The 67570-nt window shown below is 38.8% G+C and overlaps 1 protein-coding gene across 4 annotated transcripts; it reads right to left on the reverse strand.

Moving 5' to 3' along the window:
* Positions 1–2085: 2085 nt before the first annotated feature.
* Positions 2086–44315, reverse strand: LOC149772988 (uncharacterized). Of its 4 annotated transcripts, none has more exons than XR_016417517.1 (4): positions 43956–44310; positions 39796–40008; positions 3470–6288; positions 2086–3397 (listed from the first exon to the last, which is right to left on the reverse strand). XR_016417517.1 is itself a non-coding variant. In XM_089947018.1 (4 exons), exons 2-4 carry the CDS (start codon positions 42067–42069, stop codon positions 5198–5200), a joined length of 1344 nt encoding a protein of 447 aa, XP_089803144.1. In that variant the 5' UTR covers positions 42070–42190; positions 43956–44315; the 3' UTR covers positions 2086–5197. The 4 variants fall into 4 exon arrangements, 2 of the variants coding, with proteins under 2 accessions (XP_089803144.1, XP_089803143.1); XR_016417516.1 differs by having other exon boundaries at positions 2086–3433; XM_089947018.1 differs by adding an exon at positions 42030–42190 and having other exon boundaries at positions 2086–6288; positions 43956–44315.
* Between the last annotated feature and the right edge of the window lie 23255 nt (positions 44316–67570).

Genomic DNA, 67570 nt, shown 5'->3' on the forward strand with positions numbered 1-67570 from the left:
ATGTAAACTGCATTAAGCAACAAGACAAAATTTTTTAATAATCCTAACAAAAACTGCTATAACAAAATGATTGGTCAATCTGAGCATACAAACGCGATGATAATATTTACCAAGTTCAAAGGTAATCTATCAAAAAGTGCTAGCTACACTAAAGAGATCATCATTCACGAGATGAAGTTACTAGATGCAAAGGGCAATAACTCTAACAAATCTGGCAGGAGCACAGTAACTTGCACATATCTTCAAGCAGTGACTGTACTATTTACCAATTTTCATCTGAATCTATAAATTTAAAAAAAATGCAGAACTCGTCAGACCATCAGGAATAGAGGACAGTATGGGCAATACAAAAACCGCATTAGCAAAGTAATTTGTCGATATCTTCAGCTGATAACCTAAAAAAGTGCCAAGTTTGATGGCTATCAATCAAAGATTGTGGAACTAGTGCCTTTGATGTTGTGATGGAAGAAATTACAGATGGATGGAAATAATAGGATTATACATTTTGCATTGATGCCCCTGATTGGAGTATAAATTCAACATGTTTTTTTAAGCAAATACCCACCTTCCTGTCACAAGATTCTGCTATAGGGTATAGTTATATCTAGAGTATGTCATTTAAGGGAGGTCACTCTATGATTGAAATTTGTCTTTTCATATCTTAGAGATTATGTTTGCCACACAACGGACATATATTTACATGTCACATATTTTTTTACTGGCTTCTTGTATTTGTGACTTATTTCCATACATTAGAGACTGACTATCTTTAAACATTCTGTTTGAGATTTGCCCAAACGCCAAGAACATGTTCTCAGATGTGCTCACACTAACAAATAGTATTAATAGTGGAATGAACAACATGGCACATGAATGCTCTGCAAGTTACACCATCTTTGTTGTTGACCACTCCGGTTTCAGGGGTGTGTGAGTTTTCAACCAGAGAATGAGGTTTTTGATGGCTCACAACAGGGTTCTAGATGTTAAGGTGAGAGGAACCTCCTTTCATGTTTTGTCTAAAAACACCCACTGTGCCACAAAGTACTGTGTTGGTTAGGCAACATATATGCCACAAATTTGTTTCCTTGGCCTGTTTTATATTTTTTGTGCAGTTTTTCCACAGAGCCAGTTTTGACCACAGAGTACATGTGACCTCTTGTATATAAAAGTCTTTCGCTATTTTATATTACAAAAATCAAAGCCATCTCAAACCGGTGTTTTTAAAGTTGAGTTACATATTCTATTTTTAAATAAGCTAACAGAGCAGATATAAATCAGTTCTAAAATAAAACCACCAACATGAGAACTAATTATATCAAGCTATTCAAGAGACAAAGAATAGTTTGGTGTCAGAGCTATTGATAAATACAAGTTGACCAGAGCACAAATAATTATTTGCAAAAGCAGAATACAAACAAAATAGGCTGAGAATATAAATAATGCTGATGACCACAACCCAGGAAAGGAGAAGAGGTTCTGTTCACTGATCGAGTTCCCAAAGGTCACTTGAGTTGCTACTGGCAAGCCTTCTCACATACCCACTTTGGCCATGCTTGAGACTCTAACCAACATGGACTGAGGTGAGATGGAGTAAAGGCAAGCACATTAGAGCACTTAGCCAACCGAGGCCCTTGTATGGCTAGATGAATATGTACATATGAAAATAGTGTTTTTGTTTGAAAAGCTTCTATTTGATTTGGACTCAGTGTCATTTCTTACAAATGGTAGTAGTGGTTCACATGAATCAGAAGACAAGGTAATGGATGACAGAAAGTTTTTAAAGTGGCAAAGCCAATTACTGTATGGCCTAGGTAAAATTTTGGTAAGTCATTTTTCTAACTTATCAAAAAGTTAGCAACATAAAGAGAAGCCATCATTACTTGCACAACATTTTGGTAACCATGAAGTTAGAAATTGTTCTGATGAAACACTGGACATCTTGCCCTTTCAGAAGTATTACAAAATGGATTCACAACTGATTAAATAAATCTAAACAACTCATGGTTCAATGTTCGTGTAGATCAAATTTAGCATTGGGATCTAAGTCTAAATGGGTGGTCCCCCCTGTAGTTTCCATTAAAGAAATATTGTGCACTTATTTTATTAAGAAACAAACAAAAGTTCATACATACAAACAAGGATACTAAGATAAATACTTGAGATTAAAAATAGTGTCAGTGTGATTTGGATTTTTAACATAGCTCTAAAAAGTTTTCAGTCATATCCCTGCAGTGTGGTAGTTTATAGTGATGTCTAGCACTGAGGCATCATGCTGCAGGCATGTAGAGTGGTCGAATAAAAATAGCAGTCTCATTTTCAGACAATACTCTACAAACCAGGACACATAGGAAGTTGAACACACCAGGTCACAATGCTCTACAAACCAGGACACATAGGAAGTTGAACACACCAGGTCACAATGCTCTACAAACCAGGACACATAGGAAGTTGAACACACCAGGTCACAATGCTCTACAAACCAGGACACATAGGAAGTTGAACACACCCGGTCATTGTGTACACATCAGCCATCAAACATTTCTTGTGAGAGGGGATAAAAATGGATCTTTAAATATACCAGGCAAAATTACCAAAATGCTCACTGGTCAAATTTCAAGCTCTTAATCAGGGAGTCTTCCTGATGATCACATAGTCTTCCTGAAGATCTGGGAGTCTTCCTGATGATCATAGAGTCTTTCTGAAGATCTGGGAGTCTTCCTGAAGATCTGGGAGTCTTCCTGTTGATCACGGAGTCTTCCTGAAGATCTGGAAGGAATTACAACTATGATCTTATATCAGGGGGACTTCCAAATTAACAGCCTGAAATTTGACCCAAACACATAAAAAATGCTGAAAATATTATTGCAGCTAATGTATTTATCAGAACATCAGTCTTTCTCATGTTGTCTGATGACAATTAAGTATTTAAGTATCAAAAGAAAAAAACCCCTAAAGAAGTAGACAAAAAAGAGGCTATTTTTTTAGCACAGATCCACGAACTACCAAGCACTGAGACTCAGAGTATACAAAAACTGTGTGTTATTCAAACATCAGTATAATGAATGCACTGGCAACTGCATCCTGCCTGAAACTAGAAACTCAAGTTTAATGTAAATAGGAGCAAGAGCAAAAAAATTGGCTTTCTGGTTGTCTTCAGATTAACATACATCTAAACGAAATGTACTTAAGGACCAAAACATAATGCTAAAAGTATAAAGAATATTTTCATACTATTTAGTTTTTATTGTACCAAATGATATTCAACTGCCTAACAAAACAAGAACTCATCTACCCATCCATTTGTCCCAAACATTACCAGTAACCATAAATCATCCATTCCATACCATGCTTAAACTTTACACTGTTATCCATTCCATACCATGCCTGAACACTGCAGCTATCATCCATTCCATACCATGCCTGAACACTGCAGCTATCATCCATTCCATACCATGCCTGAACACTGCACCTATCATCCATTCAATACCATGCCTAAACTTTACACCAATCATCCATTCAATACCATGCCTAAACTTTACACCAATCATCCATTCCATACCAAGCCTAAACACTGCACCTATCATCCACTCCATACCATGCCTAAACTTTACACCAATCATCCATTCCATACCATGCCTGAACACTGCACCTATCATCCATTCCATACCATGCCCAAACTTTACACCAATCATCCATTCTATACCATGCCTAAACACTGCACCTATCATCCATTCCATACCATGCCTAAACTTTACACCAATCATCCATTCAATACCATGCCTAAATTCTACAGTATGTTGGATTCACAGAAGGCACATCAAAATGTTTTCAGGTTATTTTGAATAGGTGGCTATCAGAATTGCAAAGTCGTGTAAACCAGTCCAGACTGAACTTAACTAACACTCTAAAAATACTCACTAAAATTAATTTAATATAAATTTCAATAAATTAATTATATTACTTACATATATATTATTTCGTTATGCCATTCAATCATGAAATGTTCATCAAATAAAATTTGCTTGGGCTCCAAAATTGATTTACATGCCATGCAAATTTATACACGTGTGCAAGTTTGTTACATGTCACAATTTATGTACACAAGTAAATATACATATGTATGTAAATTTACAAAGGTAAACAATCTGGTGCATATAGATTGAGAGATTCACAAAGTTATAGACAGATCATATATCCAACATGTATATCTAAATGGGATGGACTACTTGGTTTTTACCTTTTTCTGTACATATAACTCTTATAAAATTTATGTTACCAAAATTACAGAGGTTTTTCAGTGTGATTATTTCATTGTATCTGGTAGTGATTTTTTTTAAAACTGCTTTCATGCTTTTGCATGACAATCTAAAATGGGTTCATCCCAAAAATTATGACACCCCTTAACAACATCTCTTTCAACTGACTAAATTAATAGGACAAAAATTTGGCAAATATAATTTTTACCCAACTATATTCAGACACGTAAACAAATAAGTTGATTTTATCCCAAATGTTGTCAGCCTGTGAACCGAACATCAATAAGCATTCCATCACATTACAAAATCTTCTGTCTTGACTTGCATCCATACTCTTGGAAATTAACTTTGCTTTTTGCAAGGACATTCAATCTAGTAAATTCTGAATCTTTACATGTTTCAGGAATGAACTCACAAAATGTAAAGTGAACCAGCTGAATTATTTCTGTGATTGGTTCATTCATTAGAACTTGCACATTGTAAAGCTACTTTACAACCACACCTTAATGTATTAAGACAGATGGTTACAAATGGGAAAAGTCCCTGTGAGTTAACACTGAACTGAATTTCAGAATTCGTTTAAGATTACAAGCCAGTCATTTGGTCTGCTTACAAGGCAACTTTTGCTAGTCAACATAATGTTTGGTTGGTTATGTTTAATTTTTCAGTCCTAATTCCCGAGACTGGATTCTGATATATTAAAAAAACAGATGATGGAATTAAACACCCAAACTAACCTGCTGAGACCTGCCTAATGCCGCTGTTTTGATGAGTGCTTTTAAAAAAACACCACTCACTTATATTGTACTATTGGCTGGAATTTTAAAAAATAATAATTAAACAAGTGTATTCTCAGTTATTTTTGGTTATAATGATTATAATAGTCGAATATGTACAATGATGCATCTACCCTACTGTTTCTTACTAGATCAATGTTATTATTAAATGAATGAATCAGCTTGTTCAACAAAGGGAGGTAAGGTTGGCATTGAAGTCAGTGGAATTGTAAAGCTAATCAGACATGGTGATTGAGAAACTTGATGATGGTACATCATAGATGATGAAGATGGGACATCTGTCAGATCTGATGATTGCCTTACAGATGGCTGACTGAGCACAATAGGAGACACATGCTGACTGTCTGGTTGAACATTTCTGTCATGTACAGCAAATGCTCCAAGGTATGACTCATTACCAGAACCAAGTCGATTCTCAGTGTGACTGACCACAGCTTGGTTTCCATGTGAACCAAAACTGGGTAGGTGTGTAGAAAAATTAGTTGCTGCTGGATCTAAAGTTACTGGCTGAGTGTTGTTCAATACGTGAAGACTGCTTTCTTCATACTCCCCAGATCCATCCTGTACCTGGACTCCCATCTTGTCATGTATGTGATCTGATATTGGGTAGGTTTGACCTCCAGGCAGCAGTAATACACTCTGCCCCTGTATACAACTTGGGGAACTTTGCTTTGGCTGTTGATCATAAGTCACATCAACAAGATAGCTACTTGGCCCATCAGACAGCCTTGACTGTGGAGTTTGTTGTTTGTCTTCCTCCTTTGGGAGTGTGTCTAGTTCTTCCTGACAGATGATGCTTCCGAGCGTGGCTCCTCCATCATGGAATTCATTAACATGACAATTATTTGACCAGTTAGAAGGTCTTGACCCTGAAGGGTTTGGTTCATCTTGCTTCTTCAAAAGTGTGTTTTGTTCCTCTTGAATGCAAACAACAGGTCCAGAAAAGACTTGATATTTTGGGGTTGTTTCATCCACAGCATAATGTGGGTGTGTATCTTGGTGTGATACATCTGTTTCCTTCAAAACTGTGTCAGATTCACTACAACCTAAGACATCAGATTGCGTTCCTGTCGAGAGATCCTGTCCAGGATTGCTGTGATTACTATTGTCCAAACCAGAGGTGCAAGTCTCCTCTGTTGGTAGGGGTTGTGAAAGAATTTGTCTCTGTTCATCATTAGCAGCTTTACTAGAGGTAGGACCAGGCTGTTGATTCTTTAGAAGTCCCAGTTCTGTTTCTGAAACAAATAAATGAAGATTGTGTAGAACATGTGCGATGACTTTCCCACTTGAAGGATGCTGTTATCAAAAGGTTAACTGAAAATGTATGCATATTTTCTTTTCTTGTTGTTAAAATGCTCTGACCCATAACAAACTAATGAGATTTATCTTGGAAACATGACTGTCTTGCTTCCCAATAACATGGGTTACCAGACCCATAACAAACTAATGAGATTTATCTTGGAAACATGACTGTCTTGCTTCCCAATAACATGGGTTACCAGACCCATAACAAACTAATGAGATTTAGCTTGGAAAAGTGACTGTCTTGCTTCCCAATAACATGGGTTCCAGACCCATAACAAACTAATGAGATTTATCTCAGAAACATGACTGTCTTGCTTCCCAATAACATGGGTTTCCAGACCCATAACAAACTAATGAGATTTATCTCGGAAACATGACTGTCTTGCTTCCCAATAACATGGGTTTCCAGACCCATAACAAACTAATGAGATTTATCTCGGAAACATGACTGTCTTGCTTCCCAATAACATGGGTTTCCAGACCCATAACAAACTAATGAGACTTATCTTGGAAACATGACTGTCTTGCTTCCCAATAACATGGGTTTCCAGATCCATAACAAACTAATGAGATTTATCTTGGAAACATGACTGTCTTGCTTCCCAATAACATGGGTTACCAGACCCATAACAAACTAATGAGACTTATCTTGGAAACATGACTGTCTTGCTTCCCAATAACATGGGTTACCAGACCCATAACAAACTAATGAGACTTATCTTGGAAACATGACTGTCTTGCTTCCCAATAACATGGGTTACCAGACCCATAACAAACTAATGAGATTTATCTCGGAAACATGACTGTCTTGCTTCCCAATAACATGGGTTTCCAGACCCATAACAAACTAATGAGATTTATCTCGGAAACATGACTGTCTTGCTTCCCAATAACATGGGTTTCCAGACCCATAACAAACTAATGAGACTTATCTTGGAAACATGACTGTCTTGCTTCCCAATAACATGGGTTACCAGACCCATAACAAACTAATGAGATTTAGCTTGGAAAAGTGACTGTCTTGCTTACTACTAATATTGGTTCATTCAAAAATTATGACACCCCTGAGTATGATTCATTTCACGTATATTCGTCTATTCATTTTAGAATTACATGTATTTTTCTAATCACTTCAGGTATATTTGTCTATTCATTTTAGAATACATGTATTTGTCTATTCATGTGAGGTACATTTGTCTATTCATCTTAGGTATATTTGTCTATTCATCTTAGGTATATTTGACTATTCATCTTAGGTATATTTGACTATTCATTTTAGGTATATTTGACTATTCATTTTAGGTATATTTGTCTATTCATCTTAGGTGTATCTGACTATTCATTTTAGGTATATTTGTCTATTCTTCTTAGGTATATCTGACTATTCATTTTAGTATATTTGACTATTCATTTTAGATACAAGCAGCAAGGAGGGCGAACAACCTCTAAATGGTTCACCCGTATTTCGCCAAAATACGCCTTCCTGGGAGATCGCAAAAAAAACCCCAAAAAACCCCGCGATATCCAGCGTAAGACAACTCCGTCGATGACAAATTGGCTTACCCGATTATCGCTGATAAGTTTTTTTTCTTTGTTGTAACCTCGAAGGAAAATACGCGATAGTATCGGTGACAAGTTGAGAGCATCGCCCTCCCTGCTGCTATGAATTAAAAATTTATGTTATTGATAATGGCAAATATTGGAGAAGCATATACCACTAGATTAGCTCGAGAGCGACTAGAAGCAATACAAAAGTTTCTTCCTGTGAGAGATTCTGTAAGACAAAAATTACAAGCGCGGCAGGAAGCACAAGTTGAATATGCTACAGGCACAGAACAATTATTTAAACCCGTTACAACAGCTACTGAAAAAGCTGCGGCGGTCACTGAAAGAGCTTTATTGGGAGATATTAAGGACGAGGAGGAAAGAAAAAAGGTATTCTTCCAATATTAAAACAAACCGCTGAGCAGACTGAAAAAATAGCGATAATTAAAAAAGCAAAAAAGATTTTACGAGATAATTCCAACTGATATAGCCACAGCTCAACCTCCGCCATTGACGAAGAAATACTTATAGGCATCAGCGAAATTCGTACTGAAGTCGCTGGCGTAAAAGAAAAACTCGCGCCTAAACCGGAACCAGCGAAGGAAAAAGTTGACCTGAGTGCAAAATTTGAGGAGAGTTTTATTGAAAAACTTAAAAAAACAAGAGAAGAGGATTTACCCTCTGCAATATTATTGCATTTAGGTGATAAAGGACTGGTTTTAAAACCAGGATATAACGCCATAGACGATGAAAAATTTATAAAATTGGTATATCGTGTGTATTACAACAATGAACAAGCCAGGTGTGGTGACCCAATATATGAAGGTTTGATAAAGGAAATGAAACGACTTAATGAGCTTGCATTATAACCGCAGCCGCCTCCCTATTCGCCGCCTGAGCAAAAGCCTTCCCATCAACTTCCTCCGCTACTGCAACAAACAGAACGAAAACAACCTCAACCCCAACCTCGCCCCATGATATTACCACAACAACCTGCAGAAATGTTTACCGATGATGCTCTTAATACTTTTATGAACCGGGAAAATATTAATTCCCATTGCTGCACTTAGTTATGATTTTAGAAGAAGTTATTTGAAACCTGAATACAGTGAAAGAGTAACACGCGAAATTGGCCTGCTGCATTATATTTTGCCTCTAAAAATTCGGATGTTAACCCAAATGATCCCGGTTACCTAGCATTTAAACGAGATGTCAAAGCATGGAAACAGTCTCAAGAAAAATCTGGCCATGGTTTGGGAAGTGGTTTTATTCCCTGTCCTTACAGTATCTTCAATGATGCGCAACGGCTAGAAGTTCTCATAGGAGGAAAGCGAGCTGGGAATAACTCACCAGAAATAATTAATGAAGCAGCTGATATCTGTCGGCGATTATTTCAAGGTGGTATCATGGATATCGACATATACCGAGAGTTTATTAATGAACTCGTTGATGACTATCATAGTGACTAGTTGTTAGATAAATAAATAATTAAATAAAAATGATCGTACACAATTCTCATCGTAGACCAGTTATGGTTAGGGTGGTAAATTCGCAATTGCCAGTATACAGGATGACTTACGGAAATGGATTCGGTGATGTTGTTCGGGGTTTATTCGCGAGGATGGCCCCTAAAGCAATACCGATGGCAAAACAATTATCAATGAAAGATATTGACGTTGTTCGTGATAAAGCTACTGGTGCTGTTGGTAACGTTGCCAGTAAAGCATTCTTGGCAATCAAGGACAGACTAGCACGATTAATACGAAAACCACCACCACCAGTGAAATTACCCAGTACTGAAGTTATGCCCTCAGATGTCAGTAAAGTAATAAATCAAGCCGCAAATCAAAAACTAGCAGCGCTGATAAATCAAGGGGCTGAACAAATAAATACAAGTCTGGTGTTGGGAAGTGGTCTTCGTTTTAGACGAGAACAAATTATAATAAAATGTTTAAACGTGAATCCGACACAGCGTTCGACATAGACGAAACGGTTCTTAAAAATGAATCAGTGCGTGATGTTCAGTATTATTCTTATGGCGTACAAAATCCAAATCAACGAGGACGAATTGAATTACAGGTTCAAGACACAAGTAGATATTTCTTGCCCGCTGAAGCGTTTATCGAAGTAGAAGGTGAAATTTTAAAAACAGATAATACAGAATATGGAGCTAATTTTAAAGTTGGTTTTGTCAATAACGGAATTATGACCTTGTTTGAAAGCGCCACGTATCTCATTAACGGAATAAAAATTGAGTCAATTGAGAACAATGTTGATGTGGTTACAACAATAATAGGTTTCGCAAGATATTCTGATGATTATACAAGATCAGCTGGTCCATCAATAATGTTTGCTAAGGACACTTCTGATCATCCTAACGATAATCCGTACCATATTAGACGACCAAGAGATTTTGCCGACGGCGCCGACGCTAATGTGTGGCCGGTGGTTCATGGTGCTAATACAGAATTTAATTTAGGTTTTCATACACGTAAATTAATGTTGAAAGGGGATAGTAGAAAATTTTCTTGTGTCATTCCGCTGTCGCATATATTTGGATTTTGTAGAGATGTCCGAAAGGTAATTTATGGAGCAAAACATACGGTTGTGCTTTTTAGAAAATCTGATGACAATGATGCTTTATGGCGAGAAGCTGGTGGTGCTGCTGATGCTGGTAAAGTATTACTAATAAAACTTTTGTTGTGGATGCCAGTAATGGCTCCGGCAATTAATGAAGAACAGCGACTACTTTCTTTTATAGATCAAGGTGGTAAATTGTTGTTATCATGGCTTACAGTAACCACAGATAGCGCTCAGAGTACCGTTAACGGTTTATTTACATGGCATGTAGCATCACAGCAGGGGGTTTCTGCACCGCGACATATTTTCATTGCTCTTCAAAATATTGCACGAAGAAACTCACAAACACATAGTCACATGATATTTGATCCACTCGGTGTTACTGATGTTTCTTTAAAAATAAAGGGGCATCAAGAACCATTTGAAAATATACAATTAAATTTTACTAATAATCATGTTGCACGTGTATATCATCGTTTGACGAAATATCTATCGCGTGATCTAAATATTGATACTGGTTTGCAAATATCACAATTGGATTTTATGACATATTATCCAATCTATTACTTTTCACTAGAACATCTTGATTTAACTAGACAGTCTGTCGTTGATGTGCACTCCAGATCTCTAGTGACAAGAGGGGCTATAGCTGAGTACAGAGCAATTGCTGTTATACTCAGCGATAAGGCAATGTTACTTGAAGGTGTTGGTGGCCGAATGAGGGTCGTTGATGCACCAGTGGAAAACATGTAGACAATTAGATCAATCTCATTAATTATAAAAATGTCATACAGTCACGTTAATGTCAGGTCAGGCGAAAAAATTACAATCGAAAAACGCGAGCGCATGTGGGGCAACGATAACACTAAAACAAGATCAAGTTGCTAATGGTGGCCCAAACAAGTTATCGCTAACTAAAACCCAACTAAAACATTTCAATAAAGCGAAGCAAGCAAAAACCGGAGTTCAACTTGATTTCGCTCCAAAAGCCATCAAGGATATGATTAAAACCAGTGGTATATTTCCACTTCTCGCAGCAATACCAGCACTGGTAGCTGCTGCTGCCCCAGCTGTCGCAAAAGCAGCGGTGTTAGGTGCTGTTGGAACAGCTGCTGCAATGGCATTAAAGAAAGCAACTGGGAAGGGATATAAAAAAAAAGGAAGCGGGTCTAAGACTTCCAGGAACTCCGCCCTCATGGTCTGGACGCGGCCTAAGACTTCCAGGAACTCCGCCCTCATGGTATCCCAAACGCCGTTGACGCCGATGTCAAATTTTGATTTGCTCGATGCCGCTAAACAATTAAATATAAAAAATTTCAGAGATGTCTTCATGCGAGAGATCAGTTACCGAGACAACCGAATAATCCAGAAACTGAAATTATTAATCTCGATAACAGCGATGGTCCAGGAACTCACTGGGTTGCTTACGCGATACATCCACGTGGAATTATCTATTTCGATTCGTACGGGTTAGCACCGCCAGTTGAACTTCTAAAATACGTGCAAAGCACTCCCATTCCAGTTTGGTATTCAACGCTACCAACACAAACATTAACCGATCCACCAATATGTGGCCGTGAAGTATTAAATGTTCTTGACGCGATATCAAAATCAACCAAACCACCTCACAAGTGCACGAGTATACCGCAGGCCGATTTAACATTTTAAACAATCCCTAAAGAATAATGGTTGATATTTACGGAAGATCTCTCATCGAAACAAAGACAAAAAAAAAAACGCGGCGACGTAGATTTATCAAAATATGCGACCAAAGATGAAAATCAACAATCTTTTAACGATATCAGGGATAGACCCAGATGAGGTTGTTATTTTTCAGGACCGATACGGAAAACTAAAAACCAGCAATATCAAATGGAATGACATAGTTCGCAGGGTTCTTGGAGCTACCCCGGATAACATCCCTGTGTTTACTGACAGCGGAAAAATCAGAGACTCAAGTATATCGTTTACAACCATCAGAGATGAAATCATACAGAGAGTTGCTAATTGCTTAAAAAATACTGGTGACACAATGATAGGTGAACTCAACATGAACGGAAACAAAATAGTAGCTGTAACAACTCCAAAATTCGACAACGACGCCGCAAAAAAACTATACGTCGACAACATAGACAGTAAATTATCCACGCTGCGGGCCGAATACGACGTTCTCGTAAGCGCGTTTGCAAGATTTCGCAGAAATTTTCAAAAAACCGCAGAAGAATACTTCGGCGCTCCGCACACCGTTGACATAAAACTTGCTGATATCAAAAGCAATATTGACACGATCAAACAAACACAGCAAGATATCGTAAGTGTGATTCCTGAGATCGTTAATAAAACCAGTTTGATTAAAATCCCACCTGGAGTTACTCCCGGGCACATTACCAACATTGTATACACGGTATCATCTGGATTTGCAACATGGTCAAAACAAAATAATACTATAAAATATACCGCAACAGTCACTGGAGTGTACAGGCTGTCTGTGTTCAGTGCTGCAAAATTTGAGATTTTCACAACATATCCCTGGCGACATTCCACCGACAAGTTTTCCGGGGTTGTTACTATCATATTAAATAGCGGGACCAAAGAAACATTTATACTGGAAGCAGCCGATAAGGAATTAACCGCAACATCTTACTGGTGGTGTTTGGAATTTGTAGCTGAAACACCTCAATTGGTTACTGCGTAAAATAATAAATGGTGTTGACAAAGTCAATGACAGCATCAACAACAATATTAGATGCGCAACAATATAGATACGATCAAGTGCGGGAATGGCTGTCAGAGTTAAAAACTATCATCGATACTTAAACAACAAAAGTAAAACAATACCAGCGACGTGTAATTATCCTGGATGCGTTAGTGTACTCGGTATCCGCGTTAGTTGCATCCACTGGAGTAGTATTATCAGCGCTAACGCCAGTAACAACTGCAATCGCAGTAACAATATGCGTTTCATCATCAGCAGCCGTGGCTGGTGTTTTTAATATAATCGCGAAAAACATATCAACGTGCACGAGCACAAAACTGCACGACGCGGTTACACGATTAAACATAGCAACAGCAGCATACACAAAATTGTCGTCGTTGACATCATCAAGCCTCAACGACGAAACGATATCAGATTCCGAATTCACGAGCATGGAAAAGATATACGAAGACTACAAACAAATCCACATTTTGAAGGAAACGAAAATGAATAATGACAGAATTACTTCAACAGATAGCCGATAATGCAAGCCCCAAGAGAACTTCGATGATAACAGTAAGCTCGACCAAACCTGAATTCAGTATTAATTTTCCAACTGCGATTCCGGTGAAAGAAATCGCACTAGCACAGTTACGAGTATATTACAGCTGGCCCAATATCGGATCAAAATCATTTGGTGGATTACCAGCAAATAATTCGTTTGTGTTTGCAAATAAAAATAAAACCAGACGGTACACACGACTGGAACGTTGTTGGAATACCAACCGGAAGCTATCAAATCGAAAAAATCAATGAGAAATTACAACGTCGAATAAAAAATATCACAGGAAAAGAATCCAAAATAGCAATAACCGTTCATGAACCAACGCTGTCTTCTGCAATTGAGATAAACTCCCCTGACTACGCCGTGGATATATATCAATCTTCGATCAGATCAGTGTTAGGATGGCCTGAAATTCCACCGCCGACGCCACCGCATCCATCTGAACCGAAAAAATCTGATTATGTCACAGACGCGCAGTCATACTACGAAATTGAACCATGGTACAAACAACATTTACTTAACATAAAAAATTCAGATTTGGTCAGTCGTTTTGAATTCATCGGTAAGGACCAGATGATTTGGGCTTTTAGGTCTACACATCTCACAAGAATATATCCTATGAGTTTTGACGTGAGTGAAATGATTAACTACTTTAAAATCATTAATCAAGAACATAAAACACAACTACAACGACTACGGCAAAGTTTCCAAGAACATCTTTTTGATATAACAAGTTCACGCAGCGAAATCATCACGCGAATAGAAATATTAAATCAGCTCGTATCCGACATGAAATATTTTAACCGGTGAGCAATCCTGGCGATAATGGATCATGTTGAAAATGATTCTAAACAACGATTTTTGGAAGCATACTCGCTGACAGAAGCTACACTGCCAGATTTTAAATTTCCCGGGTACAACGCAGACGAACTAAGGAAATCTGTTAATGACCTCATTACTGAGTTCTTTCCTGACATACTCGCACAGTACAAAAAAATACCACCACCGGCAACTATTCTCTAGCACAACAATGACCGAACGGGGCAAGGACGACATGTATCCCCGGAAATCGTAAATATAACCCCTGTGGTCGCGGTCAGTCTTGTGTGTGATGTCATTGATGGCAGCTACAGCACAGACACGACAGTATCAAATCAAGCCCAGCAAGGACTTGTTCTTTATTCATTCACCCCGAAAGAACCACCTGGATTTCTGATTGTGCAAGAGCCGATCAATCCAGTCTATCTGCGGTGTCATAATCCACTGTTATCAAGAATAAATTTCAAACTAACAGAATAATCAGGCCACCTTCTGGATTTGAGGAATGAAATAGTTAATATTAATTTACTTGTGAAATCCTAAGGATTTTCGATCCTAAAAATCTACGATTAGATTTTCTCAGGCGGATGTTACATTTTGCACGATTCGGAAAGTAATAAAGTCGTCAAAATCATGAAAATCGTCCGAGTTGTTAATTCTGAAGGGGTAATTACTAGTCAAAATCATGAAAATCGTCCGATTTGCTAATTCTGAAGGGTACTTAGCTAGTCAAAATCGTGTAAATCGACTGATTTGTTAATTCGGAAAGTATTTAGCTAATAAAAATCGTGTAGCATCGACTGATTTCACAAGCAAGTATAATAATTTTATTTTTGTGCACGAGCAACAGTATATATATATATATATATATATATATATATATATATATATATATTGTGCATATCGACTGATTTGCTAATTCTGAAGGGGTACTTACTAGTCAAAATCGTCTATATCGACTGGTTTGCTAATTCTGAAGGGTACTTAGCTAGTCAAAATCATGTAAATCGACTGATTTACTAATTCTGATAAGGTGTTTACTAGTCAAAATCATACAAATCCAACATTTTTCAGTGAAAAACAGAGATCTGTCAGTGAAAAACAAAAAAAATATATATATATATTTTTTTACTTTCGATTTCATTTCCAAGTACTTGATTTCATTTCCAAGTACATACTTCCTTGATAAAATCCTTGATGAAATCAATGAGTCTAACTTTCGTTTTCGATCGTTTCACAATCTGACATAATTTTTCTCAATTGTCTTACACGAGTATTAATTACCTTCCTGGCTTCGTATTCTTGAGACAATGCTGATCTAATTTTTTCGATTACACGGCAGAGAGAGACAAATTCATTCAGTCGCTGTTCTTCTACTACAGCCAGTGATTTATATAACTCCGTCTGAATTTTCTTTATAAATCCATACTGAGCCGACAGCGTGTATGCTCCGTATTCGTTTCTCTGTTGTAGTGTTTCAAAATCAGTAATAATTTTTTCAGGATTTAATTCATCGGGTATATTAATTACGTTTTCTTCTAAATTTGTAATAGCAGAAATTATATCATTGATATTCTCGTAATTCATTATATTATAACTGTATATTTAAAAGAAAAATATTTTACAACATTATGTGAACTTCTAGGTTGTCTTATAACATCCTAGCAAGTCCAGAATGGTGTTTTTTTTTAACACTATTTACCGTGCCTCCTCTAGATTGTCTTATGACATTCTAGTAGGTTTGACGGGTAGCGTAAGGACAGTACAACACACACACACACACACACACACACACACACACACATATATATATATATATATATATATATATATATATATATATATATATATATATATATATATATATATATATATATATATATATATATATATATACTATTTACCGTGTCCCCTCTAGATTGTCTTATGACATTCCAGTAGGTTTGACGGTTATGGACAGATAACTTATACCAAGGACAACAAAAGACAGATACGGGGTTATATTCTACGCCCAACAGGTTTGCACACCTCCCCCAAAATCAATCCCGCGAGGTGCAAAATGTCACCTCGTCGTGGTGATAACGCGGAAGGTGTGCAACTTTGTTGGGTTTCGAAACCCCAGTATATAATTCGGACGCTATAGTATATAAACTGACTGATACTTGGAAATTCAAAAATAGCTCACGCGATGGGCGTGGCTCAGTTTGCTGTTTTTGTATTTCTCTTTTTCTTAAATATAATCACAGAAAAAATACAGATGAACCAGAAAACCAAACGAATTCAGTAAAGGAAGTATATTGTCTGTGAAAAAAAATATTTATTGTAAATAAACGATTACGCCTGCCCGTGTTGACAGTCATTGATAAAATCCTTGATAAAATCAGGGGGAAGTAATTGGATATTTTTTACTTCGTGTTTATTTTACAATTGGTTACCTGTGAAAGGTAATAACGTGTGTTGCGCAATCTCAGGGAGGTAAGTGCATAATTGACTTTTACACAATCGCTGCAGAGTTATCTCCCGTTATCTTCATCTACATAGGAAAACGAAATCCGGTTTCCCAACAGCGGTGAAAAAGCTAATTTGGCCACTTTATTTGCAACACGTTGGACCGAAGGCATACAGATACCAAAATACTTGCCAGCCGCGTTCATCGAGTTAATATTTTCTCTTTACAGGTCGCTATATTTAAAGATCTGACAAGTCTCTTTCCAATTCTTTTAAACCGACCAGTACCCCCAGCATTCTCACTCTGCGTGACAGCCTGAAGATTCTGTAAAGAATTATCGGTTTTTTTGCCGTTGATGTGATCGATCACAAGACCGTCTTTGATCTCTCCGTGATAAACCTCAAATACGAATCGATGACAGAGATATTTTTTCTTCCCAGCGGTAAATCTAAGACAGCCATTATCAGCAGCACCAACTGGTTTTTTCAGCCTACAATGTCTAACTATTCCATCACGAGACGCTTCATAATCCTTGATGGAGGGATGTCTGACAAATTCTTGATTCATTATACAATAATATATTTGTCTAATTCATAATTTGTCTGAAAAACTTATTTAAATAATCATCTTCACACGCTATAACTCTACCCTTGATTTTGTCAGGGACAGAGTCGGGTTTCTTTTTATCATAATATCTTTTGAGTTCCCTGTATCGCTTACCAGCACAACTCGCACATAACTGAGTTTTACTCCTGACTCCAACACCATATCGCAGACATGGTATTGGTCCTAAACTCCCTCTTCGAACACTTTGTGAATGTTTCCCGCAGAATTCTTTTCTTCATAATTTGTTACAAGGGGTTACAGATCCCACTTTACGCCACTTGCACTGATTGGTTTGAGACATTATATATATATATATATATATATATATATATATATATATATATATATATATATATATATTATTTAAATGTTTGTCTTAAATGTAATGTGGATAAATTTGAGAGATTATCCAAATCAAGCCCTGGAAAACTTCCAGATTCGATCTTGACAGACTAACCCCTGACTCGCGGAGGCGAGCCCTGACTGATCTGATTGATATTATCAGGGATGCCAAAAACGAATTTCGTGATGATGGAGCATCTCACGTGTGGTCTACATTCAAAATTATACGCGACACTGACGAAGTCAGCGTTGACTCTGTCATCGACGCTACAATGAGCGATGCACGAGCGAAAACAATTATCGATTACCTTGATAATCAAAAATATCATTTCAGAATAAAGTTTATTGTGCAAGCAGATTCCGATACGTGGATTATCCGTGACAAACGTGACCCTGTCCTTGCTAATGGAAAAATCGCTGTGTTAAGTAAAGATTCCAAACCAGAAATGTTGATAAGATTGACAGACCATATTATGCTCGATCGTATCCTGTGACCGCGGTTGTTTATGGAATTTATCAGCTAAATGATAGACCTAACATTAATGATCTTGCCCCGATGAGATTTTCAAAGTTGAATTGTGTAGCCGAGCGAGCAATGGAATATTTTACAAATGCGAAGCGTGGAAATGGTTTAACTGATCTGCGACGTGAAGAAACAGCGAAGAGGGCTGAATCGGTGAAGGATACAGGAGCGTCAATAAACGATGTCGCTGAGTTATCAAGCAAATTAAACTTTCCAATGGTAGTAAAAACGTTAACGGGAGAGGTCTTATATGAATCAGCCAATAAAGGAAAGGGAACACCAATTTAAATTATTGACCATAACGCTCATGCTTGGACCAGTGCAGTAACAATATTTCCACGAGATCGTGTTGTGAGATATTACTCGTCAGAGAACTCTTGGGGTGGAATGTTCGATGCTATCAGCCGGATAAGCAAAAACGACCCCGTGTCAGTGTGGTTGTTTAAAAGTTCCGAAGATGGCGAGTATGATCAATTTGTAAGACCTAACGGTGAATTATATCGTAAAAAATCCCTGCATGAAGAAATGAGAAAACTCGCACTGAGATATTCAGAAAACACTGAGCAATTATTAACTAATTGTTTTACAGTTCCGTCAGTTGCTGCCAATGCCGCGAGAGAGAGAGAGAGAGAAATTCATGGGGACCAACACGCGCTGAGTTTCTCGAAGATGTTCAGTTAAGTTGTATCGAATATGTGGACATATATATGGACATGGCGGTTTGTGGAATACCGAATATAACCACAAGGATGTCATTTCCGTGGACATGGTCGCATGTTATCCGGGAGGTTTTCTCGGGATTGGAGAGTGTGCTGGATATTTTAAAAGATTTGGTCATCCTTGCCATGAAATGGTAAGAGTATGAATTAATGGTCCATTGCCCAATTTTGATCTGACAGGATTTGCTCGTGTAGTGTCGTTTGAATTCGCTGAAAATCTTCATGTTATTTGTTATGTTTGGTTTGGTAGACACTTCTCAGAGAAACGTTGGGCACCAATAGTGTTATTACGATATATGCGTGACAGTAAAATATTGACATCGTTGGTTGTCAGTGAAGCAATTATATCATATCGGCCGCAGACTTCGGTTTGGTTACCAACACCGGAGCGTATCAGTCTCGATGAAGTCATCGAAGGATATGCGCGGGAATGTCCAAATACTCCTGTTGATGTCATTGTTAATGATGCTCCTAATATTCTTAAGATTAAACTCAGCAACAGTGAAAAAACATCAAAGGATTTCGGTAGAAGAATAATCGGTAAATTTACTCAGGGTGGTGCATATGATCATAAACGGCATCACGCAAGATTGATTATGGATGATGTTGAATTAGATTTTATAATTACTGATGCCGCTGCGAGAAATATATTTTGTAATCGGGAAGATGCTTACTTGTCTGACGAAACACGGTTGGGCACAATTGTTAGTTACATTAATGGAGAATCACCTCAGTACACACATCTAAGATCTTCAATGCTTGCTTATGTTTCTATAAATTTGCTATCGATGATAAAGAGATTTCCTGACAATGCAGTTAGAGCTGCAACGGATTTATTTTATATCGATAAAAGATATTCAGAATTATTGGCTCGTTTTACAAGCAATGATGAATCATGGAGTTTGTGGAGAATAAAACAAGAAATGTTACATTGTTATTGTGAATCCGCTGATGTTGCCGTTAAAGTTAGTTATTGCAAATCAGAATTATCAGAATTGTCGTTGGCGCCGTCTATGTATGCTCCAGTATCCAGACACAAAACCGTTTATTTGAACGGGCCGGGAGGTTCTGGTAAGACAACTCGAGTGATCGAATTATTTCGACAGAATTCAGATATGATTGTGCTAACACCAACACACAGACTTGCCAGGGAGATGAAACAACGAGGAGTCAATTCTTGAACTTATCACAGCTTTTTCAAATACAGCGGCGGTGTGTGGACTCCTGACCGAATGGGAGAGAAATATATTCCAAAAGTTATTATTTGGGATGAAGTGTGCACAGTGCCGTTAGAAACATTAAAAACATTTCTTGATTGGCTATTAACAAAAAATACTGCAGGGGTTATGTGCAGCGATCACGGTCAGCCATCTCCACACGATTGGTTGAAGAATTTTGTTGATTATTATTCGGAGATAACTGATGATCACAGATCTCTTGATGCAGAATTAAAGGAATTAAAAAAATTAATCAGACTACAACCGAATAAAATTCAGTGTGAAATAATGAGCATGTTCATTTCAGAAACTTCCTTAAACGACTTTTGGAAAACGTGGAAACCAAACGATTTGATAGTGGCAAGTAGAAAGATAGTGAGAGACACACTTCAACAGCGGTTGTTTCAGTTACACAAGAAAAAATTCCCAACACTGCCAGTGCCATTGTGTTATAAACCAGCTGATTCGCGCTTACAGAATATTGACGTTGATATACCAGGACCCTTGACAGAGTCAAGGAGGAAGCAGAATCTTGTGATGAATGATATTGTCGCAGTTGATGTCAGTGTTATTGAAGATGCGCCGCACGCTGACCAATCTCCGTGGACGCTAGGATATGCAATGACGATTCATTCATCTCAAGGACTGACTATTACTGATACAGTCGTTTGGATTGTTGATGATCGCATCGAATGGTCGAACTTAGTTTATCTTGCAGTGTCTTGAGTTAGAAAAATATCTCAATTGCGGAGAATCGTCATGGACTCGTTAGAATGATGACATTGACAACGATATAATAAAAAAAAATTGGCTGGTTATAAACAAAGTGACAAAAAAATAATCGCGACTTTGATCTTGACGTTGAATTTATTAACGCGCTGAAAGAACAGCAGAATAATCACCGTGCGAGCTGTAATTGTGTAATGTTGTGGTGGTACTCGAGCAATAATCCAAGACAATTTACTGTAGATAGAAAAGATAACAATCGCGGTCATACACGAGAAAATACAATGTTGACCTGTCTTGAATGTAATCGACGTCGGGGTGCTTGTTAAGTGATCTGGGCGGTAATTGTGTGTCTTCGGGAATTACTTGTAATTGCTCGCGTGTAAATCCACGTCGAGGAGCAGTCGAATCCAGCCTGTAGATTGCTGGTCTACCAGGAGATCTAGTTATGTTGGATATTTTGTGTGTGGTAATACTCCAAATAGGATCAGTCGCTCTTTTTCTACCACCTTCATGTTCACCTGGTTCATATAAATATCTCACAGTAACATCGCCCAGTATTGGTTATCCTGAAAAATCACGTCGTTGTACGGGTATATTTTTTTTTGGTAATTGCAATAACAGGTTTCATGTTGGTTGTTCGAGTTATTTCATTATTTAATGCAGCTATCACACCTGGTAATCTTGCAACCCATTCGCGTGATCCCTTGTCCTGAATGAATTCCTTCGCGTACTGATATCCAAATAACCGCTCAGCAAGTGTTCGATTAAATCGCTCAACAATTGCCTGATCACGGTGAATTGCAGTATGTCCTCGTCTGATACTGGACCCTGAAATTCCTTGCCAGGATCAACTTGTAGCAGCTGTGGCCATCGTAGACCACCTCGTTGATAAATTCGTTCAAACGCAGAAGCTACTTTAGATGCTGTTTTATTTGTTAACGGTTCTGCATCTTTGTATCTACTTGCAACATCAACTACAGTTAGCGCGTATTGTATGTTATCTGACGTCTCTGGATTTTAACGGTATCATGAGATAAATATAAAATATCAGCCTGGTGAACTTCATTAGGAACACTAACATCAAAATATGCAAAGTGAATTTGTTTAGGCGGTGGTTGGTAAATTTGCCATATTGCTTGTTTGGATAACCAATTTTTAGCAGTAACGCGTGTAACTTTTGCTGCTTCAGCGAGTTTACTAATTGCTACGCTACCCCTCCAGTATTCTCTTGTGGAATAATAAATCGATTCCATTTATAATTAATTACCAGCACCTAGCGATAATTTACCTTTCATTGCGGATCTAACCAACCAACTAGCTAACCTCTCCTTGAAAGATTTATCAGTGATGGAATTTAGCGCGTGAATTAATTTCACATCTGCGATATGCCTATCTTGTAGATTTTTACTTTTATAAGCTACATCATGAGCATGACACACTTTATGAATAGCGTTTATCGGATATTCGCCTGGTTTTGGTTAATCTTGGTTGTCAAGTCTGATATCAAGTCGAGTTCCAGGCCCGCAGTTATTATATCCTGGAAGATGTTTTTCTCCTGGGTATTTAGCCCACGGAGTCCCGGGTAATTTTGTTAATTTTGCTGCAATATCACCTCCGTGTCGCTTTTTTTTTACTTGACGCCGACTTATTGCCCGAGGAAATAAATTTAATTTTTTTTTGAACCGCATCGTTCACACTTACCCGTAACCGCTGATCTGTTATTTTTTGTTGTAATGGTTGGTAGATCACCTGTTGGGATACGCTTCCTGCATTTCACACAATACAAATCCATATTATTATATATATATTCTATATGGAAATCACTGACTTTTCTGCAACAAGGAAACGAGAACCAGTTAAGCATCACGCAGCGCTACCAAATTCTGTTCGTATGATTATTATAGGTCCATCTGGAAGTGGTAAGACGCAGTTGTTACTTAATTTATAAATGAAGTGGATGAAGTGGGACAAGTTGTATTTGCTAGCACCTTCAGTTGATGATCAACGATGCTACGAAGTGATGAAGGATTTTAATGAAAGTGCAAAATCGTTAAATGAGAACGGAGACGATGTTGTTGAATTTATCACTGATATTGATGAAGCACCAAGTATTGATGATATTGATGGATTTATTAATAATTTAGTTGTTTACGATGATGTCATGTTGGATAAACAATCAAATCCAGCTAGGATATTTTCCAGAGGTAGACACAAAAACACAGATGTGATTTATGTAACCCAGCGGTATACACAAATTCCTAAAGTGATCAGGGATAACTGTAATATTCTTACTGTGTTTAACGGAGTTGATACTCACACGTTACGAAATATTCATCAGACCTGGTGTAGCGGTGACATGGACATGAATAAGTTTAGAAATTTCTTTTCACGAGCGCAAGCTACTCCACAAGGATTTATAACAATAAATTTACACGATCCTCGAACACGATATCGAGTCGGTCTTGATACAATTTTTTAATTCATAGCAGCAGGGCGGGCGATGCTCTCAGCTTGCCACCGATACTATCGCGTATTTTCCTTCGAGATTACAACAAAGAAAAAAAATTACCAGCGATAATCGGGTAAGCCAATTTGTCATCGACGGAGTTGTCTTACGCTGGATATCGCGTTTTTTTTTTTTGTTTTTTGCGATCTCCCAGGAAGGTGTATTTTGGCGAAATACGGGTGAACCATTTAGAGGTTGTTCGCCCTCCCTGCTGCTGTATATTTGATTATTCATGTTAGCCATATCTGACCAGTCATTTTAGTATATTAGACTATTCATTTTAGGTATATTTGACTATTCAGTTTAGTATATTTGACTATTCATTTTAGGTATATTTGACTATTCATTTTAGGTATATTTGTCTATTCATTTTAGATATATTTGTCTATTCATCTTAGGTATATTTGTCTATCATGAATGCATGTAAAAATTGATTACTTTTTCTTGTCCCTGTGGCAAAGGCTACCTCAATATTTGAATGTTGCGAAACAGCTGTAAGATCATCACATTAATATGCACAGCTCTAGAACTGAAGACAATGATGATACAAGCTTATTTACCAAGATGGAGTAAAATTCCATTGAAATACAGCCTCATGAATAGAAACAAGTTCCATAAGATTACATCACATCTGTGTGAGAGTAATGGTATAAGTGTGTCAGTAAATTTTGTTGTTATAGAGACATCATGGTAATCATTTCATTTACATTGCTGAGCAAATTGTGCTTTTGTCCCTTCATGGTCAAAATATCTGCTGATATTTTCATTAAAATACAGTTGTCAACAATTCAATGTTTCTATTGTTCAAAGCGAATCTAGATCACTTTTTCAACTAAAAATCATAACTTAACTTTGCTCCAGATTAAAAGTCAGTTTTCATTCGAACAGTCAATAAAGACGTCAGGCCAGTCACTCTGTCACATAATAATATTCAGGCAAGACTTAGGCCAGTCAGTGACACACATTAATAATCAGGCAAGACTTAGGCCAGTCATGCTATCACATAATAACAATAAGACAAGGCTTCAGACCAGTCACACTGTCACATATTAATAATCAGGCAAGACTTAGGCCAGTCACACTGTCACATAATAACAATAAGGCAAGGTTTCAGGTCAGTCACGCTGTCACATAATAACAATAAGGCAAGATTTCAGGCCAGTCACGCTGTCACATATTAACAATAAGGCAAGATTTCAGGTCAGTCACGCTGTCACATAATAACAATAAGGCAGGACTTCAGGTCAGTCACGCTGTCACATAATAACAATAAGGCAGGACTTCAGGCCAGTCAGTCATGTTGTCACATAATAACAATAAGGCAAGATTTCAGGTCAGTCACGCTGTCACATAATAACAATAAGGCAGGACTTCAGGCCAGTCATGCTGTCACATAATAACAATAAGGCAGGACTTCAGGCCAGTCAGTCATGCTGTCACATAATAACAATAAGGCAGGACTTCAGGCCAGTCATGCTGTCACATAATAACAATAAGGCAGGACTTCAGGCCAGTCACGCTGTCACATAATAACAATAAGGCAGGACTTCAGGCCAGTCATGCTGTCACATAATAACAATAAGGCAGGACTTCAGGCCAGTCAGTCATGCTGTCACATAATAACAATAAGGCAGGACTTCAGGCCAGTCAGTCATGCTGTCACATAATAACAATAAGGCAGGTCTTCAGGCCAGTCATGCTGTCACATAATAACAATAAGGCAGGTCTTCAGGCCAGTCAGTCATGCTGTCACATAATAACAATAAGGCAAGATTTCAGGCCAGTCACGCTGTAACATAATAACAATAAGGCAGGACTTCAGGCCAGTCATGCTGTCACATAATAACAATAAGGCAGGACTTCAGGCCAGTCAGTCATGCTGTCACATAATAACAATAAGGCAGGACTTCAGGCCAGTCATGCTGTCACATAATAACAATAAGGCAGGACTTCAGGCCAGTCACGCTGTCACATAATAACAATAAGGCAGGACTTCAGGCCAGTCATGCTGTCACATAATAACAATAAGGCAGGACTTCAGGCCAGTCAGTCATGCTGTCACATAATAACAATAAGGCAGGTCTTCAGGCCAGTCATGCTGTCACATAATAACAATAAGGCCGGACTTCAGGCCAGTCAGTCATGCTGTCACATAATAACAATAAGGCAAGATTTCAGGTCAGCCTATCTGTAACATAGTAACATATTAATACTAAAAAGTCAGACATGACTTCTGGCCATTCACTGTCACACAATATCATCAGGACACGGTAGACAATTAATTCAGTTGTCCACTGTAACCAGGGCTGAGCTAATCCCACATCCTGATATTGGCAAGACTTGACATATTGGATTGAGCTGGTAAGAATTTCTGAAGTGCATGTCTGGGTATTTATTAATGTGAAAAGGTGGGACAATTACAGATTGTTGACTGATTCAAAGCAAAGATTTACAGTAATCTTTATTAGATAAATAAGCAGATTTTAAAATCAAATAATTCAGTAAATGTTATCAGAAGCACATCTACGGCCATCAACACTCAGAGAACACATGACAACACCTTCTTTACCTACTGCTATATGTAGTGATATTCTTTTGTGTATATCTCAACCTTACATTGAAGGTAAAGGTCAAAGAGGTCATTTGGCTATGACAGATGCTAGCTTTGCTGCTCATGATTCTATACTTTCAATAACCATATATTAGAACTTGACATTTACTGACACGACTCCTAATTAATGGGTGTGATAATGCTTCTTTACCTGATAATGCATGTATTACATTTAAAACCTGTAATAGATGTAAAAATGCTTCATTTGGAACCTGTAATAGATGTGATAATGCATTTTTACCTGATAATTCATGTATTACATTAGGATCCTGTAATAGATGTGATAATGCATTTTTACCTGATAATGCATGTATTACATTAGGATCCTGTAACAGATGTGAAAATGCATTTTTACCTGATAATACATGTACAGTATTACATTTGGAACCTGTAATAGATGTGATAATGCATTTTTACCTGATAATGCATGTATTACATTAGGATCCTGTAATAGATGTGATAATGCATTTTTACCTGATAATGCATGTATTACATTAGGATCCTGTAATAGATGTGATAATGCTTCTTTACCTGATAATACATGTACAGTATTACATTAGGATCCTGTAAAAGATGTGATAATGCATTTTTACCTGATAATGCATGTATTACATTAGGATCCTGTAATAGATGTGATAATGCTTCTTTACCTGATAATACATGTACAGTATTACATTAGGATCCTGTAATAGATGTGATAATGCATTTTTACTTGATGTTGTTGTTGTTGCTGAGTTTAATTATAGTGGCGTGCACACAATTGTGCATGTGCCACTTTTTTCTGACTGCACCACAGCCTGCTAGTTGTTCCTGGGTAAGGGAATGGTGCCACCTCCCCCAAGCTTTTATGGGTTCAAGGAACCCTGATAGTTTGGCCTCAATCTGTGGGTCCATAAAGGTCCTTTACAGTTGAATGGTTGGCTGTCATTAATGAGAAGGAGAGCTCGGGAACGGTCCTGGTTGCTTCACATCGCTGGTTTCTTGTTGCATTTTCTTCAAAATGTTCTAAAAAGGGGGGTGTTCTATGCTGTTCATAGAGGTTGTTAGTAGAAATCATGTATGAAGAGAGATTTTCAAGGTGATTATGTTGTTACTAGTCGAGGTGTTTAGGGTATGCTTCCTACGTTATGTTATTTATAAGTTTTTAGATATTGCCTCTTTAAGTTATTTATTTATTAATGTTTTTAGAGATTGAATGTTATTTATACTTTATTTAGCAAGAGACCGGAGTCCTAGCCGATTACACGGTTCGTTAAGGACATCTAGGACCGGAGTCCTAGCTGATTACTCGGTTCTTTAAGGACGTCTAGGACATCCAATTTTGCGGTTTGCTTAGTTTTTGATAGGTGCTTCGTAAGTGAATTATTTATTTATATTTTAATAAAATTGAATGATATGTTATGGGTTTTTATGTGGGGGCTTCTAAATTTATTTAGCTAGTGACTGGGTCTTTTGGTTTTGTGGGGATAGTAATTATATTTTGTTCCTAAGTCCTGCTGAGTCAATGAATTTATTTATATTGCTGATTGTTTATTTTTATTAGAGTCCACAAGTAACTCTGGGTATGTGTGTGATGATCCAATCTCTCTTTGGTTTTTGATAAATATTTTCCTAGCGGGTTGATATTTTGGGCATATATTGAATATGTGGTGTAGATCTTAAGTGGTGTAGCAGTTAAAGCAGTTAATGGTTGCTGGTTTGGGTCCTATAAACTTTCCAAAACTGCTTGCTAGTTTAGTTTTTCCAGTTATTATCCTGTTTATCGTTTTCTGTTCTAAATAGGTACCCTTAGGTAGTTGTATGTTCCTATCTACGTTTTTTTGGGTTTCATGGTGCTTTTTACCTTTTGTGGAGGAGTTTTAAAAATCTTGCCATTTTTGGTCTATATATGTTTGTGCAAAGCTTAGTGCTTCTGTAGAGTTTTTAGTTAAGCTTGATAGAGTTTTGATCTCCTAGTTTGGTTTGTGCAACTTTGTCTGCTGTTTCGTTGCCAGAGATTCCAATGTGCGACGGTATCCACATGAGCTCGACTAATTGATGTGCTGTGGTGATATCGTCGATTAATTGGCATGCTCTGTCGAAGAATTGTTCCCTAGAGTGTATATTGCGATTTTGGATCAATTTGATAATGCTTAGGGAATCGCTTATAATGACTGCTTTAGGTATTTGGTTGTTTTTGATCCATTGTAGTGATTCAAGTATAGCCCAGAATTCAGTGGTGTAAATGGAGCAATAGTCAGGTAATCTGGATCCCGTTTGTATATTGAATTCAGGGATGACTATTGCTGCTGTTCTTGGTGGGTTGTTTGTTTTTGATCCATCGGTATATATTTTAACATAGTCCGGGTATTTTTGGTTGATTTCGTTTACCAGTACAGGTTTTAATAAGTTTTCTTGTCCTTCTTTATTGCCTAATTTGGTAGCTTCAGTGTTAATCCTTGGTGGTTTTTGTGACCATGGTGATTTGTTCTGGTCTGTATTGTTTGTTACCTGTTTTTTAGTAGAGGTATCTTTTCTCTTAGTTCAAGGATTACTTTGCCACTTGGTGTGGTGGGTATGATTTTGGGTTTGAAGACAACTTTACACTTGTTTATAGCTATTTTGGTGGGATGGTTGAATGGGTGGGTATCTAATTGAATGGAGTATCGAAGGAGCAGTTCTTGCCTACGTAATTTTAAGGGTAGTTCTTCTAATGATGTTGAGGGGAGTGTTCTTGTGCATAATAGTAAAGCTTTTCTCTGGATAGTGTCAAGTTTTTGTAGTACAGGTTGCTTAGCCAAGTTATACGCTTGGCAACCGTAATCCAGTTTTGATCTAATTAGTGTTTTATATATCGTGAGGAGGGTTTCCTGGTTGGAGCCCCAGTCAGTCCCTGTGATGTTCCTGACTAAATTGAGATCTTGCAATTCTGGATGAGTTGTTCAATGTGCTGTTTCCATGTGAGGTGGTTGTCAAAGAACATTCCTAGGAATTTTACTACTGTTACGTATTTGATTAATTGACTTTGTATATAGAAGTTTGGATAGACAAGGTTGTTATTTCGTTTGGGGGTGAATATGATTGCCACAGTTTTTTCATGAGATATTTGAAACCCCATTTGTCTGCCTATCTCCCTATGTTGTCTAGGCTCCGCTGGATTTCTTTAACTACTGTTTTATTGGCAGGATTCCCATTCCTCCATATGCCACTATCATCTGCAAATTGTGACAAGTTTATTTTTGTGGAGGCTGCATTGAAGTCAAGGTCGTTTGCCATTAGGTTAAATAGTAGGGGACTTATTACACTGCCTTGTGGTGTTCCATTTTCAAGCGAAAATTCTTCCGACAGGGTGTTGCCTATTCTTGTGGTAATTTTCCGGCCTGTGAGGAAATCGCCAATCCAGTTGAATAAGCGTCCAGTTATTCCAAATTGGTTTAATTTGGCCATTAGTCCATTGGTCCATATTAGGTCAAACGCTTTCTCTAGGTCTAGAGAAACAACTATGAGGTTGCGATCGATTTTCCTATGTGCGTTAAAAGCGAGTTTGATGTCTGTTTCCAATCTGAGAAGTTGGTCAGTGGTGCACCGTTTGTTCCGAAAGCCACATTGATTTATGGAGAGTAGGTTATTGCTTTCTAGGTGGTGTTTTAACCTATTTGTGATTATTGTCTCCATTATTTTGCAAATATTGTTTGCAAGGGAGATGGGTCGGTACGAATTTTTGTTGTTGGGATCTTTACCTAGCTTGGGGATTGGTATTACTATGGCCTGTTTCCATTTGGTGGGTAGTTGGCCTTTATCCCATATCCTATTAAAGAGTTTGATTATGGCTATTGTTATATTAATAGGTAGTTTTTTTATAGATAATGTAACCTAACTGATCCTTACCAGGGGATGTTTCGTTTTTGGATCGTAGGGCTATCTCCCATTCATGTACTGTGATGTCGCTGTTTAGGTGAGATTCTTTTGTTCCTTGATCTTGAAACATTTGAGGTTGGGTTTCCTCCGTTAGTTTTTTGTGTTCTTGAAAGTTTCTGGTGTGGTTATTGTTGCTACTCATGTTCGAAAAATGCTTCGCTAGGAGGTCTGCCTTATCTTTATTTGTTACGGCATTTTTAATTTTTGGGGCTGAGGTAGTTGCTTTCCCTTTTATGGCTTTTATCTTGTCCCATATTTGTTTTGAATTTGAATTTAGACTCAGTTTTGAGCAAAAGGTTTGCCATAGATTAATTTTAGCAGTTTTTATAGTTTGTTTCAGTGCTTTTTCTTTATCTTTATAGTGCTGGAAGTAGATAGAATTCTTGGTATGTTTATATTTATTTAAGGCCCTTTTTTGTCTGTATGTGCTATAGTGCACTGTTTAGTCCACCATCGTACAGGGTTTTTATTTTGGATATTAGTTGTCTTTGACATGGATCGGTTAGCTGCCTCTATAATTGTGTATGTTATGTTATCATAATACATGTCAATATTTGGGTTTTCTAAGTTATCAGGATTTACTCTAGCTAGTAATAACTGGAATTGGTCCCAGTCTGCCTGTTGGTACCTCCATTTAGGTGGGGTTTCGTTTGGAATGTGTTGAGTTTTTGTTTGAATATTGATTGAGATGGGGAAATGGTCACTTCCTAATGTATCTTCTTGATCCACCCACCAATTTGTGATTTGAGCCAATTTTGGGGTAGTGATGGTTAGGTCTATGGCTGAGAGAGTGCTATCCTCAGGGTTTAATCTAGTGTTCTACCTGTCATTTAAGATGACCAAATTGTTCTCAGTTATCCATTTCTGAACCATTTTCCCTCTTTGCTCTTTCTTTTTACCTCCCCATAATTCACTGTGTGCGTTGAAGTTGCCACAGATGATTAGATTGTTGTTGTTGTTATTAGTGACTGCCCTTAGTGAGATTAGGTTGGTAGGGCAGAAGGTACCCCCGGGTCATATGCATTTATTATTTGAATGTTTGTGGTTCCTATATTTATCATTACTGACATTATTTCGATGCTATTATTGATGTTTAGGTTAGGGGGTACTTCTATTATTTCATAGTAGATTAGTGTATCTATCAAACAAATTGCTAGTCCACCCCCTTTCTGCCCCTTGGATCTGTTTTTAAAGATTCCCTGGGTATAGCCTTGTAGTTTGTGCAGGCGTTTGTGTTCTTGTTGTATGACGGTTTCCTGTAGGCAGATGACGTTTGGTTTTACGGCCATATTATTCAGTTTGTTCTGTAGTTCTGATAGGTTTTTAAAGATTCCTCTGCAGTTCCATTGCCAGATGGTGATTTTGTTATTTTCTGAACTATCCATTTTTGACGTTGTCTTTATCTGTTAGTCTTGTGGTCCAATCAGCTGGCATGGTGAAAATGGTTTTGAGGGTTCTCATTATGCTATTGAGATCTTGTATTAGGGTTCCTGTTGTTAGGTTCATTACTTCCTGTATTATTTTCTGTGTTGGGGTGTGTGTTAGGTTTGGGGATGTTTCGGGTGACAGTTTTGTTTGTATCTGGAGTGTTATCAGGGTGGTCTTGGTTTGTTACAATGTGTATTGTAGTTTTTGGTTCTTTTGTTTCCTGATTCGAGGGTATGTATTGTGGTGCAATGTTTTCCCTTCTGATTCTGTGTGGAGAGTTTTGGTGCTCATTGATTGTTTCAGAGGTAGATTTTGGTGTGTTGGGGTTGTTTTTACAGATAATGTTTTTGGCAGAATGGTAGGTGAGGTGTTTTTCGTTCATTAAGTCCACTATTTGTTTCTCTTTTATTGCAAATCTGCATTCTGCCGATCTAGGATACTGGTTTTCTTTACAGTTAGCACATTTTTGTTTAGTTGTGTGGCATTCTCCTTTGTGTTGACCTACGCAGTACTTGCATCTTTGTTTGAATCTACATCTGAGGCCATTGTGTCCCCAATGCAGGCATTTGGTGCAAAATCTTGGCCTATTTATGTAGTTTTCCAGCTTATGGTACACTCCTGACTGTCCTAGTTTTATTATTGAGGGTATTGGCTCGGTAGCCTCTATAACTGCTTTGTTTGTTCCTTGTCCCTTGTGATTTTTAAGACGATAGACTTTGGTGGTCTGTGTTCCATTTGCTGTGAGTTTATGAAGTAGGAGTTCATTGCTTATGTCCTTGTTGTATCCGTTTAGTGCTATTACTTTTTTAAAGATAGTGGTTTTAGTGGGTTCAGCCAGATTAGTTGTGGTTTCACTGGGTTTGGAGTTCGAAGTGACTCGTGTTTTCCTTTGAGTGCTATGGTGTTTCTCTACTTTGATCTTTATTGGGCCTATAGTTTCAATCTGGATGAATTTTTCCACCTGTTGAATTGTGCTGCATTAGACAATCAGGTAGTTTCGCCTTGGTCTTATCAGTTTGAATTGTCCAGTGTGAATTTTGGCCAGTACTGTCATAATACTATTGATACTTAGACTAGTAATTCTGTTGCATCTGCTGCTTATGTATGGTGTGTTCGATGGAATGACGATTGTGAATTTTGTTTTGGGGGTTCTGTTGTTGTTTTATTTCCTATTTTGAGTTAACCTTACTTGTGGGAGGCTTTTGGTTGTTTTGGGGTTTTAGCGTGCCCTTGTCTTTACGTAGGTATGTGTTTTGGGGGTTTTGGGTTGTTTGGGGTCTTTGGGTTGCCTTATTAGTGATGCTGCTGGGTAGTTTGGTAGTGTCTAGTTCATTGGATTTGTTCCCATAGGTTGGTGATTCCACTGGTGTTATTAAAATGATGGTCCAGGAGTTTGGCTTGAGTGTATAGTTTCTTTCCTAATGTTTTGATTTATTGTTTTTTGCTTGATTTCCTGTTGTTGGTTTGTTTGCATGTTTCTAGGATTGGTTATTTCATTTTTGGTGAAGTTTGTGGTGCTGGTTATGGTTATGTGGTCTAATTGTGGGGAGTTTAAGGTAAGTAGGTTACTGTCAAATTCATTTGTTAGGTTTGGAATAGTGGTGTCTATATCTTCATTTGTGTGTGGTTTTTCCGCTTCCTTGAAGAGGATTGGCGATAGTATTGGCATTGTATTTATATTGTTCCCTGGAGTGTAGTTTTGTATTTCTAGTAGTTTCCGTTGGTAGGGTGGGGGTATGTGTTAGTTATGTCTTCTGGTTTGTGGTTTGTTTGGTCTGTGTTTTTGACCAGAAATTGGGGTCCCAGTGTGATGTTGGTTGAATTGGAGTTTGCTGTTGTTGGTACGACTTGCATTAATCTTGCTTGTTTTACATGTTTTATTGGTGCTGTTTGGAGTTGTGATACATCCATTACTTTTACTGATTTGTTGATAGAGTTGTTTGGTGGCTTGTGTGTTTGTGTGTTTGGATTGAATAGAGCCATTTGTTTGGACCCAGTTAGAATCTTGTAATAGATGTGATAATACTTCTTTACCTGATAATACATGTACTACATTGGAATTCTGTAAAGTTAAAATAATTCTTTACTTGATAATACATTACATTAGAAACCTGCAATGAATGTGATAATACTTCTGAAAAGCAGTTGAGACAAGAAGATAGTAAATGTGCAGTTAAAATAGACTATGATTGTGCTAAAACTAGTGTAATTTTAAAAGCTATATTACAGCATCCTATAAAACTACATTTGTTATAATTAAAATAATATTATATAAATGTTTCTGGTAATGGAGAAATACAAATTTTCATTCAACAACTTTTAAATTTATGAAAACAAACAAAATATCTCCATTGCAAGTAATCTGTATTCAGTTCACAAACAAATGATTAGGTTAATACCTGATATACTCGCAACATTTTTCATGAGATATTAACAACATGATGTTAAAACCTTTAAAATGTTATTGCCTAAATATCTTTAGAAGATGCAGAAAAAGATATAGAATTGTGTATATTTTTATAATTTATTTAGTCAAATTAAAGCAATTGAAGATCAAACAAAGTAACTCAGCAACTGTTTTTATTTCTATGTTATTCATTTCAACAAATGAGTGGCAATTGCGGAAAAACAAATAATTGTTCAACCATAATAAGCATTCCCATGACATTAAGTCTTTCCACCATAATAAGCATTCCCACGACATTAAGTCTTTCCACCATAATAAGCATTCCCACAACATTAAGTCTTTCCACCATAATAAGCATTCCCACGACATTAAGTCTTTCCACCATAATAAGCATTCCCACAACATTAAGTCTTTCCACCATAATAAGCATTCCCACGACATTAAGTCTTTCCACCATAATAAGCATTCCCACGACAATAAGTCTTTCCACCAAAATAAGCATTCCCACGACATTAAGTCTTTCCACCATAATAAGCATTCCCACGACATTAAGTCTTTCCACCATAATAAGCATTCCCACGACATTAAGTCTTTCCACCATAATAAGCATTCCCACAACATTAAGTCTTTCCACCATAATAAGCATTCAAACAACATTAAGTCTTTCCACCATAATAAGCATTCCCACGACATTAAGTCTTTCCACCATAATAAGCATTCCCACAACATTGTCTTTCCACCATAATAAGCATTCCCACAACATTAAGTCTTTCCACCAAAATAAGCATTTCTACCATATTTAAGTCGAAGGCTTTTTGTAGATAAAACAGCAAAATACTTTTAAATTAAAACTTTACTTTCCACTAGAGTTTTAATGACAAATAACCTGGTCTTTTCATATTATATAATCTTCAAAGTGTTGATGTAAACTGTGTCCTAATAAGAAGATAATAAGTCACCAACAGAGCTACTGAAAATTATTCCAAAGCATTTTTCACAATGATATAGGTTATTTTCTTCTACACTGAAGAAGTTAGTGATATAGTCTATATTTCGGGAAATTCACAAATTACTACATATCATATTTAACAGTTAACTAAGTATGCTATTGTCACTTATAGCTGACTTGGCTGAGAGGCTGAGTGAGCTTATTCAGTGACCATGCATCCCTCATGTAAGGCCCAGGGAGCTTATGCAATTGCTGTGTGTCCCTCATGTAAGGCCCAATGAGCTTACACTGTTGCTGTGTGTCCCTCATGTAAGGCCCAATGAGCTTAAGCTATTGCTGTGTCTCCCTCATGTAAGGCCCAATGAGCTTACACTGTTGCTGTGTGTCCCTCATGTCAGACCCAATGAGCTTACACTACTGCTGTGTGTCCCTCATGTAAGGCCCAATGAGCTTATGCGATTGCTGTGTGTCCCTCATGTAAGGCCCAATGAGCTTACACTGTTGCTGTGTGTCCCTCATGCAAGGCCCAATGAGCTTAAGCTATTGCTGTGTGTCCCACATGTAAGGTAAAGTGAACCTATGCTATGACCAAGCATCCCTCATGCTTGGTGCACCATGTATCTGCTGCTTGTTACCACTCTGTAGTCCATACTAGTGATGTGATTTCATTTCAACTTGGAAAAGGAACTTGCATCATCACAATTTGTAAAGAATTCATGATGAGCAGTATTCACATATATTAATTACGTGATCTTGAATCTGCTTGGCTAACTGTTAGAGTCCATATTTTGTATTTGATTTTTATCAAATCTAGCATATAACTGAATATCCTTATCATCTCAGATGAGTTCAATAGTGAGCATACTGACATCTGATTAGTCCAGCTTGTTAATACTCTTGTGGGTTTATTTCTCATCCACATTTGATCCATCTTGGTTAATAGGCTTAAATCCATGAGATTAATAGTCTTATATTATCAAGATGCTTGATGAGTGTGATCATGATGCTTGATGAGTGTGATCATGTGATCATGATGCTTGATGAGTGTGATCAAGATGCTTGATGAGTGTGATCATGATGCTTGATGAGTGTGATCATGAGTACCCTGAGGTTCTATTATCACTGTTGTATTATATAATAAGTGAAATATGTGCATATTTATGAGATGCCTTGCATCAGATTGGCTGAGCTTGCTGTCTCTCTAGGTCTAGAGCTATATTTATCATTTTCTTTATCAGTGCATTTTCCAGTGTGTAACTCTAGTACAGGATAACTCTATCCTGCCTAACATGGAACGTTTGTCCTCATGGACTATTTTGAGCATAGTGTATACAAAGTAGCAAAAACTTTCCAATTTCAATCATTACATGAACATTCTTTCACAATGAGCAAGATAAACATTAACCGTAACACATTTATGTATTAAAACGAACACTGAAATTAAGTGTTCCACAAACAAACTGTTTTGTACTAATCAACCAACATGTAGTTTTTTTTTGTCCATTGTGAGTTGAAAAGTCATGTTTTGTAAATGATTTTTTAAAGAAATTCATATTCACATTATTATTTTTGAAGGGTAAAACAATTCTAGATCAAAGCTGAATCGATCACTATTTAATTATTTTTTCTATCTCGATTAATCTTATGGAAAAAGTGAACTTATTTTTTTTACTTCTTCATATTTGTATCATTTTGTAAGCTATCTGCAGTACACAATTCAACAGTTCGATTAAAACCACATCTCCACTCTCATATGTAAAAGATCTGACAGCGACCATTTAGGGGTCATGTTCTGGGGACCTTTGATTCAGCGAATGGAAATGCAGCTTTCAGAAATCTGAAAATGAATCAAATCATTCGGCACACATTAATGCTCTTTGGTCATACTGTTGAGTCTTCAAAATGCAAAGATATGAGACCTCATCTACTTGGCTGATAAAATGATAAATTATGGTAACAACATAGGTCACCAGAACATGACCCCTAAGAGGTCACTGTTAGATCATCATGTAGGACAGTGGAGATCTGATTTTAAACCGATGCTGTGCATTCAGGAACAGCCTTTGCAAACACGGGGCCTGATTTTGGTTATTTTGGCTGTGCCCTCTGGATTTACACACTGGATACCCTGTGAGCATGGCATTTTGAAATAAACTTTTAAACATTTAAACAAGTTTTATATGATACTGAACTTAAAATTTTCTTCCATCTCTTTAAAATTACTCTCTCTCTCTCTCTCTCTCTTTTTCTCTCTCTCTCTCTCTCTTTTTCTCTCTCTCTCTCTCTCTCTCTCTCTCTCTCTATATATATATATATATATATATATATATATATATATATATATATATATATATATATATTACCAACATGCGGGACACTGTATACACATAACCCGATTGGGCCAAATCAGTCCAATCAGCCTAATGCCAGCCCTGTGAACATTACCATCACCATCGCAACTTCAACTACTTCTTTTGAAAGCTAAAATGAGTTTAAAAATTACTGAAAGTTTACACTTAAGTTTTCCGTGCAAATCTAATTTTTATGCAATATCTTGCAATTGAAAAATCCTCAGGGGGTGTTCTGCCATTTTACAGCAGTATTGACACAACACCATTTTTACTTTGGCCCTCATTTTTTAAAATTAAGAAATGTGAGAAAAGGAATCCATCAGTAAGCTTCATTGTAGTGTTATGACTATATAGTCTCAAACTAAGTAAGAGAAATGTGTGAAGACCAATAAGTGTTGTAAAATTCAACAAATAATTTATTTTCCAAGAATACAAAGTGAAAAATTAAAATGAACTTAAAGTATTGTGAATTAAATCCCAAATAGTCCAAAAAGTTCCATCCAGGACTCCTGCAGACTTAACAAAAGCAAATTCCATGACCTTCTAAAGCTTTTCCAAGGCCATTTCACAAAACTCAGAGACAACAATATCTTTAATTGTCAAGTAAAACTACTTGCAGCAGCATGGCTGGCTATATGAATTTTTGAATCGAATTAAATAGAAATCATGCAAGACCTACTATTAGGGGAACTTACTCTTGTTAGATAAAATGAAGCTGTTTATTGATCATAAATGTGTTGTGTTCAAATCAAGTTGTTTTAATCAGTGTCAAGATTCCAGGACTTGCAGGAACCCTGTCTATCACATATCAAAATGTACTGAGTATTCCTAATGAATTCCAGTGGTGCTCTAAACAAATTCCGATACTGAATGTGATTATGTGCCAGTAGTCTCAAATATGCTAATGTACCAACAGTCTTGATGTATCATAATGATATATTCCAAACTGTCCTTGAATAAATTCACAATAATTTCCATAATAGTAATTTAGTCTTAAAATCAAAGAGCACTTTGTAATTCCAGTGAATAATATATATATATATATATATATATATATATATATATAGTCATGGCATAAAGCCAAGTACACATTGCAAATTAAACATACATAACAGCAGGATAGGAAACTTTCACCCTTGGGTCAGATAATTGGGACAGCCTCATATCTAAAACACAATTTTTACCCTCATATGGAATTTTCCTATCCTACACTGTTGAATATGATGGATTATATATTTCTCATCCAAGCCCTATAAAACTTTACAAACTGGTTCATATCATCGACATGGAGTAAAGACAATGCATATTAATTTATATAATTCTATTATTAGAATGAATTTTCAACAGGATATAGTAAAATAGGCAAAATCAACACGATATCATTTTTGGCAGATTATTTACACAGGTTGTGTTCTTATAATAAGTCTTCAAATCAAACCAAACAAATCCTTGAATTATAAAGTTCTTGATAATATTTAATTCATTCTTCAACTGAAATACTGTTATTAGTTCTTTTAGTGCTATCTCATTTCTAAGTTTATCAACTGTTTCTAGAAAAAAAGATTTGGATTAATAGTATATAAATCTTCCAGTTCAAAAATTGTCACCATTTCATTAGCTTGAAATACTACTTTCAGACTTTTAGAAACAGTTTAGCACAGCTTTGTCTTGATGTGGAATTTCTAAATGTTATGGATCAAGCAGCTGGTTTCATAGTTAGTCTTAGCAGTATCATTTACAAGACAGCTTGTATCTTTACCAATCTTGTTATCCATACCTATTGTAAACATGGATAAATCACCCAAATTTTGTTATTATTACTGGCAGCAATATTGTTATCATTACTGGCAGCAATATACATTTCCTTTACACCATCACTTCTGATAATACAGCCTTGCATCTCGGTTGCTATCAAGAACACGACATTTTATACACATCCAGACTGGGCAGTGACCCAAGAAATCATTTCAAGGCTAAATACTATTGAAAAATCAATAAATGCATGATAATATGTTGACTAATGTTATGATGTATAGCAATATGTTGACTGATACTATAACGTGTGGTAAGGCCAAAAAATCTATTTCTTTCCTACTGCACTGGCTTTAAAATTATGGTAGGTAGGTAGGTTTTTTTAAAAACATTTTATATATATATATATATATATATATACAGTTATGATTGGTATAGATAATGTACTAAAGGCTTCAAGTACTGGGCAGAAGCTATTCAGTTAAATGTACAAATCAATTTCTGGAATTGTTAAAAAACAATATACTCTGGTAGGAAAAAGTGCTAGGGTTGGCAATGAAAACTGGGATGGTCAGCTGACTGGAAGGACATATTTTTTTGTGTCTAATATCTTGATTGATATTATAATGTATAGTAATATGTTGACTGATGTTATAAAGTAAAAAAAACAGTATGCCTAAAAACCCTAATACTTAACAAGATGGAAAAAGGACTTAAGAAGTTACTTGTGATTTTCTGTATACCTACCTTGATTTTCACCCCTCCTATAACTGCATAGTGCAATAGGTTTGATGTTTGGCCAGCATCTTACAAGAATGATCCCTATGACCACTAGCACAATGAACAAAGCAGAAACCAACACTATATATATTCTTGCCATGGATTGTGTATCTGTCACACTAGGTGGACCTGATGTACTAGTCTGCTGTAACGGTCTTGCACTCCTGGTTACAGGAGGGACTGTTGAGAGAAAAACAAAAGATTTAAATATACTGCTGCTCATCACATTTGGGAGCAGAACAGTTTTACTCACAGTGCAGGAAGGTAAGGATGAATTAGTCTGACAATACTGAACAGCATGCAAGTTCAAAATATACTTTAAATTATAAAAAAATTATAACATGATTAAATAAAATTCTACAACTAATGCAATATATTTTGAATAGTAGTCATCTTCTTCCAACAAAAAAATCAGTGACTTTAATAAATGCTGTTGCCATTACTAAACAGTTAGGACTCACTTTAAACAATACCATTCCTACAATGTACTGCATAAATGGGAAAACTAAATAAGGAGTCATACATTTCACCTATCAGCATACTTCCAGTATGATAGCTTTTCATGACTTAGATTTTTAAGAGCAAAAACCAGAATACTAGGCTAGCACACAAGGAATTACCATTCAATCTCTCAGTTTGGTGTGTGTGTTTAAGGCACACTGAACATGAAAGCTTTATCTTGCTGAGGCAGTAAGAGTAAAATGCAGGGAGACACCACAGCAGCCAACATGAGCTGAGTCAATAGCAGGAGTCAAACCCTCAGCCTTTTAGTTACATGTCCAAAGCACAAGAATGTCATGGCTAAAGAAGATTATGTTTCTGTGACAATCTTTATCTAAATTCTATAATTTTTGAGTAAATAATTGTTCACATTTTGATCCAGATAACTGCTTTTTAATTTGTTAATTAATTACAAGCTTTTGCATAGACTCTGAAAGTTGAAACAGTTGATGTACTATGAGACTAGACTGCTGACAATCAAAACTAACAACATACATTTTTAGCTTCATAAGTAATTTAGATTTTGTACTTTTTTAACTACAAAGCTAGACTTTTTATGCTGAACTTTGAAGTCCCTGATTAATCACACTTTAAAAACATTAACTTTTTATTTTATATTTTGTTTTACTGTATGTTTATTATGTGTTTTTCAAGATATACACTCTAAACATTGCTCAGTTTTGCACATTACAAAATTCAGCTTCTATGTAATTAATCTGATTTAACTTTTAGCCATGTTTTTTAAGTGGGACATTGGATAAGATCAATCATTGGACATACTCAACAATTAAATACATTTCTATATAATTCATACTGTAATTACTTGGCATGGCAAACTGTTGTACTATGTCCAGTGGGTAAGCGCATCATCCAATTTGTTCCATATATCCAGTGGACTGAGGCAGGAAGGTGTTGTTTCAACTTTGTTATTTACTTATATACATGTAAGATTTAATTCATAAGTTGGGAATGTGTCATTTGTTACTACATTTGTCATTAAATGGATTATTTCTCCAAAAATTGTAGTTTTGCTGGCAATACATTATTGATAAAGGTTTCAAGAAATTATTAAAGATATGTGAAGATTACACATTACCTCCTCCCTCTTTTTTATCAATGCAATGCAGTAACAATAATAAAAAAAGAAAAAGGTCAACTTTTGTTGATTTTTGGGGGCTTTATCTGCTAAAAAAATCTGAATTGCCTGCTGCCCATCAATCATCCTTAGACCAAGGAGATTTCAAAAATAGTATTTTTATGAAAACCTTCTATTGATATGACTCCTTTTAGGGTGCAACAAGTCAACATAGGAGTCATTGTGACCATTTTTTAAAATCCAGAGTATTGTTGGTGAAAACTTATGGCCATCCCTCTAGAAGAAGCGATGATAATAAAATGATCAAGATTGCAACTGTGGCAGCTATCAAATGTCATAAAGGTAACGTGATACTGAAGGAAATGAGCTAAATTTGATATACCTTATTACGTGAACATAGAAGATTAAATTTACCTGTAAAATTTGTCAATCAGAAATCACACGTGTTAAGAGTAAAAGACTGCAGCATACACTTCACTGAAAGAGATGCATTGTTTTTACTACATCTTACATAACATAATATTGTTCAGCCTTAGGTATACATTGATAAATATTGTTTAAAATTTTCAAAACAATATTGGTGTGAGTTGAAATTTCTGCTTACCTTCAGCATCCATCCTGGTAATGGACAACACAGGTTGCATAAATTGTACAAAACATTCCAAATTTGAACTGATAAAGTACAGTAATGGCAAGTAGGGCTAAGTAGCAACCCTCCCTCAACCCCATCTGGTCCTAAAATGGACAGTATATGTATGGGCATATCTGCAAAGAGGATAGAACCACAGAAAACAAGATTTATATTGATCAAGCTAAACAGACTTGCTGACAATCAATTAAAAAAAATTAATTACAACCTAATAATTAATAATAATTATAATAAAAATAATAATAACAAAAATGGACATGAAGACGTAATTTAAATCTTTATAATAATAAAAAACGAAAAGACTTTCTTGAACAAAATAGGCTCCATTTTATAGTGCACTAATAAGAGTGTCTGGAATTATGAGCAATATATTTGTTTCCTGAAGAAATAGTAAATAGCATAATACCCCATATTTATGTCCCTATAAATATTTAGATTTATAAATAAGCAGATTAACACAAAAATTCCTACTGAATACAAGCATCTTGCACAGGCAAAGAATTCAAAGTCTGTTTTGGCAATTACCTCCTTTCTTGTGATTCCATCCATCTATGTCAGGCACCTGATTCTATCAAGTCAAAAGGCAGAAAATAATGATAATACTCTCTTAACAGTTAGTTGGGAGTAGGGATAGATGTTATTATTAGTTTCCACATTTCAACTGATAGAATCAAGCACCTGTGCCATTCATATTTGTGTGGTATTTGGTGTATATTTGGACGTTTTCGGTGTAAAATGCCCTGCCTTTAAACGGGAGTAATTAAGTATTGTTTGGAGGCATTAAGTGTATCATCCTGCATCCTAATTATTTTATGCTACCCTCTTTTGGGTCAGTGTTATATTCACAATTCACAAGAGAATGCACGTCTCAATGTAGTCCTACAATGTTAGACCTCGACCCCGATATTTATGTCCCAACACGCAAAACATAAATATCAGGGTCAAGTTCTTACATTGTAGGACTAGTCTCAATGAAGTAATACCAACAACATTTGTTTGCACTGATCAACATCAAGTCATGCACATAGAATAATTTTGTCAAAAATCATTATCATCTGTGAAATGAAAGAAAGATACAGTTCGTGAAGAAAAAAAATCCATTTTGGTAATATTGTTTTCCAATCAGTAACGTTGGTCAAAATTTTATTAATGTCATCATACCATTGTAATTTACCTTGTAACATGCTTAATAATTTTATCATTAGTCAAACTTCTTGAAAAATGTAACTCTGCTTTGGTAAATATTTATACTCGGGTAATCTCCTTGTCTTTGACAATAGTTTTAACAGCTCCATTCCAATTAAAGGATCAATTTCTAGCCTCGACCTAGTCTGATAAATCAACCCCCCTGAATCTGTGTTGATACTGATGGACGATATGTTGGCCTGATGTCACCTATTCATTAAATGTGCAATTTTCCTGCATGCAAATCATTCCGAACAAACCTGCGTACATTTTAGACACATACCTATAACACTGGTCTACAACCAAAATGCTTCCGAAAAAATGTCGTCAAACTTGACTAATTCTGGGTCACTGAGAACGAAAATTATGCTTAAGATTGTTGATTGGCTCTAGTTTTAGAGATGATACGATGTGCAGCCAGAATTGGAAGAAAATAACTGCAACTTTTAATGAATCTGTGATATCAGCCCCTAACCCGAAAATCAATATCATCACAGGTGCGAGGCTGATTATCAGTCGAGCCTCGACCATGTAGAAGCTACAACATCGTAGCCAACCATTATCGGGGTGGGGGTAGGGGTGTAAGCACTCAAATTCAATACATGCCACCATCTTATAAATTCAATACATGCCACCATCTTATTCCGTCCTGAATATAACAAGGTACTTTAAAATGCCATCTTGGATAATACTCACCTGGCATATAGCCAGGACACTCGGCGATACATTTTTCTCTCGTCCGCCTTAGGTCAGCGTGTTCACAGATTAAACTACAAGATAAACACGTGTCGGTACTGTTTTCCCAATACTGGCCTGCCGGGCATGATACAGATCGGCCAACCACAGGATTAATAGTCAGAAGGAAATAAAAATAAAAAACGTATCTGTTATGAGTCACTACCATGATAGAGACCATTCATCTTAAAAGGATAATGTTCACCGATCAGGAAGTCTTTGTGCTATTTTTATCTATTGCATCATGTAGTTATATCACGTGAATCGTAGTTACGGCTAGTCTGGGTCCCTGCTTCGTATGCTCCCTGCGTTGCACTACGTTATAGATATAGCGGAGCATACGAAGCAGGGAGCGTACGAAGCGGGGAACCAGACTAAGGCCAACTGACATAATTTCGACGTGTCTGTCTACTGGAAATCCCCCAAGTCTGGTTCCTTGATATGTATGCTCTCTGCCTTCATCTCTGTATTGCAAAAGCAGTGTAACAAAAGTAGTATGAGGCGCAGCGAACCCGACTCATATGCATATCGATTATCGATTATAGGTCATCAACACATCACCGAGCTAAGGAGCGCTCTAAAAATATTCTGAACTTAGCAGCAGAGAGGGTGAACAGACCATTTGCTGGAAGGTCCATTTTTAAAAAATAAAGCTTCCTACGAAAATGAAACAAAAATAAGGCCAATAACGTCAAACCGAAGCCTCTAACTCACATGTGTCAAACTCAAGGCCCGCGGGCCACATCAGGCCCGGCGTACAATTATATCCGGCCCGAGAGAGAATTTTAGGCAAAAATATTTTTAATGGCCCTGCGATATAAAGTGCAAATCAAATTCCCTAATTAGCAGCCTTGCCAAATATCCAGCTCTGACAAATTGGCATAAGAGCGAAAATGGGTATGCCAATGATTTTTTATTATTAAAACTTTTTTCTGTTTTAATTTATATTAATGTTTAAAAAAGGTTTAATTTTCCGCTTATTGAATGTTTATCCTGTTCGGCCCACAACCTTACGTGTGATTTGAGTTTTGGCCCGCTGAGCGATTGAGTTTGACACCCCTACTCTAACTAAACCGAGAGTTTCTCAAATTTAGTTAGTTTGTTTTGTTACTTCATTTTTGTCGTTCATGTTTTTCTAAATTTTAATGCGTGTTTTTGTTTACCCACCGTGACTCTTATTTGTGGTCGCACCCTCTCTGTTTCTATATTGTGCGAGTAATTAAATCATTATTATATCAGTCTCTCAACCAAATATTTTATCAAGACCTATACGATATCGCGATCGAGGATAATGAGCAGCAGGGAGGGCGAACCATACAAAATTTAGAAGGTTCCAAATGTCAAAATAAGGTCTCCCCAAAAAAAAGGGTTTCAACTGGAAATAACGTCGACTACGTTTCAAGAGGAACCCTTGGAGATAAACCTCCTTGGGAGGTCCTCCTGAGTTAGTCCAAATACGATTTCTGGTTGAAAAACCTATTAATGGCGCTTCGATTACAAAAAATGAACCAATTCTTTGTCGTCGCCCTCCCTGCTGCTATGAATTAAATTTTTTTTTCAAGACCAACTCGATACCATGTTCTAGGATCGTGTAAGTTTATTGTTATAAACCCATGTGGGGTTATTTTAGCACGACTAAAGAAATTTTTTAATTCATTTATGTCCATATCGCCGCTACACCAGGTCTGATGAATATTTCGTAACGTGTGAGTATCAACTCCGTTAAACACAGTAAGAATATTACAGTTATCCCTGATCACTTTAGGAATTTGTGTATACCGCTGGGTTACATAAATCACATCTGTGTTTTTGTGTCTGCCTCTGGAAAATATCCTAGCTGGATTTGATTGTTTATCCAACATGACATCATCGTAAACAACTAAATTATTAATTGACCCATCAATATCATCAATGCTTGGTGCTTCATTAATGTCAATTATAAATTCAACAACATCATCTCCGTTCTCATTTAACGATTTTGCACTTTCATTAAAATCTTTTAACACGTCGTAGCATCGTTGATCATCAACTGACGGGGATACCAAATACAACTTGTCCCACTTCATCCACTTCATTATTAAATTCAACAGTAATTGTGTTTTACCACTTCCAGATGGGCCTGTAATAATCATGCGAACAGAATTTGGTAGCGCTGCATGATGCTTAACTGGTTCTCGTTTCCTTGTAGCAGAAAAGTCAGTGATCTCCATTAGAATAATATAAAATAAATATGGATTTATATTGTGTGAAATGCAAGGCGCGCACGCCAACAAGTGATCTAACAACCATTACAACAAAAAATAACAGATCTTCGGTTACGGGCAAGTGTGAACGATGCGGTACAAAGAAATTTAAATTTATTTCCACTGACAAGTCAGTGCAGTCAGGTGAAAAACCAAAACCAAAGCCAAAGTCAGAACCAAAACCAAAACCAAAGTCAAAGCCAAAACCAAAGCCAAAGTCAAAGCCAAAATCAAGTAAAAAAAAAAAAGCAACACGGGGTGATATTGCAGCAAAATTAACAAAACTGCTTGGAACTCCGTGGGCTAAATACCCAGGAGAAAAACACCTCCCAGGATATAATTACTGCGGTCCTGGAACCAGACTTGATATCAGACTTGATGACCAAGATCAACCAAAACCAGGTGAGTATCCGATAAACGCTATTGATAAGGCGTGTCATGCGCATGATGTAGCTTATAAAAGTAAAAATCTACAAGATAGGCATCTCGCGCATGTGAAATTAATTCACGCGCTAAATTCCATCACTGATAAATCTTTCAAGGAGAGGTTAGCTAGTTGGTTGGTTAGATCCGCAATGAAAGGTAAATTAGCGTTAGGTGCTGGTAATTAATTATAAATGGAGTCGATTTATTATTCCCCAATACTGGAGGGGGAGCGCAGCAATTAGTAAACTCGCTGAAGCAGCAAACGTTACGCGCGATACTGCTAAAAAGTGGTTATCCAAACAGGCAATATGGCAAATTTACCAACCACCACCGAAAACAAATTCATTTTGCATATTTTGATGTTAGTGTTCCTAATGAAGTTCATCAGGCTGATATATTATTTCTGCCACATGATACTATTAAAATCCGAAGACGTCAAATAACATATAAATACGCGTTAACTGTAGTTGATGTTGCAAGTAGATACAAAGATGCAGAACCGTTAACGTCTAAAACAGCATCTGAGGTTGCTTCTGCTTTTGAACGAATTTATCAACGAGGACCTCTACAATGGCCACAGTTGTTACAAGTTGATCCTGGCAAAGAATTTCAGGGTGCAGTATCATCGCTGATGAAGCAAGATAACGTCACCATCAGACGAGGACATACTGCAATTCATCGTGATCAGGCAATTGTTGAGCGATTTAATCGAACTCTTGCTGAGTGGTTATTTGGATATCAATACGCGAAGGAATTCATTCAGGACAAGAGATCACGCGAATGGGTTGTAAGATTACCAGGTGTGATAGCTGCATTAAATAATGAAATTACTCGAACAACCAACATGACACCTATTAACGCAATTACCAAAAAACGTATACCACAACGACGTGATTTTTCAGCATAACCAATACTGGGCTATGTCACTGTGAGATATTTATATGAACCAGGTGAACTTGAATGGGTAACAAAAGAGCGACTGATCCTATCTGGAGCATCACGACACACAAGATATCTTGTATAACTAGATCTACTGGTAGACTAGCAATCTACAGACTGGATTCGACTGCTCCTCAATGTGGATTTACATGTGAACAACTACAAGTAATTCCCGAAGACACACAATTACCGCCCAGATCACTTAACTAGCACCCCTACGCCGGTTGCATTCAAGACAGGTCAGCATCACATTTTGTCGTGTATGACCAAGACGATTATCCTTTCTATCTACGGTGAATTGTCTTGGATGTTTACTCAGATACCGCCACAACATTATACAATTACAGCTCGCACAGTGATTATTCTGCTGTTGTTTCAGTGTCACGATAAATTAACATCAAGATCAAATTCTCGATTATTATTTTTTTGTCACTCTGTTTGTAACCAGCTAATTTTTTTCTTATTATATCATTGATGTTTTCATTATTAATTTCATCAGCCATTGACTCATCCAAGACAATTCTCCGCAGTTGAGATATTTTTCTGACTCTGGACACAGCCAAGTAAACTAAGTTTGACCACTCGATACGATCATCAATGATCCAAACAACTGTATCAGAGATAGTCAGTCCTTGAGATGAATGTATCGTCATTGCGTATCCTAGCGTCCACGGGGATTTATCAGCGCCCAATGCATCTTCAACAACATTGATATCAACTGCAACAACATCATTTAATACGAGATTTTGTTTTTCGGTCTGTCCTGGTATATCAACGTCAATATTTTACCGTCGCGTATCAGCTGGTCGATAACACAACGGCACTGGCAACGTTGGAAACTTTTCTCGTTGTAACTGAAACAACCGCTGTTGAAGTGTGTCTCTGACTATCTTTCTACTTGCCACTATCAAATCGTTTGGTCTCCACGTTTCCTAAAAGTCGCTCATTGAAGTTTCTGAAAATATTTTACGCATTATTTTACATTGAATTTTATTCGGTTGTAGTCTGATTAATTTCTTGAACTCGTTTAATTCTGCATCAAGCGCTCTATAATCATCGTTTATTTCTTCGTAATAATCAACAAAATCTTTTAACTACAAATGTGGAGATTGTCCAACAAAAGGTGGTGGTTGACCGTGATCGCCGCACATTATCACAGCTGTATTTTTTGTTAATAACCAATCGAGAAATGTTTTTAATGTTTCTAACGGTACCGTACATATTTCGTCCCAAATTATAATCATCGGAATATATTTCTCTCCCATTCGATCAGGGGTCCATGTGTCGCCCTTGTATCTGAAAAAGCTGTGATAAGTGCATGAGTTAACCCCTCGTTGTTTCATCTCTCGCGCGAGTCTGTGTGTAGGTGTTAACACGATCATATCTGAATTCCGAAATAATTCAATCGCTCGAGTCGTCTTACCAGACCCTCCCGGCCCATTGAGATAAACAGTCTTGTGTCTGGATACTGAATCGTACACAGATGGTGCACTCGACATTTCTAATAATTTTGATTTATAATAACTATCTTTGATCTCAACGTCTGCGGACTCACAAGTAGTGACTAGGGATACTATAGCCTCAATGGGAATTAGCATTACAGACCCCCCCCCCCGGGAACATATAGCCTCAAGGGAAATTTAACATGGAGAAAAATCGTGGGAACATATAGCCTCAAGGGAATTTAACATGGAGAAAAATCGTGGGAACATATAGCCTCAAGGGAATTTAACATGGAGAAAAAATCGTGGGACGATATAGCCTCAAGAGGAATTGAACATGGGAAATAGGGACTGTATAGCGTCAAAGGAATTTAAACAGGGTGGGACTGTATAGCGTCAAGGAAATTGAACATGGGATTTTTTTATAAAAAAAAAATTTTTAAAAAAAGGGGTAGGCAATTGAAAGTCATTCTCTTTTCGAGAAATGTGGGTGGCCCTGAAAAGGGCCTTTGGGTTTATGTTAATATTAACATAGATGGCATCTGTCACATCTTCTTCTTCTCCTTAAACTCCTTCTAACTGCAGGTCCATACACAAGTACCCTCTTGAGACATCCTTGTCTTTCTATGTAAACTCTTCTCATCCATAGACTAGTATCTGTCCTATCAACAACAGTCCACTTGGACCGGACATACATGAGCATGTCCGTCCTAAACATCATTGAAGACACAAGGGTGGATGATTCAACTGTGGTCCACATCGTGAGGCGACGAGAACAGGTGAATCAATGCAGTGAACTGCGCTTATTTATAGGTAGAGGTAGGATTGAAACGGAATGAGTTCATTCACCAATCCGAACACGCGTTACAAAATTCAGTCAGCTCGCATCCAATCCGAAGAGAACAGTCTGTGACGTCACGTGGTCTATATAGATTCGCTAGCGCCTGTGTGCAGTCAATCTATGCGACAGTGATTCAACATGACGGAAACTCAGAAAACGATCCATTGGGGTGCACCAGCAGTGGAGACTGCCCAAGGGAACCCGGACTTACTTTCAGAAGAGGTACATTGGGATTTTGTGGATTTTCTTACCTCGCAAGAATTTGTTCCGGAACCTTCGTTACCTTCTTCATTACCGCAAGTGGAGAATTTTAGACAGAGACAGAAAGAAGAATTGGAGAAATTTATACAACGACAAAAGGAAGCGGAACAAGCTTTTCTCCTACAGCAACAGCAACAGCAAGAAGAAGAGGTAAGAAAAAAACAAGAAGAAGAAGAAGAAGTATCAGCAAAGAAACAAGAGGGTGAAAATCAAACGGTCACGGTACTGTTGGACATTTTAGCGGAGTTAAGGAGTCTGAAACAAATGTATCAAACTTCTTTATCACGACCGAAGAGAATACGACCTTCCCGAGCTAAACCAGCCAACCCTGTGACTAAGCCTACCGTACCACCCTTAGTGATTTCAACCCAATCATCATCATCAGAAGTAGGCCTCGGCCGTGGCAAAGGCTTAAGGCAGTTAAAGTTGATTGCTTAAACTCACCCCTACACCAAAAAAGGCCCTTTTCAGGGCCACCCACATTTCTCGAAAAGAAATATAATTTCAATTGCCAATAACTCAAAGAAAATCAACCCATTTTACCCCTATAGTACGTGTATATGAGTGCGTGAGTGTAGCTTCTTATTTTAAAATCAAAACTCAAGGACACTTACCTTTTAATACTTAATTTATTCTTTTATCCATAGTTACAATCCAATTCACAATTCACAACAGAGCACTTTAAAAAGTTCATAGACTTCTTCTGTCTCCTTGTTTAGTCTCTCTGTTTTTTAAATTTCTTCGCCGTCATAGGCTTTTCCTCTTCTTCCTCCTCACTTTCTTCCCTTCTTCTTTTCTTTTCCTGTTTCTTTTTCTTCACTTGTCTGCTTTCTTCCTCTGAAGAATCCCTCTCTTCTTCTGAAGAATCCCTCTTTTCTTCTGACTCCTCTTGTTTCTTTTTTGGGCAATCTGGAGACCAATGTCCTTTTTCTTGACATTAATAACAGGTATCTTGACTTTTGTCTTTTTTAGCCCCTGTTTTTTTTTCTTTTTTGACGGTCTGGACACTCTGAAGACCAATGCCCTTTCTTCTGACAGATATAGCAAGTATCTTCACTTTTATCTCGAAAGGAAGGAGAGTAGTCCGTCGGCTGGTCTGAAGAGAATTTTCTAATGACCCCTCGCAAAGCTCTGATGAAATGTTCCATCTGGGTAGTCTCTTCCATCGTTGTGCTCGGTTTGAGAGTGAAATGAATAGTGAAAGGACAAGACACACACCCTTTTATATACGCTGGTCTGTCATGACTATAAATTAGTCTATGGTGTTTAAACTTGAGTCATTTGACGTTTTGCACTCAAGATGAAACGATCCTATTCATTCGAGAAGAAAGAAGAAGAAAGTAAGAGGCAGAAACGTGATCTATCGCCTCGTACCAGAGCTGAAGTCTTGGCACAAATTCATGCCAGTGATTTTGAAGAGGACATGAGTGAACCAGAATCCGAACCCTCTAAACCAAGTTCGCCACCCTTAGTCAATCCTGAAAAATACTATTCCATTCGAGAGACGGAAAAGCGCTCCTCTAGAAAATTTAGAACCACGGCTTACAAATACACGGTGGAGTTTAAAGATTTCAAGGCTGAAGTACCGTTAGAGAAAGCAGAAGGGTTCATCACCGGAGTGTGGGATTCTTTGCTCACCACACTCAAGCGACAATGTCAACCCAAAGAAGACGATCGCTTGAGACTTTCCATACAACACGACGGTTTGAAATCCCCTGTTTGGATCGAGTTTAGCACCCCTGCAGAATTGACCACTTCCAAAGTCATGGACAAGATTCAACACGTACAACAATCTAATGATCAGTTTGACATCACCGATGGTAAAGCCACACTGGACATGACCCACGTCTTTCCTCCTTAAGGGACTGGACGCAAAAAGATGTTATTGGTGAACGAGCTTCGCAGCATTAAGCGTAGCCTCGTCCAAATTCACAACCCTCAAGACCAGATGTGTTCAGCCCGTGCCATCGTGGTGGGACGAACCTATGCCAACAAGAACGACACGGTAGAATGGAAAAGAGCCTGGAAAACTATTCGATAATCGGACCGAGCCAAACAACGAAACGAAGCAGAACTCCTGATGCAACAAGCTGACCTATCCAAAGACACACCCTGTGGCATTCCTGAGATGCAAAAATTGCAAGATGCCCAAGCTCCAAGCTACACCTTGAAAGTGCACCCTCAAGAAGTGCGTGGACCTCTGTTGTTTCGAGGCCAAGACTTTAAGGACGGAAAATACATTCATGTCTATTATCACGATGACCATTTCGATACCATTACCAGTATCACTGGATTCCTGGGATACGGTTATTACTGTGAGAAATGTGACCATGGTTATAATAATCGAGAGCAACACAAATATTGCGGATTGAAATGCTCAGGATGTTTGGCCTCTCCACCCTGTCTGAGCGAAGGACCAGTGCCTTGTTCAACTTGTCTGCGCACGTTTGTCAGCCCTACCTGTTACCAACAACATTTGAAGACGCAAGGTTCACAGCAGAAATGTGCTTGTCAACTCCTGAGATTGTGCCCTACGTGTGGACAAGGTATATGTACCAATACTGCCAAGGCACACGTATGTCGAGGAAAGAAAAAATGTCATATTTGTCACCACATCGTGGACTTGGAACACCAATGCTACGTGCAAAAATACCAACCCCCACCAGAGAAAGAGGACGGTCACAAGAAGAAAGGCAATTTCATCTTTTTCGATTTCGAATGCATGCAAGAGACCGGCATTCACATTCCTAATTTCTGCGTGGCTCATCGAGCGTGCGAGAAGTGCATTCAGGAACCTATCTTCAGTCATTGCCCTCACTGTAGCAAGATTCCCGGAGGGCGTGAAAAATTTTTCGAGGACCGAACACGTTAGCCGATTTTGCCCAATGGGTTTTAGACCCCATCAACAAGACGTGGAGCCAAGAGGACATCGAACGTTACGGAGATTGTCATCGTCATGCCACGGTGATGGCTCACAATTTCTCCGGATACGATGGACAGTTTCTTCTCAGATACTATACGGAACATGGCACCGAGAGTCCTAAAGTGACTTTGAACGGAGCCAAAATCATTTTCATGCAAGTGGGACAAGTACAGTTTAAAGATTCGATGAGTTACTTGGCCATGCCTTTGAGCCGAATGCCTAAAACGTTTGGAATGACAGAAATGGCTAAAGGTTACTTTCCACACTTTTTCAATACGGAAGCCAATCAACACGCCGTTCTACCCCATTTACCTGAGGCTCATTATTACGACCCCGACAACATGCGTACCGAACAACGATAGGCTTTCTACGCTTGGTACCAGGCTCACGCCTCGGACCCTTTCGACTTTCAGGAAGAAATGCTAAAGTATTGTCGTTCCGACGTGGACATTTTACGGCGTTGCTGTGGAAAATTTCGAGAACTGTTCGTGGAACACGGAGGGGTCGATCCTTTGAAAGAAGCTTGCACCATTGCCAAAGCGTGTTCCTTAGTGTATCGACAACGATTCATGCCTGAAAACACCGTGGCTGTCATCAGTCCTCAAACGACCCACTATGTCAAACGTCAATACTCGGTCAAAGCCCTACGCTGGTTACATTACTTGTGCGACAAGGAAGACAAATGGATTCAGCATGCCCGCAACGGAGGGGGCGAAAAGACCATCGGAACGTATTCGGTCGATGGCTGGGACTTAGAAAACCCCAAGATCGTGTACGAGTTTAACGGTTGCTTATTTCACGGATGTCCCGTCTGTTACCCTGATCGTAGCACTAAAAATCAGTTTTTGCAACGAACCATGGAAGATTTGTACCAGGACACTTGTCAGCGACGCCTACAGTTAGAACAGGAAGGATACCAAGTGGTGGAAATGTGGGAACACGAGTACGATCACCGTTTGAAAACCGATCCCGAGTTTAAATGCCTCGTGGAAAGTTACCAGTTCATGGACCTGCTGAACCCGAGGGATAGTTTGTACGGAGGAAGGACCAATGCCACCTGTTTGCTGTACCAAGCCGACGAAGAGAAAGGAGAAGAAATCAAATACTTGGACGTGTGTTCGCTGTATCCCTACGTGTGCAAATATTGTCGCTTTCCTGTAGGGCACCCACAATTGTTCACGGAACACATCGACCTGAAAAATATTCGACAATACGAAGGTTTGATCAAGTGCAAAGTTTTGCCTCCCACAGACTTGTACCATCCCGTGTTACCTCACCATTGTCAAGGCAAACTGATGTTTCCTTTGTGCCGTACTTGTGCCGACACGTGCAACCAAGACCAACCTTGTCAGCACACCCAGGAAGAACGTGCCTTGACGAGAACCTGGGTCAGCGTAGAATTGTTCAAAGCTCTGGACATGGGATACCAACTGTTAGAAGTGTATGAAATTTGCCACTTTCCCAAGACACAACAATACCACAAGGGTGACCCTACTCAGAAAGGCATTTTCGCCGACTACGTGGATGCCTTTTTGAAACTGAAACAAGAAGCCAGCGGCTATCCGTCCTGGTGTCACACTCTCGAAGACCAAATACAATTCAAAGAGAAATACTATGAACAAGAAGGCATCTCTTTAGACCACATCGAGAAAAACGAAGGCAGGCGATCGTTTGCCGAAGTGATGTTAAATTGCTTGTGGGGTAAAATGGCACAACGACCGTGTTTACCCAAGACGGAATATTTGACAGAACCTTCCCGCTACTTCCAGATGATTCACGACAAAAGCAAATACATGAAACACGTGGACGTCGTTCGCGAGGGTTTGATCTTGGTCAATTACGAAGATGATCTGGACTTTGTACAAGACGACCGTTTTGGAAATGTCATCATTGCGGCTTACGTGACAGCTCATGCTCGCTTAAAATTGTACGAAGCTTTAGAACTGTTAGGGGAACGCATCCTGTACTTTGACACGGAGAGTTGCATTTACATCCATCACCCGAGTCAACAGCACTCTGACATCGAAGGAAACCGTTTAGGAGCCTGGAGAGACGAGCATCCCGACGACAAGATTCTAAGTTTCGTCAGTGGCGGTTCCAAACATTACGGCTACGAATACCGGGACCCACAAGGAGAAGTGCACACGACGTGCAAAGTGAAAGGACTGACTCTGAATTATCGTACCAGTCGTGTGGTCAACTTTGGGGTATTGAAAGAAGCCTTGCAATCGGGAGAGGATGGAAACTTTAAAGTGACCACTCACCAACCGAACAAGATTGTACGTTTACCCACTCACCACATCGTCAGTCGACCCTTGCAAAAAGTCTATCAAATCGTGTACCAGAAGCGAGTTCGACTTCCCAATCATTTCACCTTACCGTATGGACACGTCGGTATTGGTCTGTATATAAAAAGGAACCCTAGGCAAGATCGATAGTTCATTGTGACTACCAAGACCAAGCAAACATGATGAATACTTTGAAAGAGACATCGGTCCAGTTTGGGGATTGTAAAAAAGTTGTATCTTCCTCTAGTGTGACTAATATTGGATGGATAAGACCAATGCATTGCGACGGAAAATGTCCGGAGGGAAACTGCGATTGTCCATGTGGTTACGATTGTAATTACGTAACGGAGTTTGCAGACGAGTGCGATTGTGAGCCTTGCGATGGGTACGATGCTGTACGTTGTGAACTTAGGGATGCCGTTAAGCATCATGGGAACTTTAGTGTCACTACCCCTATCATGGAAAGTGATGCTGTGCGTGTCAAACCGGAGGGATGCGAAAGTGATGCCGCTCGTCCTCTTGGACATTTTACTGGGTTTCGTTTTAAAGGGGAATGTTCACCTTCACGTCTACCCCCCTACAGATGTCATCCAGCCCTGAGCAAACTCCTGTTCATGTCACCAAACCCTCATCGAAACGAACCTGTGAAAGACGAATATTCGTTTCCTGTGCGTTTGTCGGAATACTGCGACTTTGAAAATCGTCTTCAATCGTTCAAAGGAAAATGGCCTAAGTATCTGGGAAGCCCGACCCCCGAAGAATTAGCCAGAGCCGGATTTTTCTACTTGGGCGAAGGAGATAAAGTCAAGTGCTTCAGTTGCGGTGTGTCACTTCACCACTGCGGAACCTTAATTTTGGCCTACGTAGAACATGCTCGATGGTCACCGAATTGTCATTACTTACCCTTAGTGGGACCGAGACACTGAAGTAACTTACCATAATCCGTTCATGGATACTTTACACGAGAACATTCGTGCTTTGCCTGTGGAGTTGAGAGAACGCATTTACCGAGAACTGATCAAAATACAAGTGAAACGCAAACGCAAAGTTATTCAACCATTTTTAAATTATGCTCTGTTCCAAAGTATAAAAAGACCGATTATGAATGGATATTACATCAGGCACAAAGGTAAACGAGGCTATTGGCCACCACCCAAGGATTCCAAAAACAGTGTATATACTTATGGATACTTTACAAGAGAACATTTTGGGCTTGCCTGAGGAGTTGAGAGAAAGGATTTACCGAGAGCTGGTGAAAATACAAGTCAAACGTAAAGAACAATTGCATCCGTTACGTCACCAGATCTTTAACCACTGGTACCTGAATGGTGTAAGAGAACTGATTCGTCAGAAATTGTTTCAATGGTCAGACCTTGTTAGTGAGTTAGTGAATGAACGAAATGTTCATCATTTTGGTTACTTCGAGATTCACCTAGCGCAACGCATTGAGGAAGACGAGTTAAAGGATTACCAACATATGTTACGTGGAATCTGCTTAGTAGAAGAGAAAACTTCTAATCGAAGTTTGAACTGTAGGTTACAGTATTCTAGATTTCCTACTGGAGAACGAAGATGTCTGGGTAGAATGTACGTGTATTGCTTCCGAAAAAAAGAGCATAAAAACAGGAATCCATGCCACGGCTTATGTCACAAGTGATTGAACAGATTCCGTGGAAGGAACTGAATGACCATATTCAAGCCGTGGATCATTACCATCGATTATTACAAGAACTGTATCCATTCAATTTGGGTCGACAAGTGGTGTGTGTCTTAGTGACTTGTTTTCTGGGATTTCGTTTACCAGCCGATTCTTTGTGGACTCTTTACTATCAGTACTTACCACCCAAATGGCCTTAAATGGTCACGAAAAACTCCTTTTGCTCAAAGCCTTGCGGTTTCATCTAGTAACTTCTCGACCTCAACAGGAAAAAAAGATTCGTCAACTTTTAGCTACCGAAGACGTGTATGACGATGTGTGTGTCGCTTGTGACTTACACCCCCATTGGACAGATGTTCGCGACTGGAAAAAGGGGGGTTTTGAGGCTTGGACCCATGAAGTGGCTCAGTATGCACAAGAGTTGTTCAAGGAAAAAAGTTACTTTTCAACCTGTGTTAGTGACAGTGCCAGAAGAACCCGTCACCGAGAACAACCACTCGCTTCAGGACAGGACTGTCATGGACATTCCTGAAAGGTCATTCCGGGAGGACACTTGTGTGACAATACCTCATGTAGAGACTGTAAGAACATTACACACTGTCCCTAGGACATCTTGGTTACCCAAAACATGTTGTACAGAGACTTGTTTATATTCCACTTTGATCGTTTTGATGTGTTTTTTATTCCTGTACATAACTATTTGGCTTTTATGTATTTTTGTCTTTCGTGTTGTTCATATTTGAAACATTCAATAAACGTGTTCTGAAAAAAGTATATAAACTCTTGTCTTTTTTGTTTTCGTGTCACAAGTGACATTTCTCACACTATGGCTACATCTGCTGTCTCTGCTCCCTCTTCCTCTACTGACAAAGTCATCGACGAACACTTAGATCGTGCCAGTTGGGAGGCTTTGTATCTTCGCCATCCCTTTAACATGCTCATTGCTGGACCTAGCGGTTCAGGCAAAACCGAATTCGTCAAACGTTTGATCGAACATAAACATCATTTGATCGATCGTCCACCTCAACGGATCGTGTGGTGTTACAAAGAGTGGCAATCGGCGTACAGCCTCTTGCGAGAAAGTCAAGGCGATTCCATCGTGTTTGCGGAAGGCATTCCTAATGAAGACGACGGCATCGTCTCTGACTCCCGTCAAACCCATTTGGTCATTTTCGACGACATGTTAGGAGAAGACGAAGAAGAAATTAAACTGTGGTTCACGCGCAAAGGGCATCATCGTAATGCCAGTGTCGTTTACATCACCCAAAATTTGTTTCAACAAAGTAAAGCCCATCGCACCATCAGTCTCAATGCGCATTACGTGGTCTTGTTTAAAAGCCCTCGAGATAAATCGCAAGTGCAAGTCTTAGCCAAACAGTTAGGAACGCCTTGGCTGACTCAGGCGTACGACGATGCCACTCAAACCCCACACGCATATTTACTCGTCGATTTGAAACCTACGACCCCCGAGGATTTGCGATTTCGTACACACTTGTTTCACCACTGGTGACAAGACGGAGGGCCTGTCCTGTACACGTCTCCGTCCTTGACTTAATTTCACTCCACATAAAAAAATCTATAAAAACCTCAGACCCTTTTCGTCTGTCTCACACAACGTCAACCCTCCTCTTACCAGACACCACCACCCCGGAAAAAGAAAAGAAGCCCCGAGAAAAAGAAACAGAGAAAAAGTCCCCAGAAAAAGAAAAGTCCACAGAAGAAAACTAGTCGCAAGAGAGGCACTTCGGCCAGGACGCAACTTTACACTCGCAAACCACTACCTGCCACGGCGGTGACCGCGTCTCCGGCAGCCTCACGTTCATCCACTTCTCCGTTGATGACACCAAGAACTGAAGAGTACTTGGAGACGTTGATCACACCAAGAACTTCTCCGTTGATGACCCCAAAAAAAACTTCCCCAGTGGCAGGATCCTCCAATTTAGTGGCAGTGGCTGCTGCTCACAAAGTACCTTCTCCCAAAATCAAAGTTCAAGAAAGATCGGGCATGTTACAAAGTTTACTAGATTTGTCCAAGCAAGAACTGGCTCGATTTAGTCCGTTGCGTACCCCTGCACGACGTGTCATGCCTGTGCTCAAATTGATACGACGTAAAGACAATCAGTGGCGACGCGTTACAGTATAAAAAGGCCTGTGACCAAGTAGGGTATCAGTGTTTTTTGGTGCTCCTGAAGCCTCAAAGATGTCACCCTCCAGAAAACCCCAAGGAAAGAAAAGGAAAGGACTACCACCACGTTTAGTCAAACATGGAGACATGTTATCTGTCCTGTCCAAAGCTTCTCCACCTCTACGGAAAAAACTCATTCAATCGGCCTCCAAAGAGGTCATCGATACCGTGTGCGAATGTTGTTTGAACGTCTTGAAAAGCACGATCCCTTTGTCCAAACACCAGAAACAATGCTTAGGCAAACATCGTCACGTTCTTCGCCAAATGGTTCAAAAGAAAATTCCCATTCGTCAAAAGAAGAAGATGGTGGTCCAACGTGGAGGCATTTTACCTCTCTTGTTAGGCCCCTTACTGAAAGGAGTCTTGGGAACCATGTTGGGAGGACTGGTGGGAGCAAGATAAAAAGGCCCTCGGAAGTCCCAAGATCTCAGAATCGACCCCTGACAAACCCATGGAAGGACGAAAACTAGCTTTAGTGCCTTACAAACGATGGATGGAATACCATCGTTGGCAAGAACAACGCACCCCGCATTTACCTCCCAATCCCAATTTGAGCGAGATGTCCCAGTTACAACACGAATTGCAGTCCTTGATGGATCGCCAAGATTTGTCCGAAACAGAAAAATCGCAAAAGTACGGTCAACTCTTGCAACGACTGCAACTCTTTCACCAGAAAGCTTTAGACGAAACAGCTCTACCCACTCTGAAAGATTTTAAGACCTTGATGAAAAGTCCAGCACCATCACCAGTACCAGTACCAGTACCACCACTACCAGTGACCAAGACAGAAAAAGGAGAAGAAGAAGAAGGGTTGCAAACTCCACCAGAAAACGTACGCAAGTTAACAACACCACCTACTTCCAGAATTGGATGGATTAAAAAGATGATGGCCACCCCTTCTTCATCACAAGAGAAAAAGAAAGTGAAGACAGAACTGAAGACAGAAGTGAAACAAGAACCGATATCCCCCGCTCAGACTTCCTCCTCTTCAACACCTATTGCCCGTCGCACACGCAAAGCATTGCAGTCCAAGAAAGTACCCCAAGAGAAAAAGAGTAGCATCCTCCAAGAGTGGGTGTCTTATTAACATACGAACACAAAAAAATGGAAAAAGTCTTAGCCAGCATTTACTACGATCCCTCCCATCCTGCAGGTTACGCAGGAGTTCAAAAATTGTATCGTGCTGCCAAAACTCGACTGAAAAGTCTCCGTTTACCTCAAGTGCAACGAAGGTTACAAGAACAAGCTACCTACACTTTACACAAACCCATTCAACGCAAGTTTGCCAGAAGTCGCACCCGATTGGAAGGCATCGATCATCAATGGCAAGCCGATTTAGCCGATGTCTCTCATTTGGCCAGCTACAATCGTGGCTACAAATATTTGTTTTGTGTCATCGACGTATTTTACAAATTTGCCTGGGTCATGCCCTTGACTTCCAAATCGAGCAGCGAGTTAGTGCGAGCCCTGAAACGGGTGTTGAAACAAAGGGTCGTCACCCTCTTCGATGACAAACGGACAAAGGCACCGAATTTCTGAACCAAGCTTTCCAAAAAGAATTAAAGAAACGTGACATTCATTTTTTTACCACCGAGAATCCCGAAACCAAAGCCAGCATCGTGGAACGTTTTCAACGCACTTTGAAAGAACGCATGTGGAAATAATTTACGCATCACCACACTCTGAAGTACATCGACATCTTACCGCACCTGGTGCAAGCGTACAACCAATCTTACCATCGAAGCATCGGACGTGCCCCGCAAGACGTGACTCCCGACAACGAAGTGCTGGTGTTTGAGCGCCTGTTCGGTACGTCCCCGACGAGGGCTGTCCCCATGAAAAGTGGAGAGTTGGCCGTAGGAGATTGGGTGCGCATTGGCAAAACCAAATGCACTTTCGACAAAGGTTACTTACCTAACTGGACGACCGAATTGTTTCGCGTCACTGGACGAGTGCATGGCCGTCATCCTGCCGTCTATAAATTGGAAGACATGAACGGAGAAGTGCTCAAAGGAACGTTTTATTTGCCCGAGTTACAACGTGTCACCAAAAAAGAAGACGACGTGTACGACATCGAAAGCATTCTCGAACGCAGAACCCGTAAATTGGGCAAACGACGTGTCAAAGAAGTCAAAGTACGTTGGAAAGGATATCCACCCAGTTTTGATTCTTGGATCGACGCTTCGCAAGTCATCGACTATAAAAAGAAGTGACCATCATGCCCTTTCACACAGACGCAGCTACGTCGACCACTCCTTCACCGAGTTCTTCTGTGCAAGATTTACAAAAACAACCCTTGTGGGTGTGGTGTGGAGAACGTGTGCCTAAAACGCAAATCGTCTTTTTCTGCCAAATCTTCGTGGTGTATTGTGTCATCGGGGCAGCCATTGCCAATTTGAGTTTGCAACAAGGAGACAAACAATTGTGGACCATTTTATTGAGCAGTTGCATCGGTTACCTGCTTCCCAATCCCTCCCTGAAATTCTCTTCCAACGGGAACCACGGGAACATTGTGTCCAGTGCCAGTGCCAGTCACCACTCCAACAACAATCACAACCAGAACCCCATTTTGGACGGAGACACGCCTCTGACGTCCAGTAACCCCTCGGACAGCCACAGAACTCTGGAATTATGAGTCACCAAAACCAATTTTACTTAACCTTACCCAGTGACAGTTCCATGGAGGTGTTTCCCCACAACACGTTGTGCTGTTACACGGATAAATTACCTCAAGCTATCCAGTTAGATCACGAAGCCCATTGGGAAGTGACTTTAGTAGAAATGATTCACCCTACACAAATCCAAAACATCACCGAAAAGCAAAACACTTTTGAGGTCGAAATCCTGAACCAACAATTACAAGAAGCCATGAATTACATTGGGTTTTCAGGGGACACAAGACCATCCAACAATTCACCCTTCAATATCTACACCTTAAAATTTCCTTCAGGGTTTTATTTTAGTGGCCAACATTTGGTGGACGCCATTACTTCCAGGTTCGAAAAAAAGTGTCACCCTGGAGTACCATAAAGTGGCTCGTCGCTTACTGATGAAATTTCAGGATACCCAACCGTTGTCCATCAGTTTTAATCGTGACTTGTTCGATATTTTAGGTGGAGACACAAAAATGGCTCCAAATTTTAAACCGAAGATCAACAGCAATACGGAATTTTACAAGTTTTTTCGATTCCCTGTATAACTGAACCAAGGACTGAATTTGATGTTCGTGTACTCCGATGTGGTGGAGTATAACGTGGTGGGACACACCTCTGTGCCGTTGCTGCGTGTCATTCCTTTCAAAGTGGATAATACCACGACCAGTGACGAGGAAGGTGGAAACACTTACCACGTCCACCGCGAATTTGTACATCCTCACTATTTGCCTGTCAGCAAGTCCTATTTGGACACGGTCAACATTGTTATAAAAGGAGATCTGGGACAAAATATTCCATTCATCAAAGGAAAAGTCACGGTGAAACTCCATTTTCGAAAACGGTTCTCTCACGACTCGTAGGTCATGTATCCAGTGTATCGAGGGGTTGCTCGACAGCGAGGACACGGTTTAGGAGATATGTTAAAATCGGCCTTTCGTTCGGTGACCCCTGTGTTGAAACCGATGGTGACACGCAGATTGCATGCCTTGAAAGATGCGGCACTGACGCAAGGCAAGGAATTTCTCCAAAATGTCATCATCGACAAACAAAACCCTAAAGAAGCCTTCATGAGGGCAAAAATGTCTTGCTGCAAACAGGCAAAGACCTTTTGGGCCGCCGAGAAACACCTATAAATGCCCTGCACGCTACCGTGTCAGGCATTCAGCAAGGACAAGGCAGAAAGAGACGACGAAGAAAACATCCTTTCACCAGACTTCACACGTCTAAAGCTAGAAAGACCAAGAAAAGAAGAACCGTTCGAGACTTAGACGTTTTCGATTATTGAGACACAGCAACAAAAAAATGATGCACCGAGAGTCTTGCGCCTGTTCCAAGACGGAACTGGATCTGTTTGCCATGCCACCCACCTTGATGACCATGCAAGAATCCCAATGGGTGGAATTTCATCCCGTCTCCTCATTGACCGATTCCGCTCCCATCGAGTTTGAAATCAAAGGACAGCCCGAAGATTACATCGATCTGAATAGCAGTTACCTGTACTTGAAAGTCAAAGTTCAAGATAAGGATGGAAATGCTATAGACACTGAGCCAGTAGCTCCTGTCAACAATTTCATGCATTCCTTGTTTAGCGGAGTGGACTTGTACTTGAATAACAAACTAGCAGTAGCAGCATGGATACTTACCCTTATCGAGCGTACCTGGAAAATCTCTTGACGTACGGAATATACACCAAGAACACTCATCTCAATGCCTGTGTGGTATGGGAAGCTGACGATGCAGGCGAATTTGAAACATTCAAAACTGATACAACCAAAGACCACAATGCGGGATTTGTAGAACGAAGAGACAAAATCAAAGACGGACACAGTTTAGAACTGATGGATCGTTTGCATTTGGACATGTGGTTGCAAGAAAAGTATTTGCTGAACGGGGTGGATGTCCGCCTGAGACTGAATCGCAGCAGTACCGCTTTCCATTTAATAGCTGATAGTGACGATAATTACAAAACCAAAATCCAAGTAGCCAGACTCTACGTACGCCGTGTGGAAGTGTTACCTAAAGTGGGAAACGACATCAGTCAGACGTTGAGCCGAACGACCGCCAAGTATCCGATCCGACGTGTGGAAGTGAAAACCTTCACCATTCCTAGGGGACAGCGATCCATGTTCCAAGGACAGTTACCCAAACGATTAATCGTTGGTATGGTCGAGAATACAGCCTTCAACGGAGCTATCGCTAAAAATCCTTTCTACTTTCAACACTTTGACGTGTCCAAGATCGAAGTCAGTCGCAATGGCAAGACCGTGTGTACCCGACCTTTCGAACCTAACTTTGACAAGAATTACTTGAGATCGTACTTGTCGCTGTACGAAGCCACGGGACAGTTAGGAACCAACACCAGTCACGGCATTACGTACGAGGATTATGCAGGAGGCTACGCTTTGTGGGCTTTCGATTTCACTCCAGACCAAGGCAGCGACGAGGGACATTTCCACCCTATAAAATCTGGCCAGATTCGTGTGGAACTTCAGTTTGCAAAGCCACTGGACGAGACAGTGAACGTCATCCTGTATGCAGAATTCGATAATACCATAGAAATTAACAGTTTGAGAGAAGTCATTCTAGATTACTAGAAACCATGGAAGACTGATATCCCTCTTTACCTAGTGGAGAAACTTTGGAGATGAAATGTGAGGAAACCGTGGAAAAAGAAGAAGTGATCATGATGAAGTCAAGATGGCCAGAACAAGAAGCCCATTTAGTCTCCTGTTTTGCCAAACACTTGGTCGAAAAAATGACGGAATTGATCAAGAAAGATTGCTATGGATGTCAATGGGATTCTGAAGCTATTTATCCTGCCTCTGCTCTCTCCCCAAAAAAAGTAAAAAGCAACTGGGGAACAAGATGTGTATGCGGCGCCAGGCCTGGAAGGTGCCACCATTAACCAGGTGTCCATGAAGTTCCAAAAAAAACAGCCCTTTTCAGGGCTACCCCAATACTCTAGAAAAGAAATAACCATCAATTTGAAAATGTGTGTAGGTAGAGTAGTGTGAATATAAACACTAACTCTTTTTTCATAGTGTGAGTATATGTGTTTGTGTGTTTGTGTTTGTGTTTGTAACTGATCACGTAAGTTTGTGTGAATAGTAGATTATGGGTTTCTTTATTGTTTCTTAGCGTATGTGGAGAGTAAAGTTTGGGTTTTATTATATGAAATGAGAAAGTAGGGGATGTTTTCCTTCACGTCCGCGCGTTGTTCGGTCATGATCTAGGTAAGATCAATTTTATGTTTTAGGGGGATGTTTTCCATCACGTCCGCGCTTTCACTATAAGAACCCACAAGGTTTGATGTTCGAACCATTCTACGCAATAATAAAAACGAAGATTGTGGTTGCAAGTGATTTGTTCAACAACTTGGTAGATATATACAATTGGATAATGGATGGTATCTATGTAGTGGAGAGACTAGAAAAAGAATGGAAGATAGCAGAGTATCTGGACTACGCTAAATGCCTAAACGTAGCAAAAGAAGTGATAGCAGAAATGATAGAAGAGGAGGAAAAGAGATTGAGAGGTATGATAAATCCCACCTATGTCAGAGTGGGAAGCCTAAAGGAAGCATTTGACAATACAGGCAAAGTCAGGTGCTTTCTTGAAAATATGTCACATGGGACAGAGTGCTCTTTTGTGGAGAGAGGTCAGGACAGACTGAGGAAAGGAGAGGAGTTGATGAGAAAAGTGATGGAGGTAGAGGTAAAGAAGATTAAAGAGAGATGGAATAAAGAAAGAAAAGAAGAAGAGAATAGAAAGAGAAAAGAAAGCTTTGAGAAACTGAACAATAACTGGATACGAATACAGGAGAAATTCCGAGCTATGGGTCACCCGGACTGGATGTCTGAATCAGAAATAAAGAAGACAGGAATAATGGCAAAAGTTAGAAGATGGCTACAGAAGTGGAGGAAATAAAAAAAAGAAGATAATGATGAAACCAAAGGCCCTTTTCAGGGCCACCCACATTTCTCGATAAGAGAATGACTTTCAATTGCCTACCCCTTTTTTAAAAAAAATCCCATGTTCAATTTCCCTTGACGCTATACAGTCCCACCCTGTTTAAATTCCTTTGGCGCTATACAGTCCCTATTTCCCATGTTCAATTCCTCTTGAGGCTATATCGTCCCACGATTTTTTCTCCATGTTAAATTCCCTTGAGGCTATATGTTCCCACGATTTTTCTCCATGTTAAATTCCCTTGAGGCTATATGTTCCCACGATTTTTCTCCATGTTAAATTTCCGTTGAGGCTATATGTTCCGGGGGTGGGGGGTGGTCTGTAATGCTAATTCCCATTGAGGCTATAGTATCCCTAGTCACTACTCTCACAATAATCATATACAATTTCTTCTTTTATTCTCCACGAAGCCCATGATTCATCATCAGCTGTAAAACGAGTTACCGAATTCAGGTATTTCTTGTTGATGTAAAACGAATCCGTTGCAACTCTAACTGCAGTGTCAGGGAATCTATTTATCATCGATAGCAAATTTATAGGATCATTAGCTAGCACTGAAGATCTTAAATGAGTATACTGAGGTGACTCGCCATCAGTATAACTTACAATTGTACCCAGCCGAGTTCCGTCAGATAAATAAGCTTTTTCTCGACTTACAAATATATATCTCGCAGTTGCATCAGCGACCACAAATTTATACTCGGCGGGATCCATAATAAGTCTTGCATAATGTCGTTTATGATCATATGCACCACCCTGAGTAAATTTACCAAGTATTCTTCTACCAAGATCTTTCGCGTTTCTTTTCTCTTCGAGGTTGGCGATTAATGTATCGTAATCATCACTTTCGCAATCAACCAGTTCAGGTGTTGGTAACCAAACTTCGGTCTGTGCCCGATATTACATAATTGCCTCACTGACCGTTAACGATATCAGTATTTTACAGTCAAGCATATATCGTAACAACACTATTGGTGCCCAGCGCTTTTCATAAAAGTGCCGACCAAACCAAACATAACAAATAATATGAAGACCCTTGGCGAATTAAAATGACACTACACGAGCGAATCCTGTCAGGTCAAAATCGGGTAATGGTCCATTAATGGCCACTCGCGTCATCGAGTTTGTGGGGTGACCAAATCTTTTAAAGTATCCGGAGCATTCTCCCATCCCGAGAAAGCTTCCTGGATAACATGCAACAATATCAACTGATATCATTTCCTTGTAATTATACTTGGTATTCCACAATCCGCCGTGTCCGTATTCATAACAACTTAATTGTATATCTTTGAGAAACTCACTTCGAGTTGGCTTCCAGGAATTTTTTTCTCTGGCAACATGGGCTACAACTGATGGAACAGTGAAACAATTAGTTAGTAATCGGTCAGTATCTTTTGAGTATCTCTGAGCAAGTTTTCTCATTGTTTGATGAAAAGATTCTTTACGGTATATTTCGCCGTTAACGCGTACAAATTGATCATATATTTCATTATCTGAACTCGAAAATAACCACACTGACACAGGATCGTTTTCACCTATCTGTTTAATAAAATCAAACATGTTTCTCTCAGAGTTCCTCCCCTCGGAATTTTCTGAAGACGGGTAAAATCTTACAGTTCGATCTCGTGGAAATATTGTGACTGCACTGATTCAAGCGTGAGCGTTATGATCAATGACATTTATTGGAGCTCATTGTGATTTATATTTCGATTCGTATAATACCTCCCCTGTTATCGTTGCTACGGTTA

This window comes from Sinohyriopsis cumingii, unplaced genomic scaffold, assembly GCF_028554795.1.
Source record: "Sinohyriopsis cumingii isolate HCF-2022 unplaced genomic scaffold, ASM2855479v2 utg000940l, whole genome shotgun sequence".
Taxonomy (NCBI): Eukaryota; Metazoa; Mollusca; class Bivalvia; order Unionida; family Unionidae; genus Sinohyriopsis; species Sinohyriopsis cumingii.

What these genes read in the sequence shown, in the direction of transcription:
- LOC149772988 (XM_089947017.1), bottom strand. Translation starts at nt 44,175, where the DNA reads ATGGTCTCTATCATGGTAGTGACTCATAACAGATACGTTTTTTATTTT. An exon ending in GTGTCCTGGCTATATGCCAG is followed by an intron (nt 40,009 to 43,955) that starts GTGAGTATTATC and finishes TTCTCTCAACAG; the next exon opens with TCCCTCCTGTAACCAGGAGT. An exon ending in TAGGAGGGGTGAAAATCAAG is followed by an intron (nt 6,289 to 39,795) that starts GTAGGTATACAG and finishes TATTTGTTTCAG; the next exon opens with AAACAGAACTGGGACTTCTA.